The following is a 63,524-nucleotide window of genomic DNA, read 5'->3' on the forward strand; positions in this document are numbered from 1 at the left end:
ACAGGCAAAACAGCCAAAGCTTCTTTTATAGTATTTAACCTCAAGCTTTCTACTTTTGTAAAAGATGTTTTAAGTTTTCCTTCCATAATTCTATATAAAATCACAGTCTCCTTCGGCGGCAAAACTGTGATGGACTATGGATGGCGTACCATACACCTTTACTAGTACCTCACTCTGAACCTTTGGTTCAGTTGAGCTAAAATGATTCATAAGCAGGAATACAGTGAGCTTTAAATCCTATCCTATGAGCTTTAAATCCTATCCTATGAGCTTTAAATAACATCAAAGCATGTATGTGCCTTTCTATGTAATGGGTGCACAATTTTACATTATATTTAGATCTATACGGTTCCATGAATGTATAAACAAGCTTCTAACACAGTCGTTACAAGCGAGTCAAGTTATAAGCACCAGTCATTACAGTAACCATTCACTTACGAAATCATGCAAGTAGAATAAATTACATTTGTTAACAATTATTTATAGATCCGTATTATACGTACAATATAGAATGTATATTTATAATGATACATATTTATACCAATTAATCAGTAAATCAAAAACTAAAGCTATTAAAATGATGAACTCATAACAAACACCGGTTGAAAAGGGACAGACTACATCAAAATATGAATTTACATAACATAGCGTTCTCCGACGTAACTGAAAAATGGCATCGGTGATGACGTCTTAAGTTGGAGATGACGTCATAAAAGACAAATTGATGCCACATGATGTCTAGAAATGGATGTCGTCATAAAAGACGAGATGATGCCACATGCTTTCTAGAGTATCAAAGTAAGTATAACACTCGCATTTAAAACATGGAGCGGAGAAAATGGTAACACTGTTTACATCTAGTCCGCCTTTAAAGGTGAGAACACTGACATTACTGTACAAGAAAACACATGAAAGAGCCTATGTTATATGTCAATGACCATCACTTAACAATCTTCGTATTTACCCTCATCTAACCTTTTTTTAAATGAGCTAAAGCGAAAATATACATTTAGTCACCACTGTTAATTAAAACATGTACCACTTATATACTATAATAATCAGTTAACAACTTCTTTTGTTTTCGTACCAATCAAACCTTAAACAAAAACACAGTTACTATAACAAATAAAGCATGGGTGAACCATTTAACGACCAATTTTGTATTATAGCACACAATAACTGAGATTTCAATTCCAAAGCTGTTTTTGTCATACTTTCAACACATTCTTTACTAGTTTTTCTTATTCATCCGTCCTTGATGTCACTCTACATACAGTACATGAATATACCGTCTAAAACAGATCTATGCAATTTATATATGCATTAGATAAACTAAAGAAGGGATATCTAGAAAAAGACTTATATCACCCCTATCTTCTCCTCATAGGAAAGTTGCAGATTATTTTTAGTTCTGTACCATTACTCATTCAAACACCACCTGTATCATTCTTCGTGATTGACGTCCAACTACTGTGTTCTTTAAAACACGTAATAATTTCCACAATATGTACACCTATCTTTACTGTGTTCTCAATATTTATAAAATGATGTTTTACGGCTTTGGTGATATCAAATATCATCAAAAGGAACATACACATCACGTGATACACGTGATTTACGCGTTATGAACTGGTTCCTCTTCTATATTCACTCTGACTTGAGCCCATTCTTGTCCGTTTTCTTCTCATCATCATCTTCTTCAGTTTCTTTAATTCCCTGGAGCGGATAACCTTCTTCGTCAGGAGACACAAATTCATCCACTTCTTCTCTAGCCCAGTCTTGTACCTCACCTGCAGTATGAACGTTGTATATACATTATTGTCTTCTTTTATACAAGTTACCGAAAACACTCAGTACTTACTGGTCAGTTGGCGACTATTGAAAAGGTTTCTTCTTTTTTACTGACGCTATTTTTGTCCCTTATGTTTATTACTCTTTTAACAGTATTCAACAAACTGGCAACAGACTGACTAGTTTACTGGTATCATACAGGACATGAAGGATAAAAAAATATCGGACATAGCCCCCAGTATATCTCTCAGTATTCTATCGAGGCATGAATCATAGGAAACTCACCTTTAGCCATAAAGGCGTATATAACGGCACCTAGACAATACACAGCTCCAGCAATGTAAAATGCTATCAACCATTCTTCTCGGGTTTTCTGCAAATGTATCATGGAAATTATTACACTCAACTCCATAAATACTACACATTTTTATTAGGAACTGAATTAACACGTCATACTCCACTTTAGCATTGACAAACGGAATGCATGATGTGTCAGAATGAAACATTGCAGTTCTTACAGTGTATTTAAACCAAATTATAATGTTGTGGTCATGTTCAATGAGAAATGAAATGTTGTGTGTTTATTTCATTCCTAAAGCAATTTACATGTAAATAAAGCAAGAAAATGCGTTCGTTGGTCGGTCTACGGATATGGATCAATCCCAGTTGTTTCAATGTCATTCTCGGTATTTGATATATGGTTAGATATACATAGCACACTCAATCTAAAATTATACAAACGAAACAAAACAATCACACTGAATAATACATATTCTAAGATGACTTAATATTTTTGCCAATCAAATAACAAAGAAAAAGATAAGAGTTGTATATCTGCGAAAAACAACGGTTGACGCGCGGACTGGAGAGAGAACATTATGAAATAAATCATGACGTCAAATAGCTGCAGGACGCCCGCTTCAGTACTACTCTGTTGAATGAAGTTCAGAATACCTTTATCCTCATCTTTTAAGGAGCGTGTTAGAATGAAAATAAACACTGCCTCCATAAGATTTACCGTCTGAGTTACCACGGTTCATCATCGAGATGCTTGGATATTTAAATCTTTGAATATATTTGAACTCTTAATCGCTTTAAATCAAACGATAAACAATGAGAAAGCATTGATTATTTAATAGTTAACGCTTTTTGAGCGCCTTACCTGGAGGAAATTCATTCAAAGATTAATTATCAACTTACATTTGGAGTTATCGCCCCGACAATATAAGGAGCAAGTATCCCAGGCACACTGGCCCCAGTATTCGTAAAACCGAACACAGTCCCGGCATAACGTGGCGCAATGTCACCGTGATTGATGAAAAATGAGCTAAACTGGAAACCACAGAATGCCATGGACAGAGTGAGGAATATTACGGCTTCCACCTGATGCTCGCAGTCCATGTATCCAGTGATCACTAAAAATATGCCTGGTACAACGGTGCCTGAAATTAAAGAAAACAATATATTCAAATGTTTGACAAAGTACAGTATATATTTTACATTTAAAAATGTGAACATTTGAAAAGGGAAACAAGTGAAAACTACATCTGTGCTAAAATGCTGAAAATAATATTTGTGTTTGTTCTGCCATTGGTCTACTTATTACAATGAAAAGTAACTTTACTTTCGATTTTGTGTGGCACTATACATTTTTCTGAGTTTGTGAATTTGAAGGAATTTTTACCCTTTTTTACTTAATGTAACAGAGGCAAGAAGTAACAGCATTTTCTTAATAAGTAAATTTATATTACCCAATGCACAGCAGAGCTTTCTTGTCCATTCAATAGTAAGAATATTTTTGGTTATGAGCACATCCGCAATCTGTCCGCCAATTATTGTGAACATCCAAAATACCAAATATGGTATCATCGAGAAGGCACCATTCTGAAAAAGGTCATGAGTAAACTGTGAAAAAGAACATATCAATATATTTCTGAAATGTATAGATAGCGACGTCGTACACAGTTTCCATGAGAGTGTCCAGTCCGGTTAGTTCAACGAATACTGCACATTTCTTCGTAAGTTCGAAACCCAGACGAGACGTATGTTGTTTGTGATGAGTGACTGGATATCGAGTACACAAGAAAGTGTAACGATCGCAAGGACTGACGACGGACGGATGGGCGGACGGATGAACAGTTCGAACAATATATATGTCTCCCGGGTCTTCGACAACTTGGGAATAAAACAAGCAGGTAGTTTAAGGTTTCCCGGCACATAAAATGAGCTTGCACAGGCATAATTTCATGATTAAAACTCTAAATCAATGAATTAGGAATATAATTACAGGGCAATCAACAGGGCAACCAACTGGGTTGTAAAATCATCTATATTTTTGTTTGGTTGTTTATACTTACAGACTTTATATCAAACTTGAGAACTTCTTTCATGTAGGTGGGCATCTGTGTTAGCAACATATATGCGCCATAATTACCACAAGCGTTAGCTAACAGGATGGCCCATACTGGCCCAGAGGTAAAGATGGCTTTCCACGGCTTATCTTGTTTCTGAAAAAGGTCGTGTCAATAAATGTGATGTATAAGCTGGTATAATGTATTTTTCACAGATTTCTATAAAATGATCTATTTGTGTATCAAGTCAAAGGCCAGAATAACTCGTTTCTTGTTTGGTATACCGCATATTTCTATGAACCTGTACTTCAACCAAAACGAATATATTTTTTTCTTAACTTCTTCAAAGTTATTTGAAATTAGTCCAGCGTATCAGGAAGTTTTATCCATGCCGTATCTCTATTGCTACCAACCAGTCGTATCGATTGACTTCAAATTCCCCGGTGATGATATAATTACGGTCTTCCAATTCCCCGATGATAATACTATTACCGGCTGTTACTAACGTAGATAGTTTCATACCCAGACGATGACACTTATTACCAAAGATTAGCGGGTCGTAACTCTATCAATACCAGTACGTCGTATGGAAAAGATTTACGTCCCTCTTCCCATACCCCGTTACCTCTGGTGTGGTGTTATTCGATTGATACTTAAGTGCGTTCTGTTTAATTTCGTTGTCTTTTTCCAAAAACTTGAGGAAATATTACTGCGTTGGAGTTATAATAGTGGATTCAATCAGATCCTTCATTTTTGCTCTGTAGAGCATTTTTTCCTTAAATTCATTGCGTTTCTGTTTTTGAAATCACTTGCCAAGTCTATGTTTGACATTTAGGTGACATTTTTTCGTCATGAAATAAATAAAAGCAATACAGAATTTGTCTGAAAATCTTTGGTATACACCGCCACTACAAATTGGGGCCTCATGTCTGAGATGACTAAATACAGTGTGTTTGTTTGTTTGTTTAGATGAAAATATCTTTCTTGCATCAAACACGACCCACATTTCTCTTTTAATTTTCATTCAGCATTGACAATGTTCTTCAAGTTCAAGAAAATGTAAGATACACACATTTATAAAGGGTCCTGGTGTGTGTAATTTCTCAATTTTATATAGAATAAAGAAGACACTCTATTTAACGTGTTATACATGTTAATACCATAGATAGATGAGTTTGATCCACCTCATCAAAAACCCTAATGATAACTCTACTACAGGAAATTGCTACTGTAGATCCATGGGTTATAACTCTATTAATACTAGTTCTTGGTTATATTACTGCGACGGATGATTACGAGCGTTGATCCCTTAGCTTCTAGTCCGTCGTACCTAAAACTTCATTTCGCTCTTACTTTTTCTACTGTTTGTAAATACGTGAGCCGTGACTGTATTAATACCTGTCCGTCGTATCGATTACTTTTACTTCTCTTTTCCCAATCCCCGATTATAATGCAGGTACTTCTATCGTGTATCTGCGTGTCGTAATGATATTGAAACCAGTGAGTCGAATCAATTAGTTTTATTTCCCTCTTCAATACCCCGATGATAATACTACTACAAACTGTTACCACACTAAATAACCGGGCTGTTATCACGTCGTATCGATTAGTTTTATTTCCCTCTTCAATACCTTGATGATAATACTGTATACTACAGACTGTTACTACATTAGATCACCGGGCTGTTATCACGTCGAATCAATTAGTTTTATTTCCCTCTTCAATACCTTCATGATAATACTACTCAAACTGTTACTACATTAGATCACCGTGCTGTTATCACGTCGAATCAATTAGTTTTATTTCCCTTCAATACCTTGCTGATAATACTACTACAGTCTGTTACTACATTAGATCACCGGGCTGGTATCACATCGTATCAATCAGTTTTATTTCCCTCTTTAATACCTTGATGATAATACTACTACAGTCTGTTACTACATTAGATCACAGTGCTGTTATCACGTCGAATCAATTAGTTTTATTTCCCTCTTCAAAACCCCGATGATAATACTACTACAGTCTGTTACTACATTAGATCACCGGGCTGTTATCACGTCGAATCAATAAGTTTTATTTCCCTCTTCAATACTTTGATGATAATACTACTACAGTCTGTTACTACATTAGATCACCGTGCTATTACGTCGAATCAATTAGTTTTATTTTTCCCTCTTCAATACTTTGATGATAATACTACTACAGTCTGTTACCACGTCGAATCAATTAGTTTTATTTCCCTCTTCAATACTTTGATGATAATACTACTACAGTCTGTTACTACATTAGATCACCGGGCTGTTATCACGTCGAATCAATTAGTTTTATTTCCCTCTTCAATACCCCGATGATAATACTACTACAATCTGTTACTACATTAGATCACCGGACTGTTATTACGTCGAATCAATTAGTTTTATTTCCCTCTTCAATACCTTGATGATACTACTATACTATACAATTAGTGCCTTTTGGTGAAGTCGATATGTGGATTTATTGACCTAATAAAAGCAATATCAACCTCGGGTGGATTTATTGACCTGATAAAAGCGATATCGACCGAGGGCGCAGTCCGAGGTTGATATTGCTTTTATCAGGTCAATAAATCCACATATCGACCGAACTTAAAAGGCAACAATTGTTTTATTATTAAACAAAGCCTACTCATAACTATAAACATTAAATACAAATATCTGCAGCCTTTGGTCATTTTTCGCGGTCAATTGTGTTACGACGTGGCACTGTTTTGACATCAAACCGTGATGACGTCACAGCTGGCGGTCAATATGTTTTTTGGCTCCGCCTTCGAGTCAATATGACTTTTTATCACTGATCATGTGACTACATCTAGACCAATGAAAAGGACTATAAATATAGATTTAATAATAAAGTCTGTTACTACATTAGATCACCGGGCTGTTATCACGTAGAATCAATTAGTTTTTTCCCCTCTTCAATACCCCGATGATAATGCTACTACAGTCTGTTACTATATTACATCACTGGACTGTTATCACGTCGAATCAATTAGTTTTATTTTCCTCTTTAATACCTTGATGATAATACTACTACAAACTGTTACTTCATTAGATCATTGGGGTGTTATCACGTCGAATCAATTAATTTCATTTCCCTCTTGAATACCTTGATGATGATACTGCTTTAGAGTGTTAATACCGTAGTTCCCAAAGACTTTATCAGGTCGTATCACCTCTTCCAATACACTCATGATAATTCTACTACAGACTTCTACTATCGTAGATCCCTGGGCCGCTTTCCCCCGGTTAGTTTTATTTCCCTGATAAATACCACTACACACTTTTACTACTAACGTAGATCCCCGGGCCGTTATCCCGTCTGTTAGTTTTATTTACCTCTTTAATACCACGATGATAATACTACTACAGACTGTTACTACCGTAGATCCCCGGACCATTATCATGTGGTATAGATCAGTTTTATTTCTCTCTTCTAATACCCCGGTGATAATTCTACTACAGACTGTTACTATCATAGATCTCTGGGCCATTATCCCGTCGTACTGATTAGTTTTATTTCCCTGTTCCAAAATCCAGGCAATAACACTACTAACAAGAGCTGTCTCCATAGGATGACACATGCCCCCGATGGCACTTTGAATGAATAGTTATGGCCGATGTTAGAGTTAAGGACCTTTGACCTACGGACCTGGGTCTAGCGCGCGACACGTCGTCTTACTGTGCCACACATTCATGCGTAGTTATTTTAAAATCCATGCATGAATGACAAAGATATGGACCGGACACGCCCATCAATGCACTATCATGAAATATGACCTTTAACGTCTAAGTGTGACCTTGACCTTTGAGCTACAGACCTGGGTCTTGCGCGCGACACGTCGTCTTACTGTGGTACACATTCATGCCAAATAATTTTAAAATCCATGCATGAATGACAAAGATATGGACCGGACACGCCCAAATATCATGAAAAATGACCTTTAACGTCTGTGACCTTGACCTTTGAGCTACGGACCTGGGTCTTGCGCGCGACACGTCGTCTTACTGTGGTACACATTCATGCCAAGTTATTTGAAAATCCATCCATGGATGACAAAGATATGGACCGGACACGCCCAACTATCATGAAAAATGACCTTTAACGTCTAAGTGTGACCTTGACCTTTGAGCTACGGACCTGGGTCTTTCGCGCGACACGTCGTCTTACTGTGGTACACATTCATGCCAAGTTATTTGAAAATCCATCCATCGATGACAAAGATATGGACCGGACACGAAAATTGCGGACAGACCGACAGACTGACAGACGGTTCAAAAACTATATGCCTCCCTTCGGGGGCATAAAAACTGTTGCTACCGTAGAATCCCAATACAGTTATCACTTCGAATAGATCAGTTTTATTTATTTCTTCCAATATCCCGATGATAATTCTACTACAGACTGATACTACAGTAGTTCCGCGTACGGTAACTGAATTGATACCAGTCCGCCGTATTGATCGCACTTATTTCCCCTTTTCATAAACCACTGACAGTAAAGCAAAATTTAGTGTATGTGACAGTTAGTTTAGCCCTTATCATGCTGGACACGATTGTCTGCTTTTGCGACCAGTGTAGATCATAATCAGCCTGCACATCCGTGCAGTTTGATCATGGTATTCAGTCAGTATCTTTTTGGTATTCCCCCTTTTAACAGTTAATGGTACTGTCCAATTTGAAAGATTGACAAGTGCATTATAGAAATTTAGCAGGGTAAGGGTTAGAGACCAAATTTCCGCCGGCTCGTTATTCGACTCTCATTATTTTAATGCTTATGCTAGAATATCTTTACAAATAAAATACAAGTGAAATGCAAAAACAAATCTCCGCCTCAACTAAACCTTTGTATCCCTGAGCTTTGCGTAATAATCTGTCGGTAATGGGGATATGTATAGGTAAGAGGTTCTGATAACCGGGTAGGTTCTTACCTACTTATTGGCAAATATGTGGGGGTGAAGAAATCTGACCTTCCTAATTAACCATGAAATTGCTGTTGTCAAACACATTTGTGTCTTCAGAGGTAAGCCGAGTGCGAATTGCGTCATTTATTTTGTCTGTAATTTTTGGTGACAAAACAGATGTGAATGCCTAGCAAAATGGTGGACCGTTTTCAGTTTGTTTCAAAGGATTATGTTTGGCAAAGAATTAAATGTTTAATTAAATATTTTCACACTTCATAATATCAGTATGTCACTGCATTCCTGTAAAGTACACCACAATAAATGAGTCTGATAAATAAATTACCTTTATCACCTGATTGTGGTCTTATCATGACCTTCCCAATTAAACCTGTCAGTTAAAAATTACGAAATAAGAACCGGGTTCTTACTGAATATTTGGGGAATCACGAAGAATGCACCATTAAGAGGCAGTTTGCCAATAATGTATAATGGACTTATGATAGGGTTGTAATTAGAATCAAATAATGGGATCATGCAACTTTGTTAACATGTCTCTCAAAGGAGACGAGATTCAAGGATCGATACAGGATCTCATTATCTCCAGACACTTCTTCCGGCAGGAAGGCTGAATATTGACCAGTTCTAAAGCAGAATTCGTCTAAAACTGCAGTAAATGATTTGCATAAAGGACTGACCACAGGCAATGACAGTTTCCTTATGTAGGAAAATGAGACTAGACTATTGACGTAAATAAAGTTGATTTACAGCTCGACTTTACACAGACGCAACAAAGCATCTTGCGTAAAGTTGTATTTCAATTTTGCAATTTAATAAGAGTACAAATTGCCAGATGTGACTGAAGGACAAACAATCTGGTACACGTCTTAATGAGGTCAACATAGTCTTCTTAATCTTACACTAAGCACTCCAGGTATGTCATACAAAGCAAAAAAAAAGCACACTGTAAAAATGATAACAGTAGTACTTTATATAACACGTATCAAACAATGTTAAAAGGCCAACTTCCTACGCGCCAAGTGTTACGAGTATTTACTTAAGGCATAGGATGGTCTATTTCCTTTGTAAATAACTTTTTTTTATTTGTTTACTTTACTTCTGTCTGTATGACTACGTTTTGGTATTAAAGCTAACAAATTACTTGTCTAAAACACTGAAATGTATACTTATTAAATTTCAAAAATAACTTTTTCAGCTGTTTACAATTTGTTGAATTTCGTTGCGGAGTACGCATTTATGTACCGAGATTGCAACTTATTTATTAAATCAGTATGTTTGCATGGGTGCAAGATTCAGAAGGCAAGTTTAAATTCACTTACTCTTTTACGAAGCCTTTCTTCAACAGTCTGACCATATACGCCCAGAGACTGCTCGATGTATTTACGTTCAATGGGTTTGATGTTCTTCATTTGTCCCGGGCTGTCTCGAGCAAAAAATACGTACAGACAACACCACAGAAAACACAGCATACCTTGGGTAGACAAATAAAGAAAACGTAACGTAATATTTTACGTCGCGTCAAGAAACATGTCAAATCACATCTAGACAAAGTGGAAAGTTTAGGAAACACTGCATACTCCGTATTAAAGAACATGAAAAGGTAAACTAACACAGTTTGTAAAAACGAAAGGGTACAGACAAATAATATGCCGTAAATATCTTACGTATTTATGTTATATTTTCGGTTTAGTATCTTTAAAATATTTTTTTAGTGGTAGATTTAGCAGGGGTTACAATGCTGTACATACTTTATAGTGTTGTCTCACATGCAGTAGACATATGACATGATAGCCTATTCAATCACATCACACCTATAGGCTTTGATATGACCTGGACAGGGAACGAACCCCGACCTCCGGCATACGAGGCTGACGCTCTCTAACTGAGCCACTGCTGCGGTTTAAGCAATACTGCATTTTATAAACAATTCGCAGCAGCGACTAAAAAACCAAAAGAAACCTGCCAGAATTACTAGTATGTTAATCGGTTTCAAGAAGCCAGTGCTAACCAATACCCAATACTGGTCTGATTTCTCCCTTAAATCTCAAAAACATGGGACTGTGATTAGTTTTGTTTACCTGTAACATAAAATACAGACGGCCATCCTCCATCAAAACCATACGCACAGAGCAATCCAGCGAATGGGAAGGTGAGAGCGTTTCCTAGCTGCGAACCTGAAATTATACAATTAAGTTAAACTTGAAATGTGTCCTATTGATATTGACTTTCTTTAAATATGGCTGAGTTCTATATCTGCTCATTTCAGCAGGTAAAATGTATGATATGTTTTGCAAAATCATGACCTTGGTCTATACAAAGCTATTATGTTTGTTTACATATAAAATGCATGAGTGATTAACACCTGAAATGCCATAAAGTGTAGGTTTCAATGTAAAAATGTAACAAACAAAGTTTTAAGCTCTGGTCCTTTGGAATCATAGAGACCATTCCACAATTTTTTTATAGAATTCCGCCAAAGTCGGTGCTTGGGAGCGTGATTGATGTTGCACATTTCATCACTTCACATGAACAGACTTAATCTAACCGACTTTGCTATTATTTTGCTTGGTTGCTTCCGCCGCTTCCAAGGGATCTTCTTATAAATCAAGACCATTGAGGAAAATATTTACAATTATTTCAAACATGCGATTGCAAGAGAGGGTTTTTTAAACAATCGTACTAAATCAAAATATACGTAGATCAATTAGACAGGGGGAAAAAAGTCATAACAGATCTAAAATATATTTTCGATAGATTGATGACAATTTTTATATTAACAGATCTAAAATATATTTTAAATAAACTGAAGACAATTTTTATATATTCTATAGGTTTAACTTATCTAAAAACATATTTATCATCCTGACCATCTTACAAAAGTTTAAATCATGTTACGGATGTATTCCTCCAAACGATCGACGACCTTTAGGTCAGTGGTCTCTCATACATGTACAATAAGCTAAATAGTGTATTTAAATGCATGATCACTTTCATACTTAAACTCTTGCTGAGAGTTCCTTCTATATATGTTTAATTTCTCCTTGGGTTTACCTTCACACATGCCCAGTTACAAGTGGCGACTTTCCAGCTTTTCATGCTGGAGGAAAACCCGAAATACCCCCTTCCGTCAGTATTTCAGGCTTGAATGGGAACGGCCGCCTTGGAAGAACCACCCAGGTCTTTCGTAAGCCAGCTGGATGGCCTCCATACATAAAAGGAGGCTACACCCAAAGCAATGTTTCGCTTCCAAAGCGGTGAGGGGCAAGAGTCCTTACCCACCAGGCCATGGACTACCAACCCCCACACGATGTTGAATATTTCACCTGTTGGATATTATATTATGCTCGTTTTGAATCTGCTTTTAACAAATTCGTTGCAGCAGATACTTTTTTCAACACGAGCAGGAACGTTGAGGTCATATTAACATTTATAACCGTTCCTAGTCAGACTATGTTATAAATTATATTTTTCTCTGTATTGCTGTTGTATTAGCAAACATTTTCAGGAAACTTGTGCTTAAAAGAGGCCCAGATCACCAAACTTTCAGCATAGCACAACAGATTCAGATTAACAATTAAATATTCTGTGCGTTTAAGTCTATTTGACGAATTTAAGTTAGATATTGAAGAATAACTTCCTACAATTATTATGTTTCTTTAAGCTATCGGGTACGTACATGTGTGAGTCTGACATGGCCATACGCAGTTTTCACAGGGCTAGGAAGAGAATTATCATTAGCGCGGCAGCTTTCCTTTCAATGATTGGACGACAGAAAAACCTACAACTGATAAGGCTACAACGAATATGCAATGTGCTTAAAGCCGCTCACTGAGATGTTTTAATTAATATTGTAATAGGTCTGTGCACCTGATAAAAAGGGTTAACTGGTCGTCATGCACACAAACTCTTTTTTTTTTATTTGTGGTAAATATATTAAAATGTATTGATTGCAACAACAGACTGAGAGAAAAGTCTTTTAATCATTTAGAAAACATGTTAGCTGATCATTTCAATATGAACACGTTTATTGAACCAATCACTTAAGCTGTCTACCGCTCAACCCGATGGTCGTGGGTTCGAGCCCCACTGGGGTCATGACCACGCCCTCTCATATGACACCAGAACTGTTTTTTTAGGAAGCGGACTCGATAGTGGTTCAAAAAAGCTTGAAACTTTCATCACAATCGAACTAAAATAAATTAGTATCAACTAATTATTGATCAATAAATTATTCACATTTTACTTACTGACGGGTCATTGTAGGTATGAAGATAATGTTCATACATACCAATTAATTATAAATAGCAAACGTGTTTATATTTATCTGTTTAACTGCCAATTTACAAGTGCATAAACGACCGAGATATTGTACACATTTGGTAAACAAAATGATAATGAAAATATGTATAAACAGAATACAAACTATTCATACAATAAATAGCATGACTAAAGCACTTGAGAGAACAATGTTTTAAAGCATGTTTTAGAATGTTTACAATGAACAATTTATCTCGTAATCTGTCTGTTATATTAGCAATCGTGCGAAAATCTTTTAATTTAGGAACAAACAGCTTTATTTCATGTTTTCATATCTCATTAATCATGTGAAGGAATTGCAGTTTCTGCTTGACAATATGACACAAGTACTGGATTTTTCCAGGAAGCAGACTCGAGAGTGGTACAAATAAGCGTGAAGCTTTCATCACAATCGAGCTAAAATAGGTAAGTTTAAACTAAAACCATGACCATGTGGATAATGGAAATGACATGCTAATAAGAAGAGAATCACGCAACAAGTTGTCTAAAGAATGAGGTAAGACGTCTGATCAGGTTTTACCAGCTTGTTACATAGTCTGTCTGTAGTAAAATGAAAAATTTGTCTAAGATACCAGCAAGGACAAAATTTTCTGACGTTATTCAGACAGAGATCACGAAGCGTCTTAATTCTAACACTAGATATACCTAGAACATAATAAGCAATGGAGTCCAGACATGATGAAATAATTACTATATGAATAAATATTAACCGAGTGGTGAATAAACAACCACATTCGCAATCTGGACTTAAAACAGTGGATATATTCTATAAGGTCACTATTCAAGTGTTAATTTATATCTGCGATAGTGCAATCAATCATCGGGAAAATTGAATTCCACTTATATAATAGCGGAACAAGTTTACAAATAAAATCAATTAATACCGTTGACAGTAACAAGTAGCAAATTTACATTCTTGTCAATATTTTGTAATGGAACCCCACTTCAAAAATACAATATTACCTTAGTTTATTAAGTATACTTATATCGGAAGATCAATTATGGAAAAAAGCAGGCGCGTCCGCCATTATTACATCTATTTGTTCTCGGGTCCCACTTCCTGCAGCCCTTAACCCTTTCCATGCTGGACACGATTAATTCTGCCTTTGCGACCAGTGTAGATCATGATCAGCCTGCACATCCGTGCAGCCTGATCATGATCTGCACTGTTCGCCATTCAGTCAGTATCTTTTTGATATGCATCCCTTTTAACAGTTAATGGTACTGTCCAAACTGAAAGAAGGACAAGTTCACTAAAGATGTAGCAGGGTACGGGTTAAGCCAAGCTACTTCGATTTTAAAACAACACATATCTATTTTTCAATGTCATTTGCGCGCAGCAAGTCAGTTACATCCAAAATTGATAATATATAGGGCTTGCATGTTCCAGGATAATTATTTGAAGATGAAAGGAGACTGACTGTGTAAGTCGTACGTATACATCAGCAGACATGAAATGAGCCGTGCCATGAGAAAACCAACATAGTGGTTTTGCGACCAGCATGGATCCAGACCAGCCTGCGCATCCACGCAGTCTGGTCAGGATCCATGCTGTTCGCTAACAGTTTCTCTAATTCCAATAGGCTTTGAAAGCGAACAGCATGGATCCTGACCAGACTGCGCGGATGCGCAGGCTGGTCTGGATCCATGCTGGTCGCATACCCACTATGTTGGTTTTCTCATGGCACGGCTCAAATTATGTACATCATGATAAATACAAGCTAGTATCCGGTAAGTGTGCAGTGTTGCCGACTTTTGTCGTTAATGATTACCTCACTCGAGCATGTGGCTAGCAGTAAAACCACACCAACAATGCGATAACTAGGCTTCCGGAAGTATGAAATATATCGATTTTAGTAACTCAATGCATCGCGGTCATGAATTATATGTAGTATGAGAGCTGAAGATTTAATCATACTCCTAACAGGAAGATATTTGTGAAGTGCTATCATGGCAAATCTCTCAGATGATACAAGTATAACTTCCTCATCTATCATGCATATTTTATTTAGATTACTGAAGTACACTGACTAAAAAGGTATACATTTTCAACTTAAACAAACTAAAAAACTGTCAGACTTTTCTATTGGCATGCATAACTTGGTTTGTCATGAATAAATAACTATATTCTACAGAATAATGTTCATCTAAAACTGAAGTCGCCATAAACTGTTAATTGATACACAAAAAAAATTGTTTCATCAATAACATATTGTTTTCATTTCACTTCGAACCTATAGTCTAAAACTGACTTCAATTTAGCTGCATCCACGGCGACATAATGAGAGTACAGACACTATGACCACATTAAGGTCATTATGACTTCCATGTTGTTTGTGAATAAAAGAGCAATATCATAATACAAACTTAATTAAGTCTCGTCCAGACAGCGAAATTTGTAAACAGTGTGCCATCTTCCTCTTTCAATTTACAATCACAATAAAAACTCCATCTTTTACAAGTCTTTGCGTTTTATAAAATAACACAACTACGAATTTTCGGGACGAAAGAATGGCAAATTTATGCTAGAGGAACAATAATTCTTCAGTTTTGTTAAAAATTCGCTTCCGCAGCCATTTTTTTCGGCCGGGTCATGGTGCTTAACAGTGTATGCAGTTATAATGTATGCTTATTTTGTTTTGCTACATGATCAAATCTGTCAAAAAATGCAATTTCATTCAGTAAAAATTATGGGTCATCTTTACATGTAGTTAACAACATATTTCAAAATATGGTTGTAACACGGGTTATGTTAAGGAGATGTCACGGCTGACATAGTTTAGCATTATTACAATACACAGTCGGTATTGAAATTGTGTTTCCAATACATGTGCTCATTAGATAAATCCTCAATATCTATGTGAAAATAAGGGATGTGTTTTGTATGATTGCAACACTGTGAGTTGCTCTAATTACTGACAAATGACTGGAACAATAGGAATTCGTACGAGAGATGGATAGACAAAACGACAGTGAGGTAACAATATATTCTTTTATTGTTTTAATGTACGAGTTGTAAGCTACAATGAAGAATACCCATTTCACGAAAATCAAACTGGAAGTTAGATATAACGGAAAAAAAAAATTAGGTCATGAGTCATCATATACCTGTCAAAATTTGTCATTAGTTTTCACGAGCTGTCAAAATTACTTTTATCTCTCTATTCTGCAAATGCATTGTTTTTGAAAGTATCTTGGACGGATATTGTAGTGTCTAACTTACTTTACATTCCACATTAATATGTGTGCTTGAAATTGCTTTGCTGAGCTCACCGACGTTACATATGAATGTCTATTGTTTTAGTTTACTGTCTGTTATAAAGGTATCAAACCTCAATATTAAGATATAAGAATTGTTCCTTTCTGGTAGACAATGGAAACTATTTGGTTGAATCATAATATAACAGTTTTTGGAAAGAACCGAATATTCTTTGGTTTTTTGTTATTCACCGGAAATTCAAAAAGTGACATCACCTTAACAGACGTGATATTAAAATAGACATTTTCTTATGTAGATATAAAAACAAACTTTGATCAATTAGGTAGAAAGAGAGAATAGCTTACTTTCGATAAAATAATTTGTTTTCAAGTTTTTTTTTACATCAAAGAAAAGCTTCTGCTTTATCACGCGGAAAAAATCATGTGGATGGAAATGTATGTTCCCCGTAAGGTTAATGACTGTTATGCTACAGTGGTTTCTCATAAATATACAACAACCAATCCATCATGCGAGTTTCCCTATTCGTTGTCAAAGTTGAGCATGGTCATTTTGATTTTTTTTGAAAAACAGATTATAATTCATTTATAAATCATATTCTTGGTGATCTCTCTCGCACTTGAATTAGCACATCTACAGACATAAAAAATTCGGTGCCTTTCAGTTTCAGATTCCATGTCGTGTATGGAATCTATCTATTATACCATATTTATTTGTCCTCATAAAACTAAATTGAATAGTTACATTTTAAAAGCGAAAGTTGTCTTCATTTCCTGTTGATTGACCTTCAAAATACGCGGCACCCTTATTTTCCACCCACTGGTTGTTCGTACTGCGGTAGGGGTATTGCTGCATTTCAACAGGTGTACCTAGTTAAATAATTTGTACTTGACGACTACTTCATGCCACTTAATCTTTCATAAAGTAAACAAGAGATCACAGAGTGATCTTGGCGCCCACCAATGTACCATTTTTGAGTGTTCCAAATTTCAAGACTTACTGACTAGCTCAAGGTCAAATTTCATTTCCGTACACAACACTTTGCATGTGGTCCAAATTCGAAAGCTGTAGCTTGAGAAATGTGAAAGTAGGTCACTAGATCAATTTCAAGGACGAAACGTGAAAGTAGGTCACTAGGTCAAAATCAAGGTCAAATTACATTTCAGAACACAAATTTATGCATGTGGTCCAAATTTAAAGCCTGTACCTTCAAAAATGTGAAAGTAGGTCACTAGGTCAATGTCAAGGTCAAAGTTTGTTTCGGTACACAATCCTATGCATGTGGTCTAAATTTGAAGCCTGTAGCTACAGAAATGTGAAAGTAGGTCACTAGGTCAATCTTAAGGTCAAAGTTCATTTCGGTACACAAAACTATGCAAGTGGTCCAAATTTGAAGGCTGTAGCTCGAGAAATGTGAAAGTAGGTCACTAGGTCAAAATCAAGGTCAAATTTTATTTCGGAACACAGAACTATGCATGTGTTCCAAATTTGAAGCCTGTACCATCAAAAATGTGAAAGTAGGTCACTAGGTCAATGTAAAGGTCAAAGTTTGTTTCGGTACACAAAACTATGCATGTGGTCCAAATTTGAAGGCTGTAGCTTGAGAAATGTGAAAGTAGGTCAGTAGGTCAAAATCAAGGTCAAATTCCAATTCGGAACACAGAACTATGCATGTGGTCCAAATTTGAAGCCTGTACCTTCAAAAATGTGAAAGTAGGTCACTAGGTCAAAGTCAAGGTCAAAGTTTTTTTCAGTGCACAAAACTATGCACGTGGTCCAAATTTGAAGGCTGTAGCTACAGAAATGTGAAAGTAGGTCACTAGGTCAAAATAAAGGTCAACTCATGTCAAGGTTCATCTTGCCACTCAAAACCATACAGGTAGTCCAAACTTGAATGTTGTAGGTTATTGACAAGAAGATTTGTAAATCTTTTCCCTATATAAGTCTATATGAACCATGTGACCCCCCAGGGCGGGGCCATATTTGACCCTAGGGGGATAATTTGAACAAACTTGGTAGAGAACCACTAGATGATGCTACATTACAAATGCCAAAGCCCTAGGCTTTGTGGTTTGGACAAGAAGATTTTCAACGTTTTTCCCTATGTAAGTCTATGTAAACCATGTGACCCCCGGGGCGGGGCCATATTTGACCCTAGGGGGATAATTTGAACAATCTTAGTAGAAGACCACTAGTTGATGTCATATACAAAATATCAAAGCCCTAGGCCCTGTGGTTTTGAACAAGAGGTTTTTCAAAGTTTTTCCCTATATAAGTGTATATAAACCATGTGACCCCCGGGGCGGGGCCATATTAGACCCCAAGGAAATATTTTGAATCATCTTGGTAGAGGACCACTAGATGATGCTTCATACCAAATATCAAAGCCCTAGGCTCTGTGGTTTTGGACAAGAAGATTTTCAAAGTTTTTCCCTATATAAATCTATGTAAACTATAGAAATAAACAAAGGGCCATAACTTACTAAAAAATTGTTGAACCAGTTTGATTTTCAGGGGGACACAACTAGGGTACCAATACATCATTCTGACAAAGTTTGGTCAAAATCCCCCAGGTAGTTTATGAGGAGATGCGATAACGAGAAATTGTTAACGGACGGAAGGACGGACGGACTGACGGACGGACGGAAGGACGACGGACCACGGACGCAGAGTGATTTGAATAGCCCACCATCTGATGATGGTGGGCTAAAAACAGCTGATTTGGGTCAGGTATAAATTTTCAAAGTGGCTAGATCGTACGTTTTATCAACACATATAATGGTCCCTGTCTCAAGGCAATGACAGCTATAAGATCTTTATTATAAATTATTTACTGAAACTAGCTCCAATAAATTAACCTAAAACTAACAAAACTACGTCAGTTGCTATAAATGTAATGTGTTTTAATTAACCTCCCGTTTGTTTTTTGGCTTGTAAAAACTAGGTTAATGTGTTTTAATTAACCTTCGTTTGTTTTTTGGCTTGTAAAAACTAGGTTCGCGCACATGACAGATAACAGGTAAGGATTAAATGAATTGTTAGTGACAGTACTTGACTGCCTCAACCACATTTGCGCCGAAGAAAGTGAAAAAGGGCATGCCTCATTACACAAATACCTGAGAGAATTTGCAATGTTTGCAAAATACTAAACTAAATAATTATGCAACCATGTAATGTAAACTTAAATGTTGCAGTTTTTTGCAGTAAACGATCTACCTTACAGTCTGCAATCCGCATCAAAGTGTTATTTTGTGTATTTCGTTTTGTCACTCCAGTGTATATTTACTGCAGCATGATTTTTCTTGGATCGATCTGAGATCGACTTTTTTGACAATGCATTATGAAGTTCCCCTGTTGTTCCCCTGTTGTTTCCCTGTGAGGAACTGGGTAACTATGTTTAGGAAAATGTGTCATTTGCACAGGCTTAAAGGTCAGCATATTAATTTGTACAGTTCTACAGTTAAAAAGCTACGAGAGTGGAGGAAACACGGAACTTTCTACTTTAATATCTCAATCAAACTGAAAAATTCGATTATGAAGACCTGTCACTGATCTTACCCAACTCACCTTTGGCCTTGTAATAGAAAGAGCATTGAAACGCGAGGGTAAACGATTTGTACGAGGGGGTGTCTTGTATCATAGCTCGGTGTTTTTTCTTAACAAATTTGGTGCAGGCAATTCGTATACACTGATTACAGGGTGCGGTAACTACAAGTGTGCAGGTATTTAATACCCGCACGCTAGTTACCGCACCGTTGGATAGGAAAGTATGCCAGCGTGTCTGGAACAGTAGACAGCGAAGTGTATTTTACTGATTTTCTGCTCTAGCATTGGTTTATTTTACCTGGGCTTTACACATTTGTAAAGCAAGGATTTTAGTACTCACTGAACTGCTGTATATGGCAATGTGGAACGCCTACAACTACCATATATGGAAACAGAAAGAACATTAAATCTCTCGGGTAAACGATTTATACTCGGGGACTACGCCCCCTCGTACAAATCATTTGCCCTCGAGTTTCAATGCTCTTTCTATTACTTAAAGCAAACTTCAGACAAAATTTTTAATGTTTTATGTAAATCTGCTAGGTCATTCACCAAGTTTTCCATGACTTATGCTAGTGACCCAGTTGTTTACACTGGTGCCCTAGTAACAAATTCATCCTATATTTTAAGCAGCAGGTCGTACGAAGATAGGGTAGATGTGACCTCTTGAGTGTTAACATTGACCTAGGTTTTTACCTTAGATAATCCAGTTTCAAAGTTGACCGACTAGGTCTTAAAAAGATTGCCTCCAGAGTGTTAACAATGTTTTCTTTGACCTAGGTTTTGACCTTACATAACCCAGTTCTAAAACTGACATAAATTTCATAGCGGAAAAAAAGTAAAAATTGTGCTCTCTAGAGTGGTTGACCTAGTGGCCCAATAATTCAATTTTGAACTTGACCTAGATTTTACAGAGACAAACATTTTGACAAAAATTAAAAGGTCAGGTTAGGCTGAAGATAATGCCCCCTGAGTATTAAGAACTCCGCATACGCTCAAAGTTCTAGATAAAAGGAGGAAGTAAAATTTTGGGATTTTTTTGGACTGTGTGCGTCCAAAGAGATGCAATGCGGTGGTTGGTTCGGGTTGTGGGGCGGGGAGGGGGAGGGGTGCGGCAACGGCGATTGATTATTAAGGCACAAGAAACTAAAAGTGAACTTTTTTGGAGGTGAAACTTTGACCTTACATGCGAGACAAACACGTTTTTTATTTTATTTCATGTGTTGACTAAATTTACTCATTTTACAGTTTCTTACCAACGAAAATATATTTGATATTTTTCACTGTGAAACTACCAGATATATTTCACTCTAAAATTTCTATAATTCACAGAAAACGTGTGATAACAATGTCTCTGTTTTCATGATGTTGGAGACGAAATCGACAACATTTTTACGCAAAACCAGCAAAGTAACCGGACTGACGCATTTTGGAGTTTTGGCAGTGCCTCAAAAGAAGAACTTTCGAATTGTATTATGTACAGACGTGATCATTTTGTGAGGTACTACTAACTAGTAGTATTATTCGCGTCTGACCGACTTATATATGTGTTGTTACCTGTAAATTACGTCTGTATTCAATACCTAACTTTCGTCAATACTTCCTGCTCCTTTCTAACTATTCAAGGCAATACCATAATGAGAACTTTAATTTCATCCAGACAGCGAATTACGTCGCAGTCATTATAAAAATATCAACTTCCCCTTACACGTTTGTGAAAATGACAAAAAAAAACCCTCTCTTTTCGTTCTCGTAAATATGCGCAGTTCACAGTAAGGCAAAAGAGAACGGCAAAATAATGAAAATGCATACAGTATGTTCTATAGTAAAGAAAAAGGATCACGATCTTAGGGGAACATTGCAAATTTCTGAAATAAGAGTTACAGTCACATCACGAATAGTTGTAACCATCCTAACATAATTATATAAGTATTTTTCGCTTTTTCATAAGGAAACACCAAATAATAACACCAAGTAACAAATGACGCCTAATTTCTATATACTAATTATGTAGTATGTTGCTATTGTAGGAGAACATTAACCTTTACCCTGCTATATTTCTAAAATGGACTGGTCCATCATTCAATTAGGACAGTACCACTTATTATTCAAAGGGGTGTTCATTGAAAATTTACTGATTGAATAGCGAACAGTGCAGGGCTGATCTTGGTCTGCACTGGCCGCAAAGGCAAAATCACTTGCCGCCAGCAGGCTAAAGGTTAACAAAATTATTCAAGGCTGAACGTATTCAAATATCATTACTCTATATCAAATCAATTCATAAAATTTATCTTAAGACTTAATATTACTAAAGGAATCAGCGTAATGGCGGACAGGTTACTGCACACAAATCGTTCACTTGGCGGTCACGGAGGTCTAAATTATTACAATGGCTACATTTTGTTTAAACTCACTGTGGCTGTATTTTTGACATTTTGGTAGAAATAAAGAGAGTGAAGGTTGTATCTGGTGAAGTAAAACTCAGTTTTAGTACAAGTAGTACTGCAAGGGCAAAGCAGTGTAATTTTATTGTGATTTTGCAGTGAGCAAATGTGACAGAAAAATCTATGCAAGAAGATATGAGCCGTGCCATGGGAAAACCAACATAGTGGCTTTGCGACCAGCATGGATCCAGACCAGCCTGCGCATCCGCGCAGTCTGGTCAGGATCCATGCTGTTCGCTAACATTTTCTCCAATCCCAATAGGCTGGATCCATGCTGGTCGCACACCCACTATGTTGGTTTTCTCATGGCGCGGCTCATATAATTATGGTCCCTACTTTTCTCTCCAATTTATGTCAATTTTAGGATAAATCTTCAAATCAAGGTAAGGATTTGCACTTTGAAATGGGTCTAGCTATATGTGAAAACTGTCCATTTTATATATATTTTTTTCCACAATTTCACATTTATAAGCGAAAAGGACACCCGATTAAAAAAAATCCCCCTTTTCATTTTACATTGGTAAAACAATAGCCAGAATTGGCAAAACAACAACCAGCATTGACAAATATGGTCAGTCCACTTTTCTTTTTCAAACAGGAAATACTCACGCGAATTACATGAATTCTCTGCTTTTTCACGCGCAAGTCCACAGAATCAGGTGCAATGTGGACTGGAAATATGCGAAGGTTATGGTTTTAATTAGCGGAAAGGGGAGTCAATTTTAGATTATACTATAAATACATATAAAACAATTTTTTGTAATATTCTCAGCTTTATAAGGTAGATATTAACGTGCTATATATCAAATGAAACTTTAAAAGTGTGGGGAAAACCCTCCTGATTAACTACACGTTAAATGTAATAATGTTTTTACACAATGTAGACGTAAGAAATTATAGATCACCGCGTTTTCAAAAAGTTTTCTTTCAAATTACACTAGTATAACGAGTCATGCGTTGGTTTTAAAAATAGATCAAGGTTACACTGTTTTGTTGAATTCAAAAACTATTATGCCTGGTTTGATTTTATGCATTTAGCTTTAACATTGATTGTTTTGGTTTATGGGACACATGTTGTTACCTATACCAGTGTTTACGTTATAGTTAGACAAATATTTCGTAACAGTTGCACGTAATCGCATTGATGCACGTAATAGCTTTAAAACTTTGGACAAGATGTCTTATTTCAAAAACAAACGGTAAAGTATATACATTAAAAAATGCTATCAAAATTTAAAAAAAAAAAACAAATAAAAGCATACTGCAGTACATTTCTGATCAGATATTGGTTTGTAGCCATGATAAAAACTGGTGACTCTTACTACTTTGACTTATTAAAAATCGTTATTATAATAGGTCCCGACCCTGGTTTGCAAGCTCGCGGTAATTAAACATTCCCTTTCATGTTGAAGTGTATCCTTAAGAACACCTTTTTCACTTATCAGATTCACTAATACTTCTTATTTATCAGCCAAAGCAAAGTTTCAAACATCAAGTAAATCTATGGGATAACCAACATAGTGCGTTTGCGACCAGCATGAATCCAGACCAGCCTGCGCATCCGCGCAGTCTGGTCAGGATCCATGTTGTTCGCTTTCAAAGCCTATTGCAATTAGAGAAACCGTTAGCGAACAGCATGGATCCTGACCAGACTTCTCGGATGCGCAGGCTGGTCTGGATCCATGCTGATCGCAAATACATTATGTTGGTTTTCTCATAGTGCAGCTCAAGTAAATCTATGGGATATTTACCTCCAAACGCAAACCCAACAAGACGGCTGCGTTCATGTGGCGGGGCCCACTTCGACCACAACGACTGCATGCCGGGATACATCATCGCCTGAAATACAAACATGAAATGGACATAGTATCTATCTGCAAATTATATTACGGGTCCACTACCTTGGAACTAAACGGTAATGTCGTCGACTTATATTACGTAGATTCTGCGAAAATATCGCCAAAGCCAAACCCAATGAAAATCCGATACACTAAACTAAAGAGTAGAGGTGAACCCTGATACTTATGATGCTGCCTCTTAGCCAACCATATACTCCCAAAAGTGATGCCTAAGCCCTTGCAGGTTCTAGGGACTCCATAAACTTTCATAACTTTACATAAAAGCTTTCGTCAATTACTGAGCGAGACGTATTTAAACTTTAGTACATCAGTTACTGCAAGAATATAGCCCATAAGAATTTGTATTTTTTACTGCAAAAGATGTTAAGAATGACACATACAAGACAAATGGAGTTGCACTGTAGTGAACCCATCTAAATGCTTGACATTTACTTACATTGTTTGAATGTACTTTGTACCATCTGACCCGCCTATTCCATAAGAGGGCAATTGTTTCAATTTCTTTTTTTTTTCTTTTCACATGCTTGATAAAAACATTGATTTGATACATCATTCTTAAGAACACAAAGGATGGTAATAGGAGTATTCAGTATCTCGATTTGTAATAGAAGTCCATTTTCTACGGAAACATTCCCCTTTTTGAATTGCAATTTAATTTCCTGTTTATGATCTCCTATTTAGCATTTAAGTGTAACATGATCCTGATAACGTTTTTGAACAATTGGAGTTGTTTTTTTTTTCGAAATTATGGAACTGAACAACAGAGCTTTTTCTTACAAAATACACGTTTGACAAGAAAGTTAAGAGTATTGCAAAGATCTATCGACTGACGAATAATTTAAGAAACTAGAGCTATCACTAAAAGTGAATAATACCCCTAGATGCAGTTTTGATAGATGGGAAGTAAAATGTTGTTATCACGACATCTGACCATCGACAGTGACATTGACTCTAATGACCTGAAATGTGCTCTGTGCATGTCGTCCGAATGAGGTCAACAGATATACAACTGAAGCTAACTTCATCAAAATCCTTCCAGGGGTTAAGGAGAAATGGACCGGACATAAATTTGAAGTATTTGAAGTTTGACCTCTAAGCGAGACCTTGACCTCTGATCTAGCGATCAAGCATCGTCTTGATGAGATATATATATTTTGTGCAAGTTTAACGAAAATCTTCCGAGTGATTTAGAAGATATGAAGCAGGCATGAAATTAAGGTATTTGGCCATTGGCCTTCAAGTGTGACCTTGATTTTGACCCAACTGATCCATGCTCTGCATGTCGTCTTGATAATGTAAATATTTGATGCTAATTTTATGAAAATCTTCCAAGAAATTTAGAAGAGATGTCAAGCTATTTGACATTTGACTTCTGAGTGTGACCCTGATCTTTGATCAAGTGACCTGGAACGTGTGGTGCCCACGTCGTCTTTATGAGAGATGTTTTATTAAATTCTTCCCAGCGTATAAAAAGATATGACGCCGGCACGAATACGAACGGAAGGGCTGACCAACGGATGGACGGACGGACATGGTAACATATCTGGGTGTATAATACATAAGGAACTTCGGGGAAAACCTGCTTCAAAATGAACGAATAAAACAGTGCATAACTTTGAATGCAAGTAGTAATCATAAACAAGAGGGCCATGAAGGCCCTGTATCGCTCACCTGACCTATTGACCTAAAGATCATCAAGATTAACATTCTGACTAAGTTTCATTAAGATATGGTCATAAATGTGGTCTCTAAAGTGTTAACTAGCTATTCCTTTGATTTGACCCCATGACCTAAGTTTTGACCCGACATAACCCAGATTTAAACTTGACCTAAAGATCATCAAGTTTAACATTCTGACTAAGTTTCATGAAGATATAGTCATAAATGTGGCCTCTACAGTGTTAACAAGCTTTTCCTTTGATATGACCTAGTGACCTAGTTTTTGACCCCACCTGACCCAGATTTTAATTTGACCTAAAGATCATCAAGATTAACATTCTGACCAAGTTTCATTAAGATACGGTCATAAATGTGGCCTCTAAAATGTTAACTAGCTTTTCCTTTGATTTGACCTGGTGACCTAGTTTTTTACCCGACATAACCCAGATTTGAACTTGACCTAAAGATCATCAAGTTTAACATTCTGACTAAGTTTCATGAAGATATAGTCATAAATGTGGCCTCTACAGTGTTAACAAGCTTTTCCTTTGATATGACCTAGTGACCTAGTTTTTGACCCCACCTGACCCAGATTTTAACTTGACCTAAAGATCATCAAGATTAACATTCTGACCAAGTTTCATTAAGATACGGTCATAAATGTGGCCTCTAAAATGTTAACTAGCTTTTCCTTTGATTTGACCTGGTGACCTAGTTTTTTACCCGACATGACCCAGATTTGAACTTGACCTAAAGATCATCAAGTTTAACATTCTGACTAAGTTTCATGAAGATATAGTCATAAATGTGGCCTCTAGAGTGTTAACAAGCTTTTCCTTTGATTTGACCTGGTGACCTAGTTTTTGACCCCACTTAACCCAGATTTGAACTTGAGCTATAGTTCATCGAGATTAACATTTTGACCAAGTTTCTTTAAGATACGGTCATAAATGTGGCCTCTACAGTGTAAACTAACTTTTCCTTTGATTTGACCTGGTGACCTAGTTTTTGATCCTACATGACCCAAATTCAAACTAAACCTTAAGATCATCAATATTAACATTCTGACCAAGTTTCATGAAGATACAGTCTTAAATGCGGCCTCTACAGTGTTAACAAGCTTTTCCTTTGATTTAACCTGGTGACCTAAATTTTGACCCCAGATTACCCAATATCGATTTCGTCCTAGATTTTATTGAGGGTAACATTCTGACCAAGTTTCATTAAGATTGGGCCAAAAATGTGACCTCTAGAGTGTTAACAAGCTTTTCCTTTGATCTGACCTGGTGACCTAGTTTTTGATCCCAGATAAACCAATATCGAACTCGTCCAAGATTTTATTGAGAGTAACATTCTGACCAAGTTTCATTAAGATTGGGCAAAAAATGTGACCTCTAGAGTGTTAACAGTCAAATTGTTGACGACGGACGGACGGACGGACGACGGACGACGGCGGACACAGGGCGATCACTAAAGCTCACCTTTGAGCACTTTGTGCTCAGGTTAGCTAAAATACATGTAGTATGTGATATAGTCTAAAGTCTTAATCTAACACGTACCTCTCCAACACCAATAAATATTCTTCCCACAAGCAAAAGATATGGGCTCCCTCTGGCAAGCCATGGCGACATTATCGTCAAAACGGCAACAGGAAACATTCCACAGGCTACAGTAATCCTCGGTCCAAATCTGTCGCTTAGAAAACCAGATGGAATCTGCATGGCGGTGTAACCCCAGAAAAAGGCACCGAGAATAAATCCTTGCAGTTTTTTGTCCCATGAAAATTCCGCATGAAGGTCTGTAGACTCAGTCACTAACTTACAGACGAGTCCATCTGCATCAGTTGTAGTTGGTGGTGGTGCTATGGTTACATTTATTATTGTTCCATTTATGTTGGTGCTATTGTAGATGATAGATTGGTTTCCGGTGGCGGTGGCGCCCTCTTCTTCGGCTTTGTTCATGCAGACTATGGCTGTGCTGAGATTTACACGGAGGGAGTAGAGGAAAAAGAATCCAATAAAGCAGGTCAAGGACAACAGTAGACGTCTTGAGGTCCACCATGGTACTGTGATAATACAAAAGAAATTTGCAAGCATATAAAGACATTAGCGAAACAAAACTTTGTAATTTTCTACAAAAATCATAAAAAACATAAATTATAATGAATATAAACAATTACCATGTACCGTTTATAACGTCCGTCGAACATTCCTCTGAAATCGAACAATTTGTATGAGGCGGATACGCATCCATTTGACAGAGAAATAAATCTGATTAAGTTATCATCAGCTCATTTAGATATTTTCCGAAATACATTTTCACCTGCAAACAATTCGAGCGAAAAACTAATAAAATCATTCTCCCACAATTATAACATAAACAAAAATGACGTCATTTTTAAACGTTTTCGACGTCGCGCCATATTAATTAAGACATCGTCATTTTTTCAACATCTACTCCAAGTCAATGTTACCGTTATACACACTCCAATTTTAGCTAATTTCAAAAACCAGTTTAAACACTTAAATAATATCTTCACAGGTTGATCAAAAGTAATATTTCAAATGTGTAGACTAATTACACAAAAAAGAATGCGAATATTGTTAAAATACGAAAAGACCCAGCTAAGCAGAAAAGCATTTAAAGTGTCTGTAACCTGATATCAATGCTGGCAAGTGCTTTCATAATATAATGTTACTAATCAAGTGATTTCATATTGACCTTGTTATTTGTCCGAGGGCTGTCGTATAGGCCGAAGGCCGCGGGTCAATATGACTGCCCGAGGACTCACTAGGCCAATATGAAATAATTTGATTAACGATATGATTAATGATATTATTATTCAACTTTAGAAGCAATAAGACTTTTGGAAAATTTTCTAACGAAACAACCTACAGTATCGTTATTATCTACACAGATTTATAACTGCATGGTACGTCCGCTCAATCACAGTATCAGTTTATTATTTTGTTTTTTTTTTTGTTTTTTTTTTTGTTTTGTTTTGGGTTTAACGCCGTTTTTCAACAGTATTTCAGTCATGTAACGGCGGGCAATTAACCTAACCAGTGTTCCTGGATTCTGTACCAGTACAAACCTGTTCTCCGCAAGTAACTGCCAACTTCCCCACATGAATCAGAGGTGGAGGACTAATGATTTCAGACGTATCAGTTTATAGATTATACTTTTGCCTGAAATGTGAAAACTGTTACAAATGCATATTTTTATGTAAAACAAAATGGCGTCAGTTAAAATTCTAACGGAAGTAACCCTCTCACTAGAACCAGCCAAAATGCTCGAATCCCGTACTGGTCCTGTTTTTTCGTATTGGCCCTGATTTCCTCATATTGGCTCAGTTGAGTTTGGTATTAGCTCAATCTGTTTCATATGACTTGTTTAATTTACCTAATATTGATTGTTGAATAATAGTACACGGAAATTACATGTAATGCCTTTGCTTGTACGAGTATTGTCAATAAGCATATGGGCCGAATAATAACGCATAATCATTATACATAAACTATAATAATTGCATTTCACTTAAGCAGCAATCAGTTCGTTAAAAAGAAACGCTCTCAAGGAAGGATATAAATGATTTAACCGCCATATGAAAAGGTACCATTCTGAGAAACTACGTCAGGACAAAGCTTGCAGTTCTTTTAGACTGCCGTTGATATCATCTAGCAAATGTTTGTTTTAAGATTGTAAGTAAATTTAATTTACAATAAACGAAGAGGCTGTAGCACATAAATGATAAAGCAATTTAAAAAAAAAGGCGCTTGCGCAATGCACAGCTGAAAGTGGACATAAAACAAGAGGACCATGATGGTCCTGAATCGCTCACCTGTCCCAACATAACCAGTTTTGAACTGAGTATGACGTCGTTTTTTTTCTATTATTTGACATAGTGACCTAGTTTTTGAGCTCATGTGACCCAGTTTTGAATCTGACCTAGATATCATCAAGATGAACATTCAGACCAACTTTCATACAGATCCCATGAAAAATATGGCCTCTAGAGAGGTCACAAGGTTTTTTCATTATTTGACCTACTGACCTAGTTATTGATGGCACGTGACCCAGTTTCAAACTTGACCTAGATATCATCAAGATGAACATTCTGACCAATTTTCATGAAGATCCACTCAAAAGTATGGCCTCTAGAGAGGTCACAAGCTTTTTCTATTTTTAGACCTAATGACCTAGTTTTTGACCGCAGCTGACCTAGTTTCGAAACTGATCTAGATATAATCAAGATGAACATTCAGACCAACTTTCATACAGATCCCATGAAAAATATGGCCTCTAGAGAGGTCACAATGTTTTTTCATTATTTGACCTACTGACCTAGTTATTGATGGCACGTGACCCAGTTTCGAACCTGACCTAGACATCATCAAGATGAACATTCTGACCAATTTTCATGAAGATCCATTCAAAAGTATGGCCTCTAGAGAGGTCACAAGGTTTTTCTATTATTTGACCTACTGACCTAGTTTTTGAAGGCACGTGACCCAGTTTCAAACTTGACCTAGACATCATCAAGATGAACATTCTGACCAAATTTCATGAAGATCATGTGAAAAATATGGCCTCTAGAGAGGTCACAAGGTTTTTCTATTTTTAGACCTACTGACCTAGTTTTTGACCGCACGTGACCCAGTTTCGAACTTGACCTAGATATCATCAAGATGAACATTCTGACCAAATTTCATAAAGATCCCATGAAAAATATGGCTTCTAGAGAGGTCACAAGGTTTTTTTATTATTTGACCTACTGACCTAGTTATTGATGGCACGTGACCCAGTTTCAAACTTGACCTAGATATCATCAAGGTGAACATTCTGACCAATTTTCCTGAAGATCCATTCAAAAGTATGACCTCTACAGAGGTCACAAGGTTTTTCTATTTTTAGACCTAATGACCTAGTTTTTGCCCGCAGCTGACCCAGTTTCGAACTTGACCTAGATATCATCAAGATGAATATTCAGACCAACTTTCATACAGATCCCATGAAAAATATGGCCTCTAGAGAGGTCACAAGGTTTTTCTATTATTTGACCTACTGACCTAGTTTTTGAAGGCACGTGAGTTAGTTTCGAACTTGACCTAGATATCATCAAGATGAACATTCTGACCAATTTTCATGAAGATCTCATGAAAAATATGGCCTCTAGAGAGGTCACAAGGTTTTTCTATTTTTAGACCTACTGACCTAGTTTTTGACCGCACGTGACCCAGTTTCGAACTTGACCTAGATATCATCAAGATGAACATTCTGACCAACTTTCATAAAGATCCCATGAAAAATGTGACCTCTAGAGAGGTCACAAGCAAAAGTTTACGCACGGACGCACGGACGGACGGACGACGGACGACGGACGCTGCGCGATCACAAAAGCTCACACTGTCACTTTGTGACATGTGAGCTAAAAAAATCCGATACATATAAACGTGCAAAGCTGAATGTTCGACAAATATTTGTCACATGATTTTCGACTATATGAAAGTACTCTCTTTACAATTCCACAGCCTTCCTGCTAACAACGACACTTCAGTAGATGTAAAAGTATTTAACCTGGCCATTTTCACCGTGACATGACACAAAACAAACAGAAAACTGTCCAGATTTTGTCTCAGTGATGAAAATATAACCAGTAATAGACATCAGATTTTGTGCGGTATCAGAAGCAAGAGCACTGTGATTATTTCATGCATACAGATTTTCAAAACATAGAGCAACGCTGTTTCTCGTACACTGGCCACTACATATATGACAGTTTAGTACGTAATCTGAATTTTTTATATTTAGCTATGTTTTAAGAAAAAATAACTGATGTTCAACGCTGCACATCAAATCATTTTGTACAAATCTTTTGCCGATATTATAAAAAAATTTGCCTTCGTTTCTGCATAAAAAAATAACCAGCTGAAAAAAATAATTCACTTTAACGATAACATGCTTTCTAATTCTATGAAACCAAAAACCTGAAATTGGCATGTGAAGTAAACTGTTTTGTTGGTAAAAATGGAACAAAAAAAAACGTTTGAATGCAATCTTAGGGTAAACTTTTTGCATGAGAACACTTTTCGGCTTTAACCGACCAAGTATCAGATCCTCAATTCATTAAGGCTCTAAGTAAAATCTATCCTAAAGAATTGAAAAAATAACAGGGATGGAGGTTCGTTCTTTCTTTAGAGAATTTTGGCTTCCAACTTTACCTTCTATAAACTTCCTACTATGCCTCACATCAATATTAACCATGGTTACACTGCTTTCAAATTTGAAACATTGTACATTAAGTAAACCTAAACGTTCATTGTTACCTACACATCATCACAGACCGCTGAAAGGACGGACGAACTAAACATGACTTAACAGCTCACGCACAAAGTTAAACCTTTTTAAGTGAATTTGAAGATTAAGTCCCCGAGACTTACAACAAAAACGCTTACAATTTACAACTGGGTGTTCGTATAGCCAATATGTTAATATATACTGTTGTTATTCCGACTATATATTGTTGTTAATTGTTAAAAGAAGTAAGTAGTAGATTATTTTCCAGTGTCACCAGCAGTACCTTCCGACTGCTTAATTGGTGCTATTTTTGCCTCGTCTGGCATAAGCCTGTCATCTTCAACAACATCTTCCTTTGGATTGTTATTCTCACTGGACTTATCCATTTCCTATGACCTGTTGAAATAACCAATGTCTACAGTGCGCTCTATTTTTCACCAAGTTTTCTCTCACTTACTCACTCATTCACTTTCATACATTCATTCACTCACTCACTCACTTTCATTCATTCATTCATTTATTCATTCAACATTCTTCGTTATGCTTTATTGAATCGTCTATTTCATTAGATTATTCGTGGCATAGCAAAGCACTGACCAATCCTGAAACTTCATTCTGTTCCAATGCTTATCCTGTAAAGCGAAACACTATGCTCTTACTTCGTCTTCTTCCTATCACATCTCACTTTAGCAAAGCAATTCACTATCATCTCTCTTCCGTGATAGATCCAGCAAAGAAATCCTTTATCATCTCGCTTTTATATCCATCCACTATCGTCTCTCTTTCGTGTTAGATCCAGCAAAATAATCCACTATAATCTCACTTTCGTGTTTCTGCTGCACAGCATCCTCTACCCTCGCTCTTCTCTTTCTTGTTTGATCTAGAAAAGCAATCTCCTAATCTTTTACATTCACCCTTCTACCTCGTGTTTGGTCCAGCAAAGCAATCCTCTGTCTTCATTTTTCTCTATCGTGACTGCGCCAACAAAGCACTCCACATCAATTTTCTTTATAACTCCTCAATTCTTTTTCTTGTTTGATCGAATACATGCGCTTTCTGTATCAATTCTGATTCAGCAAATTTTACAATTTCTCCCATCTTATGTATCTTTCGTGATTCATCAAGCAAAGCATTCCACTATCCATTCACTTCTCTTTCGTGATTGAAAAAGTATATCAATCCATTATCTTTCCACTACAATTTTGTATTTGCTTAATCAAAGCAATCCTCTACATTTCTACTTTTGCTTTTCTCTTTCATAATTGATCAATCGAGTCATTTCCACATCATTTATTTCAGGACTCCACTATCTTACGTCTTCATTTCTTACCTCATTTCTGTTAACGTCATTGATTCAGCAAGGCAATCCTCAAGCTTCTAACTTCTTTTTCTTCACTGATCCAGCAAGGAAATCCACTAATCTCACTTCTTTTATCATCACTGATTCAGCAAGGCAATCCACAAGACTCTCATTTCCTACGTCACTGATCCAGCAAGGCAATCCACAAGCTTCTCATATCATTTTCGTCACTGATCCAGCAAGGCAATCCAAAAGCTTCTCATTTCCTTTTCGTCACTGATCCAGCAATACCACAAGCCTCTCATTTCCTTTTCGTCACTGATCAAGCAAGGCAATCCACAAGCTTCTCATTTCCTTTTCGTCACTGATCCAGCAAGGCAATCCACAAGCCTCTCATTTCCTTTTCGTCACTGATCCAGCAAGGCAATCCACAAGCCTCTCATTTCCTTTTCGTCACTGATCCAGCAAGGCAATCCAAGCTCATTTCCTTTCGTCATGATCGCAGGCAATCAGCTTCTCTTTCTTTCGTCACTGATCCAGCAAGGCAATCCACAAGCTTCTCATTTCCTTTTCGTCACTGATCCAGCAAGGCAATCCACAAGCTTCTCATTTCCTTTTCGTCACTGATCCAGCAAGGCAATCCACAAGCTTCTCACTTCGTTTTCGTCACTGATCCAGCAAGGTAATCCACAAGCTTCTCACATCAGTTCTGCCACTGATCCAGCAAGGCAATCCACAAGCTTCTCATTTCCTTTTTGTCACTGATCCAGCAAATCTATCCACAAGCTTCTAACTTATTTTTCGTCACAGATTAATCAAGGCAATTCACAAGCTTCTCATCTGTTTCGTCCCTGATTCAGCAAGGCAATCCACAAGCTTCTCACTTCTTTTTCGTCACTGATCCAGCAAGGCAATTCACAAGCTTCTCACTTCCTTTTTGTCACTGATCCAGCAAGGCAATGCACAAGTTTCTCACTTCCTTTTCGTCACTGATCCAGCAAGGCAATCGTCAAGCTTCTCACTTCGTTTTCGTCACTGATCCAGCAAGGTAATTCACAAGCTTCTCACATCTGTTTCGTCACTGACCCAGCAAAGCAATTCACTAAGTTCTCACATCTCTTTTGTCACTGATCCAACAAGACAATCCACAAACTTTCATTTTTTTTCGTCATTGATCTAACAAAGCATTCCACTAGCTTCTCATTTCTCTTTCGTCACTGATCAGCAAAGCATCTTCAAGTTTCTCACTTCTCTTTCGTCAATGTCCCAGCAAGACAATCCGCTAATTTCTTTCTTTATCCATTGACTAATCTGTCAGATCAGTTAACTACCTTCTTAACTAGAAGCGCAGGTCTCCCCCAATGCAAAGTTGTATAGGCAAGAAGTCAATAGGGGTCAGGAACGAAAGTCAAAGAGACACTGATGGTTGGCTCCAATAGGGATCATCTACATGGCATGTCCAGTCATCCCTCAACACTCTTGGCCTAGTGGTTCAGGCTCCTGTGACCTTGACCTTTAATCAAGTGACCCCAAAATAAAGAGGGGTCATCTACTCTGCATGTCCAATCATCCTATTAAGTTTCAACATTCTAGGTCAAGTGGTTCTCAAGTTATTTTCCGGAAATGATTTTACATGACCAGGCCCCTGTGACCTTGACCTTTAATAGACTGACCCAAAAATCAATAGGGGTCATCTACTCTGCATGTTCAATCATCCTATGAAGTTTCAACATTACGGGTCAAGTGGTTCTCAAGTTATTGATCGGAAATTGTTTTCCATGTTCAGGCTCCTGTGACCTTGACCTTTAACATGTTTTCCATGTTCAGGCCCCTGTGACCTTGACCTTTAACGGAGTGACCCATAAAACAATAGGGGTCATCTACCCTGCATGACCAATCATCCTATGAAGTTTCAACACTCTTGGTCGAGTGATTCTCAAGTTACTGGCCAGAAACGGTTTTCCATGTTCAGGCCCCTGTGACCTTGACCTTTAATAGAGTGACCCCAAAATTAATTGGGGTCATTTACTCTGCGTGTCCAATCATCCTATGAAGTTTCAACATTCTGGGTCGAGTGGTTCTCAAGTTACTGACTGGAAACGGGTTTCCATGTTCAGACCCCTGCGACCTTGACCTTTAATAGAGTGACTCCATAATTAATTGGTGTCATTTACTCTGCATGTCTAATTATCCTATGTATGAAGTTTAAACATTCTGGGTCAAGAGGTTCTCAAGTTATTGATCGGAAACGGTTTTCCATGTTCAGGCCCCTGTGACCTTGACCTTTAACAGTGTGACCCCAAAATCGATAGGGGTCATCTACTCTGCATGACCAATCATCTTATTAAGTTTCAACATTCTGGGTCAAGTGGTTCTCAAGTTACTGACCGGAAATGGTTTTCAATGTTCAGGCCCCTGTGACCTTGACCTTTAAGGGAGTGACCCCAAAAATAATAGGATCATCTACTCTACATGACCAATCATCCTATGAAGTTTCAACATTCTGGGTCAAGTGGTTCTCTAGTTATTGATCGGGAATGGTTTTCAATTTTCAGGCCCCTGTGACCTTGACCTTTGATGGAGTGACCCCAAAAACAATAGGGGTCGTCTACTCCAGCAGCCCTTCAATCCTATGCAGTTTGAAGGTTCTAGATCAAATGGTTCTCCAGTTATTGATCGGAAATGAAGTGTGACGTACGTACGGACGGACAGGGCAAAAACAATATGTCTCTCCCAGAGGGGGGAGACATAAACATCGTTCAGGATTGATCCAACAAATGTAACTACTAGTTTCTTCTTTCTTTTCTTCGTCTTTCGTTTCGTTCAAGCAATCTACAAGCATTCCAAGCCTCTTTCTTGCTTGATCAAGCAAAGCAACCGGCAATTCTTTTTCATTCTCTGCTGTAACTGATCCAGATCGTAACGCTGTATCGTGATTGGCACAGTAAAACATTCTGTTTCATGTTTGTTGGTTTTTTCAGCAAAATATAGATCAGCACTACATTCATTTATCTTACTGAAAACTTGGTGATATATCGACTCTACTGACTTGCTTAGAAATCTCATCTTTAAATTCAAAATTAAGGTTTTTTCAAGAAAGCCTGATCCCAGTCCAAACAATCCAGTATGTATGTGTGACAAATAGGTTCATTTGGCAATTTTGGAATAAACATTTAACTAAATATACTGAAATACATCTGAGAAAAGATTTTCATTAAAAGTCTTTTAGTCAAGTCAATAGAATCGATCGAAATTGAGAGCATCGAAGGTTATGTCAACAGTCCATAGGTGAGAGCTAGATAAACTTAGATCTTTCATCAGCTGTAAATTAAAATACCATGAAAACATTTTTTTCTGAATGTAATGGATTATGATGGGTACAGTCAGACTAGTGCAGATCATGTATGTTCAGCAGAGCTGCTTAATACGTGGACCCACCATTAGGTACGCAGGCAAGTGAAGGGCAACTTAATACGGTAGCACACTTATTACATCGTGGTACGCGACAACTAACAAAATGTTAAAGGTCTACATGCCTATTACACAGTGATGTACACAGGCTAATATAAATCAGAAGGAAACAGTGGTAACTTTATGATGCGCTACTTATTTGCCTTATTACAACGCTGTGTGCGCAGGCAAGTGCGGAATGGCTTAGTATGGTGGCTTATATCAAGATATAGGCCATTACACCATGATGATCGCATACAGATGCAGAGCAGCGTCTACATTGACTTTCTATATTTATACACACATGAAGTAATATTTGGAGCGCTGGACCATCTGGCTGACTGATTTTATTCGGACTTTTAAATATTTTAGACACAACCTTTTCATTGTAATAAAATGGTTACGTTTATATAATGCTGAAGTTGTGCTTTTAACAGTTATACAGTATCATAAATTCGTAATACATGTTGCTGCAAATGGGAGACATATAGCATGATTTGTGTCCAAATAACCCTGGTTAACGCTTCGCACACTTATTAAGACGATTATCGACAAATTTATCTGCCAGATAATCCCGCATAAGGTAGTGGACCCGTAATTACACTCGGCAATTTCTGTATGGTTACGTACTCCCGTTTTGCCATTTGATACTCTTCGTACGTAAATGTAGCTGTACGCGCATACGACTCTCGGTAAAAACCGAAGCATGCCGAAATCACATTCGGAGGATACGTAAACTTCCGAATGTCATTACGGGTCCACTACCTTAACGCCACAGCGAATTTAACGCTTGAAATGGCACGTGGTCCATCTCCATCAAAGTAATTAAAACTGTGGTAAATTCCTTATGTATTAAATCTATATTGCTAAAACTTTGCACGGCGTTTTCTTGTAGAATATACCAAATATGTGCTAACTTTCATTAGAATCCTTGCAAGATTTACATATAAAGGGCAAAAATCTAATTTTAGCATTTTAAAGTCTAAGTTTCAGACTTAAAACGTTAACTAATATGGGTCTTGGATCTGATAAATTCCCACCTGAAAACAAGACTGAAGGACAAATAACTTTAGCACTAATTACTTTCGTCATGTTAAACGGAAATTATGGCAAGTGTTCAAATGAAAAATAATCCAACAAATATAATGACATACAATAAATAAATCGATGTATTTGCTTGAATCTGGCTAATTTACATTAATGATATAACAAGACTCAATATTACACGTTACCTGATCGTTTGCATGCGACACTAAGGTTATAAAGGTCAAAATTTAACTCTATGTGGCGCCGTTTTACTATTTATTCACTATTTTGTGATATCATTTATTCATTTATTGATATCCCTAATTCAAATATGGATATCAAAATCATTTTTGGATATCACAAATGTGTGATATCTTTAATTTATATAAGGATATCATAAATTTATTTTATGATATCTTCATTATATTTTGGATATCACTAAATGCATTTGAAGATATCACAATTGCTTTGAAGATAGGTACAAGTCTTGTTTTTTTTTAATATCTTAAAATCAGTTTAATTCCATGATATCATATGTTAAATTCTATTTTACGATATCCACAAATTAATTCAAGATATCATTAAATAGAATTAGGGTATCATAAAATATATTCACTTTGTGATATCACTTAACCGATTTAAGGCTATCATTTAATTGATTTTAAGATATCATTAAATGAATTACAGATATCTTGAATTCGATTTTAGGATATTATAAAATGAATTGTTGATATCCAAAAATGAAGACGAATTCTGGATATCTTAAAATCGAATTTATGACATAATTAGATAAGTAAACATCGAAATTAGGATATGACAAAATCAAACATTATTGATATATACTTAAATGATTTATTGATATTTTACAATTATTGTCTTTTATTGAGGTCGATAGGATTTCACATGAAAAAAATGACCAAGGGCTTTCAGGTCGATACTAATCGAACTTAAAAGACAACGATTGTTTATTATTAATTCAAACACTGAATACAGAGAAGCTGCCGCTGATATTCATTTTTCACGGCATATTTTGTATGACGTCATATTGTTTTAACGTTAAAATGCCATAACGTCACACGTACTTTTGGCTCAATCATGTGACTTTTTTATCACAAAAATACATTTATAATATCATGAAATCACAAAATGAATTTAAGATAATTTACGAGCAAATAGTAAAACGGCACTCCATAGTTCACCTACTTTTGCTTTAAATTACGTATAAGTTAAAAACCTTTCGAAAAGTATACAATACTCTTCACAATGAAAACTTTAAAACGGGTGTCCACACGTGTAAAAAATCTTATAAAAGCGTACTAATAAGTTAATTTACCTTCATCTAGCGCCACGTCTTCTTCGGTCGGTTTCTCTAAAAACATAGGGAGGGAGTCGGCATGGCCGAAACTCAAACTTGGCCGGCGAGAATAACTTGATATAGAATCAGATCTCCCCCTCCCGGAACCAGTGCTCATCCCGCTAATAGTGCGAATTCTCCTCGCCGACTCCCGACTGATTTGCCTCTGCATGTCTTTATTTTCATGCTGCACACGTTCTACTGGCGACTTCCCGCCCGCGCCAGTGGACTCTGTTCCTGTCCCGTCATTGCCTTCCGGCGTTTCTTTCGAAGAAAGTTGCGGTGATTCAGGCATTTTCTGTTTTTACCTGAAAGTATGAAAAATACTCCATTTATCTACTAATTACTGGATTTGTTAGTGACCCTACACGGAAACGTGTGGGGTCAGTATAATAAATTAAGCGGGAGTGGGGAGGTTTTCGCTTCTTTTTTAGCCTGACCCAACATGAAAATCTACAGTTACGGGGATCATCGCCATGTGACCACCTTTAACCAAAGGAACAGCTTGATTCTTGTGAGAGGTAAAACAAAGTTACACGTTGTAAAGAAACACAGAAACGAATCTGAGGGTTTTGTCATTCCATGTTTACACTTTTCGTGTATTCTTACACTAATGTGTTAATCTGTTAGATTTATCTTTGTAATACTGAGTTAAGTAACTCAAAGTAGGCAGAAATAATCTTTCTTGGATGTTTACTTTCCACGAAAACAAACATCTTACAAAAAATATGTTACATTTTGGTGTAATGATTTCTATTTATCTAGCGTGTGTGCTTAGTATTTATGCACGTGCTAAATAAACGTGACAATAATTCGCACTTTGAAAGATACTCTAGAATTGTCATAACAGCGATTCTGTCGTGATTAAATTGCGGAGAAAATACGTACTGGAGCAGCAAATAAAACTTGTACCCTGTCAGGAGCAAACGTTTGCTCTTTACATTATTATCTGAGAAAAAAAAGGAACAGCGATCTCGTAAGACATTTATCTTAATTAATTCTTAATATCCAGGGATGCTTTCATATGTGAAAGAGGCGTCTCAGGACTGCTAATTAACCCTCAGCCTGCTAAATTTCTATAATGGAATGGTCCATCATTCAATCTGGGCAATACCATTTGTTATTCGAAGGGGTGTTCATTGAAAATTTACTAACTGAATAGCGAACAGTGCAGACCATGTCTTGGTCTGCACTGGTCGCCGCAAAGGCAGAATCATTTGCCGCCAGCAGGCTTAAGGTTAAACGCAAAATGAAAACCATATTTACACTAACTGGTTTGAAACCTTTTACAGCCTATAAACGAGTAACGTCTAGTTTGATCACTCCATAATCGTTACTGTTTCTAGTGTAATAATCATTTAAGTATTTTCAGCAATTCACAACGGATGACGTATTGCCGTCAAACTTGTTTTATGTTATTTGGTCCCGTAATGACCATTGTATTCTACTTAGAATAAGCAATCAAATGGAAATTGCCAAGCGTCACCTTCCGTCTCATTCAAATAGCGACTTTCCACATTCAGTAGAACCATTGGCAGCGGGATGACTAAATCACGTGTAATAACGAAAGGTTAGAAGAGGATTACTTTTTTACATAAAAACAGTAATGTATAACATCTTTTTATCAGCATTTCCAGTCTTTCACTCCATTGTCTTGAAGGTCTGTCTATTTGCAATACAAAAATACCGACCAAATATGGTGTGGCAACGTTAAATGTCGCAACGCCGCTAAATGTCGCAACCACCGTTAAATGTCGCAAGGTTGACGTTAAATGTCGCAACCACCGCTAAATGTCGCAAAATCGTCTGCCGCTAAATGTCGCACCTTTAACGTTAAATGTCGCAAAAATTTGCCAACCGTTATATGTCGCAACACCAACGCTAAATGTCGCACTTCCTATTTGACACTATGATTATCAATTCCTTGTGTATAAGAAAAATTAACAGGTTTATGTAATACAAATAATTATCTTAATGATAAGTGTTGTTACGTATAGCAACAAGAGGGCCTTGTTGGCCCTAGATCGCTCACCTGAGTTCCACACCTTGCTTGAACAGTCACGCAAGAAAAATATTTGTGAAATTATTTTGTAATAGGGCCAGTGTTTTAGGATAGAAATATTCTGAGGTTTCGGGGAGAGAGAGAGAGGGTTATGTGTGGGTAGACGGAAAAGTAGGATAATGAAGTGAATGAGACTAAACCAAACAAGAGATAACCCCTCCCATACATCAAAATTTTGAACAAAAATTGCAATTTAAGTCCAGCATTCCATACTTGTATTTCAAAATTGTCAATGGGAAAAGACCCTAACCATCTAAAATAAGTGTGCCTCTAGTACGTACCTAAAAATAGACAAAAACGCACCACAGGCCAACATTTAATACCTGTATATAAAAAACTTTCCCACAAATACGGACAGAGGAACCCCGTACCTACCGCACGTCGCCGGTGACGCTTTTGTTTTAAACTGGTGCCCCCCCCCCCCCCCCCCCTCCATCAAAATTTCTGGCCCCGGCCTGTTTTGTAATGAAATTCAGGTCGACTAAATACATGCGATACAACACGCGCGACAATACGGAGCGCGAGCTTAAAGTCTCATGAGCTAAACAGGACTCCACAGAATTACATAGTTCAGACCTGAAATAAATCTAGTACTGTGGCAAGTACCACGTTAGTGCTCAAACCTTTAGATATGAAATGTATAACGTATGTATGTTGCGGAACCACTGAAAAGCAAACGTACAGATTAGAATGAAAGGTCAATTCAGCCCTTCCAAATCAAGCATTCATTACCCAGTCTTATCTTTAAGTTGTAAAGACTGTTAACTTATCTTATTTTGCTGTGCGACATTTAGCGTTGGTGTTGCGACATATAACGGTGGGCAAATTTTTGCGACATTTAACGTTAAAGGTGCGACATTTAGTGGCAGACGATTTTGCGACATTTAGCGGTGGTTGCGACATTTAACGTCAACCTTGCGACATTTAACGGTGATTGCGACATTTAGCGGCGTTGCGACATTTTTCGTTGCCACAGAGAGGTTAAGTTACGACCCTTCCAAGACATTTTAAACATCATACGGTGAAATAGTGTAAACAGTAAACCAGATCTAACACAAATTTCATGAAATCTCAAAGGAGAATATATATCAATGCTTTTGTTCTGTGAAAAAAGTGACAAAGTAGGGACATCCGTATCCTATCGTCCGTTTGTCATTGTCTGTAAATGCGAAAAAATATGTCTTAGAGACAATGTCGTGACACACTGAGCATGACCCTCAGTTGCCGGTGTCTGAACTCCGCATTGAAGCTCGACATTCGTTTATTGCTATGAAAGGTGAAGCTTGGCATTCCAGTGTTTATCCATACAAAAATGGATGCCGATGGCCGAGCTGGTATTCGTTTTTCACTATATAAATGTGAATGCTGATAGCTAATCCTAGAGCCACATTACTGAACGTAGAATGCGGATATGGACTATTTTATATTTTAAATCGCTTTTTAGAAATTAATCTCAATATCTTAAATTATTTAAATGAATTAACAACTACGTCGTAAATGTTGCATTACAAGACCGGGAAGCTATATGCGGAACGGAGCTACATGTGTTCCGTTTATAGCTCCAATTTATGTCCAGCCTCAGTGTACCTGTGAAAATTATAGCAACTAGCACATCCCCTCATGAGTAGGTGCATTTCATAGAATACTGTTGAGTTAATTAACTTCTTATTATTATCAATATTCTAATTATGCAATCTTTATCTGAATATATGCTAAGCATGACACGTATTATCAATCCAGGAGTCTACAATATTTTTGGAAGTTTCCATACAGATATAGAAGTAATTTCCGAGAGCAGTCACTTTATTCTCATTTTTCACTTGTTTTTGGATAAAAAAAATAACTTCTGTAAAGCTGTAACGCCCAGTTTAAAATGTTATTCAGATAAAAAAAAATGTTGCAAATAAATTAATCCATGCATGACTTTTCTAAAGGCTTTTTCCGCTTATAAGCACTGATGGCATCAGGGGTCAATGTCATTGAAATATCAAGTTTTAGCAACGTCGTTAATTCAGTTTACTGTTCTAACTGCATTCGTCAAAAACAATTCGGCTATTGACGGAAGAGATATTAAAACATCAAAAGGCTTTTATCTGCAATTTTATTACCTGACAATTACACACAGAATGCAATATTCACTTTCAAACATCATTTACAAAATATTAAATGTATTATAAAACCGTCATTAGCTTAATACAAGAGATCACAGAGTGATCTTGGCGCCCACCAATGTGCCATTTTTGAGTGTTCCAAATTTCAAGACTTACTGACTACCTCAAGGTCAAATTTCATTTCTGTACACAACACTGTGCATGTGGTCCAAATTTGAAAGCTGTAGCTTGAGAAATGTGAAAGTAGGTCACTAGGTCAATGTCAAGGTCAAAGTTTGTTTCGGTACACAATCCTATGCATGTGGTCTAAATTTGAAGCCTATGGCTACAGAAATGTGAAAGTAGGTCACTAGGTCAATCTTAAGGTCAAAGTTCATTTCGGTACACAAAACTATGCAAGTGGTCCAAATTTGAAGGCTGTAGCTTGAGAAATGTTAAAGTAGGTCACTAGGTCAAAATCAAGGTCAAATTCTATTTTGGAATACAAAACTATGCATGTGGTCCAAATTTGAAGTCTGTACCTTAAAAATGTGAAAGTAGGTCACTAGGTCAATGTAAAGGTCAAAGTTCATTTCGGTATACAAAACTATGCATGTGGTCCAAATTTGAAGGCTATAGCTTGAGAAATGTAAAAGTAGGTCACTAGGTCAAAATCAAGGTCAAATTTTATTTCGGAATACAAAACTATGCATATGGTCCAAATTTGAAGCCTGTACCTTAAAAATGTGAAAGTAGGTCACTAGGTCAATGTAAAGGTCAAAGTTCATTTCGGTACACAAAACTATGCAAGTGGTCCAAATTTGAAGGCTGTAGCTTGAGAAATGTAAAAGTAGGTCACTAGGTCAAAATCAATGTCAAATTTTATTTCGGAATACAAAACTATGCATGTGGTCCAAATTTGAATCCTGTACCTTAAAAATGTGAAAGTAGGTCACTAGGTCAATGTGAAGGTCAAGGTTTTTTTCGGTACACAAAACTATGCATGTGGTCCAAATTTGAAGGCTGTAGCTTGAGAAATGTTAAAGTAGGTCACTAGGTCAAAATCAATGTCAAATTTCATTTTGAAACAAGGAACTATGCATATGGTCCAAATTTGAAGCCTGTACCTTCAAAAATGTGAAAGTAGGTCACTAGGTCAAAATCAAGGTCAAAGTTTTTTCCAGTGCACAAAATTATGCATGTGGTCCAAATTTGAAGGCTGTAGCTTGAGAAATGTGAAAGTAGGTCACTAGGTCAAAATCAAGGTCAAGTCATGTCAAGGTTCATCTTGCCACTCAAAATATACATGTGGTCCAAATTTGAATGTTGTAGTTATTGACAAGAACATTTTAAAAGCTTTTCCCTATATAAGTCTATATGAACCATGTGACTCCTGGGGCGGGCCATTTTTGACCCTAGGGCGATAATTTGAACAAACTTGGTAGAGAACCACTAGCTGATGCACATTACAAGTATCAAAGCCTTAGGCTTTGTGGTTTGGACAAGAAGATTTTCAAAGTTTTTCCTTATATAAGTCTATGTAAATCATATGACCCCCAGGGCGGGGCCATATTTGACCCTAGGGGTATAATATGAATAATCTTAGTTGAAGACCACTAGATGATGTCACATACAAAATATCAAAGCCCTAGGCCCTGTGGTTTTGGACAAGGGGTTATTCAAAATTTTTCCCATATAAGTCATTATAAACTATGTGACCCCCAGGGCGGGGCCATATTTGACCCCAGAGAAATAATTTGTAACATCTTGGTAGAGGACCACAAGATGATGCTTCAAACCAAATATCAAAGCCCTAGGCTCTGTGGTTTTGGATAAGAAGGTTTTCAAAGTTTTTCCCTATATAAATCTATGTAAAATATAGAAATAAACAAAGGGCCATAACTCACTCATAAATTGTTGAACCAGTCTGATTTTCAGGGGGACACAACTAGGGTACCAATACATCATTCTGACAAAGTTTGGTCAAAATCCCCCCAGTAGTTTCTGAGGAGATGCGATAACGAGAAATTGTTAACGGACGGACGGACGGACGGACGGACGGAATGACGGACGGACGGACCACGGACGCAGAGTGATTTTAATAGCCCACCATCTGATGATGGTGGGCTAATAAAAATACCCAGACGCAGTGGGAGGACTGTTCACTCAAGCTATTTTCATACGTTTGTATCATAATACCAGCGTATACAATGCATATTAAGCAGACATGCGATTTAATTACACTACTATAATTCAGACTGAAAACCGTATTTGATTTCAAGTTCAAAAATTAATATTATATTGTGGTTGAGTAATAGTATATTCTAAATTGAAGTACCTCATCCGTATAAATGTTTACAACAAATGTTTACGTCTCTGACTCGTTTAACAGTAAACATGACAACAATATATCAAGTTTACAAGGACAAGACATTTTTTACTCATCTTACAAAATATGGGAACAAGCGATCCTAAGACGCTTACCTGATTGACTGACTAACTGGAAAGTTAAACATTAACCCTTATCATGCTGGACACGTTTGGTTCTGCCTTTGCGACCAGTGTAGATCATGATCTGCACTGTTCGCTATTCAGGCAGTATAGTTTTGGTAAGCACCCTTTTAACAGTTAATGGTACTGTCCAAATTGGAAGATGGACAAGTTCATTATAAAAATTTAGCATGGTAGGGGTTAAAGGTATTCTAATGTAAAAGTTAACTTAGTGCCAACAGGTCAGAGTTTTTTCTCTCCAAAACTGTTCACGCAAACAGCAGAACCCATCCCTGAAACTAAGCTGTTTGTTTATAGTAAATACCCCTTTAAACTTTCAAGGACAATAAAACCACTTCTGCTAAAAAATTAATGTAACTCAACCCCTCAAGTGACATTGAATAGGTAGGACAAACCATATCCGCGACTTTAAACACTTAGGACAATTCCAGCCCGTGAGTTTGAACAGGTAGGACGAATTCCAGCCCAACCTGACCACGAACAGGTAGTACAAACCCCTCCCGTGACTTTGCAAAGGCTAGACAAAGTAATTGGGTGACTATGAATATGTAGAACATCCTTCTGTGACGACTTAAAACATGGGGGGCAAACGCCTCTCGTGCCTTTGAAATAGTTAGGATAAACTCCTCCCGTGCCTTTTACTAAAAAGACAAACTCCTCCCGTGCCTTTTACTAAACACACAAACTCTTCCCGTGCCTTTTACTAAACAGACAAACTCCTCCTGTGCCTTTTACTAAACAGACAAACTCCTCCCGTGCCTTTTTAACAAACAGAGCAAACTCCTCCCGTGACTTAATTCAGGTAAGTCAAACTTCTCCCGTGACTTTGAGCATATAGGTCAAACTCCTCAAGTGACTTAAATATTATGCTTGACTTCTTACCGTAGAATAAAAGATTTACTACAACTATCTTTACTATTCGCTCGGCGTAGGCGGACGTTTAGAAAAGTTCAACGACCTACAAGAATAAGGTCTTTAACCCCACTTTTATGATGATTTACCTGACTGGTCAAACCGTCCTATTATTAAAATCTCCAGTCATTACTGGATTAGTGTTCATGATTTTTGTACCGAGTAACACACACACTGGATGAATCATTGTAATTCCAAGTACATGCTTCCGCGCAGATATTTCTTTTTTAAATGATTTTGCTTTCCGCATCAAACATGTTGAAAGAAAATTTTGCCAATGTAGATCGAAACTATGATCATCGTATAGGAAATGATCTAAGTATTAAAGAAAAAAAGTGCTCACACATATATGTTTCGTTAGTAAGCGCTGTTTTTCGAAAATTACTGCTATCGGTTCCAAAACTGACGCAACGCTGAAACACGTGGTTCATCAATGTGTGAATGTCTCAGCTTGAATGAATAGATACTGGAATTATTTATAAGTGAAACATACTCAACACGCATACATATCAATATCGGATGTGTCAATAGGCTAAGACACTTAAGAATGCAACACAGCGCAAGGGATAGGCGATGCAATATACTTAAATGAGATCTTGATGCATTTTGAAAAACTAATCCCGCTACATCTGTCACAAACCGTAAAAATCCTATATTGACTGGCATCAATGTGTTAATTAAGATAAAATAGTCTGTCTTACTGTACGTGCAGGAGAGAATGTACGCGAGTATTATGGCGTTCCGATAGGGCCATCGTAATGTCGACCCCATGCTGAGGAAAGGGCTTTATTTCGGTAACACGATGCCACAGCACGACAAAACGCGATCTTTCGCATCGTTTTGTCGTGCTATCGCACGGTATTATAATGCTGTCACATCTTGTTGTCATGCTGTTGTAATATCGCACTTACCTCAGTCCTCTACAGGGATCGACAGTACGACAATACGATGCCCTATCTGAACACTATATGTGTGAGAGAAACTTGCGTGAGCGAGTGAGTCAGTGAATGAATAGGTTTGTGAGAGACTGAATGAAGGAATTGATCTATGAGACAGTGGGTGGATGAACGTTAATGTTGAGCATTGGCGTAGGCGATCTCAATTGGGGGAGGCAATGGGGGATTGTTCAGCAAGACCTATCCATATTTTCCTGATTTTTTTTCTAAATGTTGTCTCAAATTGGCTTTTATTTCTTTATGTATTGTTACTTCTGACAAAAGTCAGTTTTGCATATGCTGCCCCCCCCCCCCCGCCCCCACCCGTGCTCCTACGTCTTTGTTGGGTTGGGAGAATCAGTAGGCAGCCTCATTATGGAAAAACCAACAGGTTGTTCGTCTACATGTTATACAAATTAGAAACTTATCATGACACAACTAAACACAAACCAAACATATATCAACGATTATGTATGTTATCTCATGTTACATCTATAAGTTAGGACAAAATCTGGGTCATTTATACACTGTCTCCAATACAGTATCATGTTTACGTTTTATTTCAAAAAAGACTATTTAGCCTACTAGACAAATAAAAGCTTGTCAGATCTTCCCATTAAAACCATTCGCTAAAGGCAATCAGTTGTATATTATTTTTTAACGTATTGTTCAGGTCTATTTTTATGGTTAATGTTGTACACAAACCACTCAGACGTTTAAAATAGGCGTGATCGATTGAACGAACATATGAATCATTTACAAACAAGTGCTTGGTTAATTATTTAAAATGTTAAATGTTCCTTCTTGTATTACCGGTGATTGTCAATGCCGGTACCGTTTAAAACTGATACAAGTATAAAATGTGTCATTTATAAAAAGTATATTTTTTCATTTCATTTCAGACCTTCCTTATGTTATCTGTCCTTAATATTACACTAACAGTACAAACAAAAGCACGTGTTTATAACTGATAAAATACTATTTTTAAACACTATTATTTTTACATGTTATTTAATACAATATATTGTTTAAGAAACACATGTAAAACAGAGAAAAGATAAATAACTTACAGTACGGCTATATTAAATGTCCCGAGTGTCCTCAAGGAATGTTCACATCTCATGTAATGCTTCACGTAGAAATTTAAACGTACATTTCGTCATAGAAAAGTCTTCGTATCGATGGAACTATCCCCTTTAGTATTTCCTCATCAGTTTCTCATCCCACCGATACGGTCCGGATACCTCGTAACAGGATTTACCAATAATTATTATACCGGTATTAATCAAAATTAAATTAGATCTATGTATAAACACCAAGAGCTTGTTACCTTAATCTCAATCAAACAATGAAAACATATTTTCTGTAACGTTTAATTTGAAGGTTAAAATAGACTTCGTATAGGAAGGTAACATCTTCAAGGTGAAGGCCAAGGTCGCGACTCGCGAGCTATTCTTAGCAACACTTCTCACAAGAAGATATTCCAATAAAATGTCAGTTATGTGCTACTCCGCAAGTAAACCCAGCCACACAAAATTTGATTGTAACACTCCGACTACGCACAGATAATTTAGTCGATTTAAAATGTATTCATTCTCACGAGTGTCTAAACTATATAAAAACTACACATGTTGAGCTGCATAATGAGACATAACACAGTAGCTTGATCAATAATGTTCAGCGTTTAAGCTTGATAAAACTTAACTCCCTTGCTTAAACATATATTTTACAAGCTACACTACTCAATGTGATTATATGACACGTTATTCACTATATGTGAAATCTTTCTTTCGGCTTCACATGCAGACAGACAGACAGATGTACAGTTCCACTATACAACAAAGTGTAATCAGAACCAGCAGCTTAATTACCGGCCCATAGTTCTAGAAACAAAAATACACTAGTTTTAACATTTTCCAAAATATATTGCATTTTACATTTATCTAGAAGCGGTTGCCGAAAATAGCAATAAAAGATAAGATATGTTTTTTTGTTATAATTATATGTATAATATTTTCAAATGCTTGAATACTATTACATAATCATTTGTTTTTACAAAGGTCTGGTGGTGTTGTTTTTTTTTCTTCTTTTTTTTATTCATTTACTTACAATTTGGTATAATATAGCGGGACGCTATTCGAAAATTGGAAAATATAAAACATCTGCACATTGATATTAAAATGAGCTTTTACTTTCAGATTCAATAACAAAATGAAACAGGAGAAGAGTCATTTTCAATGACTTATATGCACTAGTAGTTTTGAATGAATGCGATTTGTCAATTAAGCAAATGAGTGTTTTCGTATTTAGCATACATTTTGATAAATAATGTGCATAAAATGACATATTCCTCGGATTTATTTGTTTTTGCTACATTTCATACACAGTAAAAAAAAAATAAATAAATTCGGGCACTAATGGGTGAAATGCTCACGGACTTTTAATTAGCTCGAGTGGAAAAGCGCCAATTTCATTCAAATAAATTCATTAAATTAATGACATTTTAAACTTTACAACTGTTTGAATACACAACCTGCTGCCTGATTGTTTAATTAATAAAACCATTTTTTAAATATTTATTTCATTGTATGTATCATTTACAATTTTAATTATAACGTAAATAATAAATAGACATATTAATTTACAGGTAGCATGATTCAAATAAGGTTAAAAAGAACATGGTCTTTAGATCTTTAGATTGGTGAATGAAACTTGCTTGTTTATGATTACAATGCACTTAAAAACAACTAATTTCATGGTCCGCACTTTAGAAAGCATTCATCTCTGTTACTCTTTTTGCAATTTATAAACTATGACGTGATAATAAACTCAATAAAGATGTTAGAAGATTTCGCTCTGACTATGCTAGTTTTTGTTTAGACTTTCCAGGTTTGATGGTGGAGGAAGACCCCAGGTGCCCCTCCGTGCATTGTTTTATCACGGGCGGGCACATGTGTTATAACCACCGACCTTCCGTTAGCGGACTAGTTAGAAACTTTATGATAAGCCATGCGTAGCAGCTTGGAGGCCGCCCCTACCACTGAACTTTGACAAGTTGAGCCAGTAATGATTCCATGACCTACCCCACTTCCCTCGTCACCAACCCGTAGCCCCATAAACACACACATTATTGCCCCGAAATTATTATGATCTTAGAAAAATGCATATAAATGACACAGTTCAACAATTACACGATGTAGCACGTACAATTATTAGCAAAGCTGCAAATATACGAATTTTCATATCGATATTATACATCAAACTGGCCCCGTCCCTATGTTTGTTCTATCATATTTCTAATATATAAATTTTCTTCATTTTAATAACGGTGGAAGTTACTCCAGCATGCTGTTTCTGTATTGACATTTTTATTGCCCCTGGCTCCTGGTTTAGCCTTCAGATAAAATGGCTTGAAAGTTACTTATAAAAGGTTTGCAGTATTTAAAAAAAAAATAACCATGCAGCCAGGGAGCCAGGATATAAATCGAGGGGTTAAAGCCAGAACGGTATAAGTCCACGTTTTACTGAAAATCACTTTTTTAGACTTTTTAATACCATTTTTAAAGCTCCTTCTTTTGTCCTTATCTCTGGCACCATATAAGGTATAAAACCTAAGATATCAAAGGGAACCATATCGCAATAAGTGCTTATCATCAGTATTGTTGTATGCCAGAACGTTATAAGTGCATTAACATGAAAACCAGAAGGATTTAAGTGCACTTAGTTCCTTCTGGCGGTATACATTTTGATATATTATGTAAGGTAAAAAATGTGCCAAAACGATACAAGTGCACTTAAACCATTCTAGAAGTAACACATTTTGTTAATAATTCAAGGCGCAAATGAAATATGATCACTTAATACATTCTGGAATTAACACCTTTGGTTAATTAGGAAAGAAAATACTTTCAGAACTTGTATCCACAAGGTATATAATTGTTAATTGTAAATGGAAAGTAATATTTTTATTAAGGTTTATGTTATATTCACATGAAAACTTATATTGTTCCCTGCTAAAATGGTGAAAACTCCAGATTTAACAGTATTCTGCCATATTCGTATATATTAAATAGTTTGGCAAAGAAAATTATTAAAACTATGAGAGGGAATTATAAAAGGAGGTAAACAATCAGTTTTTTGTCAAGCTTGTGCTGTGAACAGAAAACAAAGAGTTGACAGAACAGATGACAAAACATTTGAGACTGTTTAATCAGAACATAGTAAAATGAAAACCAGAGATAGAGAAATAAAATCAAACAAATTGAGCACAAAACCAAACCAACCATCTGCAGTCAAAGTAGTTTTACTGATTCCATGTTCCATTGTCAACCAAGCTTATTACCTGTATAAAGAGAAAATTAGGTTGCTACAATTTGTTTTTCTTCTCTTTGCCCAATTTAAGTTCAACATGAAAATTGTGGAAAATATCTGAAGAATAAAGAATAAAGAAACTATTGTGAACTTTGAAGTTGGCATACATGTACATAAAATAATTTACTAGGACAGTAATGCATGTTTTTTCATTGTGATTGTTGTGAAGGTGAGAATTGTTGCTGTAACATTAAAGTGGGGGGCAATATAAATTGATAATTAATTTTACAGAATTTCCATTTAGTGACAATAGTGTTTAGTTGGGTTAATACAACGTCAATTAGTGAGGCATTACTTATCCGCTATCCTCCGTCTTTACCCCAGTATTGTTATGAGCTAAAAGATCTGGCACACTTCAGTGCATAAAGTTGATCTATATTTGTTTGTCAGAAAATACTGTTGTTTATTTAATAACACTGATAATAATTTTAATGAAAACGATAAGAGAAATATTATTCAGTTTGTTTAATTTTTAAATTTCACTTCCACCGTTTCTGTTTATCAGTTTGTTAAAACTCAAAGTTCTATTTTGTTGAATTTTGGATATAAAATAGTTTAATATAATACTTAAAGTTAGTTCATTGATTATTTCACTTTATCAAAATAGAACCACACAATTCTTCAAATATTAACTTAAAAGTTACCCTTGTTGATATTTTCTTCAGTAAAGGGTATTCTAATCAAGGGGATTTTGACAGCCCCGACATTTTCAAGAAGGGGATTATGATACCCCTGCTATTTTTAAAGAGGGGAATATGATACCCCTGCAAAAGTATGAACGGGATTTTGTAACATACTGTCTTTTTTCAGAGAAGGGAATTTTGATCACGGAGATTTTTATATACACATGGCATGCAAAAGAAAAATACAATAACATAGAAACCATTGAGCAAGTTTTAAGTAAGCGAACTTATGCAAACGGATAATGACTGTAAATTGGAGTAGTAGATAAACAAGGAAATAGAAGAGCAAAGAAGCAACTTCAGTAACTGTTACTGTATTCATACCTTGTCAGTCGGATAGAATTGTGAGAATGGCAAAAACAAAAAATCCTTGTGTTGTAGCACATTTACCAGTGAGAATTTCTTTCCATAAAGAGCATTGCAGTATGAAGTCCAAAAAAAAAGTTTGGATAAAAAGGGACAAAAAAGTGGAAAAAAAAACTAAAAGGTTAAAATTTAAAGAAGGTAAACCTGCAAATGAATATGTTTAATACAGTTTCGATGACCTACATTTCTAATGTATAAAACTGAAATCAAGGAAAGAAGCTTCTATAAAATCTGATTTACTGCCGATCCACAATGCAAAACTTCCCATTATACAAAAAAGGAAGGACTTCTTTAGCTTTGTTCTGATGGAACAACATCTTCAGAATTCCATCAGTATTTCAAGAATATTCATTCTGAAAAAGCAGCCAGAGACTGCCTATCAGAACCAGACATGTTGAAAGTAAGTGATGAGTCTGATACTGAATAGTTATTATAAGTACAAGGGTTGTTTTGTTTTAAGAGGTACTATATAGAAAAAGATGGGCAAACGTTCTTTTACTAATATCTAGAATTGATTGTTGAAATTTTTTGTAGTGTAATTTTTATACAATTTTAAACATATTTTGTAATTTTATACACATTTTACTCAACATTTCTATTTGTACTAAGTGCACATATTTCCTTAGTCTTTGTAAATCATGTCATAAGATTTAATAGTTTTGTTATAAGTGCACTTGTGACAGTATGGCATCGAATAAAACCAGCATTATTGCAATATTTTAGAGAACTAAGTGCACTTAACACATTTGAACCCTCAAATTATTTTCCATTTTGTTGTATGCCAGATTGAGTTAAGTACAATTTTAACTATAAAACCAATTTAATTTATGAGTAGTCCTTTTATATTCTTCATACATTGTAACAACATTATTGTCTATAATATAACCAAATCTTACCTAAATATTCTGATTCAGTAAAAAGTTTTATGTGTCTAAAACCTTCTTTTGCGTTTTTCTCCACTATTTGAAAAATGGACTTATACCGTTCTGGCTTTAACCCCTCGAAATACATAAACAAATAGGATATAGAGTGCATTTTTTAATCAAAGTTAGTGTTGCACTCATACATGGAGTTTGTAAAAAAAAAAGCTAGACTTTTGACAATGGAAAAATATCAACTGTAAGAGAATAGGTACATTTGAAGTTTAGATTAATTCTGTCAGTTTAAACATGTGTAATGCGTCGTCCCTGTTATAAACAGTGCTAACCTTGAATTTAAATTCAGAAAACAAATAAACAAAAGAAATTAATGTTAGAGATCTCAAATTGTATGTCGGTTAATGACAGTTACATGAAACTTAAAGGTGGTTAATCAGATTTTGATCACGAAAACGGATTAGTTTGAGCTTCGTAATCTAATCATTTTCACTTAGCGCAAAATACAAGTTAGATTTTTTTTTCTGATGGTAAATTTTGAAATGGAATGGGATGACTATGTGATTTCTTACTGAATTTACGACTATAACGGAAGGCGAACTGCAAGTAATTGTAAAAACGTAAAACATAACGGCTGAATTTAATTTAACCCTTATTTTTTAAGCTAAAATTCATAAGAAAAATCATTATTACCGCCCTTTACATAATTATCTTGGTTGCATATTACTCACATTGTACCAAGATGGTACAAGGAAACTTGAAACCGTTTCAAAAGTTGCCTTTCGTTCCTTCTGTTGAAATATTCTGATAGCTCTCAAATGCAAATCTTAAACTAGGAATTACATCATAGGCGTAGGAGCAGGGGTGGGGGGGGGGGGGGGGGTCAGCGGGTCCAGGCCCTCCCAAAGCTAGACTATAGTTTTATAGTTTGCCCCCCCCCCCCCCCCCCCCCCCAAATATTTTGGAAAAGAGATATAACTTGCAGTCTATTATAACATTTACTTAGCATCATATAATTCTTTCAACCTGATTTCTGATTTGCATTTGGCCTTCCCTTGTATTCTGACTTGTCTCTTTCCGTAGTGTGAGTACTGAAATCTGTACGCGCCACGCCAAGGATCGTTTGATTATATTTTATAAAAATAATATATCATTGAGCGCAATCACTACAGTTCCGGTTTGAGTGTCTGCAAAATCTATGTAGGCCTAAATATTAAGCCTGTTCACGCATGTAAACGTTATGCTTTTTTTTTGTTTTTCATTGTCCATTCAAGGGAAATGATATTTCCACAACTTTATATCACAATTAGGCAAATGTAGCGCTAATTGATTGTATGTCCAGGGCTTCAACAGAAGAATGTAAAAAAAGGCACACTTAATTAGAACAATACATAATATGACTGATTAAAACAGTTCAGTGCCTAGTCGTATGTGTTCATTAGAATAACTCAGTCGAAACGGTTTGCCCCCACCCCCCCCCCCAACCCCCAAAGTTAAACTCGCTCCTACGTCCATGTACATTGAAATGAAATGCCCAGTTTTTCGAACAATTTCATACTAAAGGAGGAGGGGGTTAATTACAAAATGCTATCATATATCTGTAATAGGAATCTAACACTATGTAACGGGTCTTTTTGTTCCTTAAATAAATCCCCAGCATGTTATACGACGAGTGAAAATATCATAAAGTATTGCTCAACCTTTATAATTGTTTAGCAAGACTAAATTTTGCTTATGCATGACAATACAATGCCGAAAGTGTTTACTTGCGTGCACAACTTCATTTTTTTCTTCTGAATTGCCTTTATTATGTCACCTTCACACACATCAGCTGTCTACTAGAAATGAGAAATCACTGTTTTGGTATCTTGTTTTATATATGTGACCTTTTAAAACAAATATTCTTGTTAAGATAGTTTTCTCTCACAATATTTTAAGACAAAAGATATGAAACTGGAATAAAAGATAAGCCCTTCTTATTGTTTTTTTTTTACTGAATCGAATTAATCGTAAATGCTTATAATATATATTAAGACTTCTTGCATGGTGTGACGTAGTAGATTTGGGTGCTCTGCCCTTGGGAAATGTCAGAAATATGTTTCGGGTTGGAGGGTATACGAAATATCAGAAATATATATCGGGTTTGAGGGTAACTGGTAAGGCTGTAACAAACCGCCCAAGAAAATTATCCGACTGCTGGTCTTCAACCAGTGACGGATTGTTTTTCTTGCATACCTTATTCTACAGATAATAGAATAAATAAATAAAATAACAGGAATGACTTTCATTTTTAGCTCGACTATTCGAAGAATAAGTAGAGCTATCGTACTCACCACGCGTCGGTGTTGGTGTCACACTTTGGTTACGTTTTTTTTTCCGTACCAATCCACATTTTGACAAAACCTTTTGAGATAAAGCTTTGAAACATTCAACACTTCTGTACCATTACCATGTCCAGTTTTAGGCAAGAGTACATAACTCCACCAAGGATTTTGGCTGAACCATGATCCCTTTTAACTTACAGATCTTGGTTAAGTTTCTCGTACCAGTTCATATTTTGTGTAAACTGTTTTGACATACCGGTATAACTTTTAAACTTTTATCACTATTTTATTATAATAGTCTCTATCTATAGGTAAGTGTACATAACTCTGTCAACTATTTTGGCTGAATTATGGCTCTTATTTTGACTTGGAAATTGGCACAATTTTCGTACAAATCCGCTTTTTGTCAAAACTATTTGACTTGTGGCTTTGAATCTTTGAACTCTTGTTTAACATCGTGATTTCCATCTGCCGACAAGATTATATAACTCTGTCAAGTATTTTGGCTGATTTATGATCCTTGTTGGACTTTGAAATCAGTTTATTTTTTCGTACCACTCCACATTATGTCTTAACTGTTTGACATATTGCTTTGAAACTTGGAACTGTTGTTTACCATCATAGTCCATATGTAGGCAAGACTACATAAGTAGGACAAGGATTTTGGCTCAGTTATGGGCCTTTTTTACATAGAAATTAGTCAAGATCCATATTTTGTCTAAAGTGTTTGATATATATGATTTTGAAACTTTGAACACGTGTTTACCATTATGGTCTATATCTGATCTATATCCTACCCACCATGTAATATTTCGACATTTTTACATTGTTTGAAATTTATTCACATATTGCATTAATACTTGGAGCTCTCCTATTGAAACAATAAGCATGACTATTCCACTCAAGCGGTATCGCACGCACCATTGACATTCACTTCTGAACTGCAATGCTTCTATCCATGAGTATAGTACCAACAGTTTTGTGTAATTTGAATGTTGTACCCGCTTTACTGCAGAAAAACAGGTAGGTTCTTTTCGTTTTTTTTTGGAGAATTTGAGTCATTCACTACAGAATAAAATATTTCCCTATACAATCACTGTAACTGATGGTATTCTCTTTATATACATTCATGAATCTGTTGCATTGCCCTTATGTGAATAATCTATTTTTGTAACACATACATTTTTCAAAGTTTTGTAATGCAAAGATACCCTTCAAGAGGCCGTATTGAAATAACTTGACCACCACCTTAGTAGGATATGCAATTGCACGTTATCAGTTTTATATTTAGAAATGTTGTTGTTAAGAGGATATGCTTTATACTTATGTTTTCTGTTTCATAGGGTTCAATTCATATCGTAGTAAATATAGAGCACTCCTTAAGCCAGTGCTATTAGCCGCGGACAGTAATTTCCCACCAAATGCTACATTTGGCTTTCCTGTTGGACGGAAATCCAACAATCTGCAGCAACTTCCTGTTTTTAATAAAATTACCGGTAATTGGCTATGGCAGCATACTGCATTTTTCCTATCGTTTTTATATGTCGTGAAATTCTAAAACTCCATGAAAAATATTCAAAAACAAACGTGGAAAACATGCAGCATACTGGAAGAGAAAAAGCCACACCTCTTGCCTCCAGAGTGACATGTATAAGTATTAAACTATGTTATACTTGTTTAATATTAAAATTGTCTGTTATTTTCTTTTCTCTTTTCAGATTATAGTGGATCCTATACAAACACTAAAAGGTTTACACTTAGATATGTTGGGAGTTGTTTATCAACTGTCTTCCTATCCAGAAAACAAAACAGCTGTAGCCGAACTGGAATCTGTTGCAAGGAAAGTTAATGCAGTGACTAAGACTATTGAACGCAGAACTGATAACATGACCAAAGAATGGAGCAGCTTATAAAGGAATTTGCTATTTGTAAATGCAATCACGAATCACTGACAAAAATGTTGGATGACAGAAGTAGTTTAGTAAGGCAAAACTGTTTGCTCAAGTAGGAACTTTCCACTAAAAAAGGCTCATCTGACACAGATGGCAACAGATGCCTCCCAGGATCTGTTTGATGATGATACTTTTGAAAATGACACCAATGGTATGGCAATAGCAATGGTAACATCACGAATGAAAACAACAACGGTAAAAACAACAACAGCAATGATACCAATAGCGAGGTTGACAACATCAACAGCAGCACAAATAATATTAACTGGAGTGACAACAATAACAACAGTAGTGACAACAACAGCAAAACTGTAAACGCAACCAACAGCTTCAGTGATAATGACAATAAGTCAAAAGGAAAACAGTTGAAACGAAAAAATAGTGCAGATGACAGAAATGTTAAAAAAATCTAAATGTAACTGACACTGTTAACTGCGAATAAACTTGGCATTGTTGTGGTGTGAAACTTGTAGTTTCAATTATTCATTTGCTAAAATGTTTACTACTATTGTGATGAAAACAATAATAATATAATAAATTTTTCAGGTGTCATACCTTGTAAGTACGTAAGTAAATATTTTCATATTGCACACAACAATAAACAGGAATTATTAAATACATATTGCCAGTAGCAGAAATTCTTTCAATATCCTGTTTATTGTACATATTTGGTACTTGGGAATATTTATGCCATAAGTTTAGTTAACCCTTTCTCTAAATTTTGATTAATTTCAGATGTTGTTCACATGGGGATTGTTTGGAATCTTTAAAATTTTACATGTTCTGTTATTTGATTCACTTTTACTCCATTCCAAATCAAGCTGAATTTTAGGTAAGATGCAGTACAATAATGAGGTTACTTATAATACAAATTTACCATTTAAAGACACGTAACAACTGTTATTGTATTGAAGTGTTTAGAACCCAGCAACATATTAAGATGCCTTACTCATTTAACAGCACATCAAATCAGAATGAATTATGTCTCTAGACTTTACATTATTTGGTGCAACTTAATAGTTACATGTTCATATTTATTAACTTTTACTAGTATTTGGTATTTTTCCGTATGTCTAGGGACAACTTCATTCCAGAATAGTTTCGAATAGATATAGCTGTCTTATAACAAGTATATCGGCACATGCCAGTATACTAAAAAAAATATGCACATTAGTAATATATCTTTGTTATGGCTAACTTGCCGTTGAGTGAATCTTTTTACAAATTTTATCACTGTGATAGTTATCATTATTACATTATATATATTGTTTATTTTCAGCAATGAGAAACATTTCTTCATTGGAAAAGGTCCTCACATAAACAGTGAAACATGGCTGCAAAATCATTGCGTGTGCACTTCCATCTTAGCAACCGTGATGCACACATATACAATGGAAACATAAATCAGTGCAAAAGATGTAAGAAAATGTACAAGACTGAAGAAGCTCTGTGTAAGCATATATGCCTTCTTTGTAGAGAATGTGGAAAAGTAGCCTCATCTACGTACAGATTAAAAAACGAATACTTGTAGAAAGAATCTTTTTGCAAAGACTGTAAAAACAAATCATACAAGTAAGAATATACTTTCAGCAAAAATAAATGTACATTTTGCAAGAATTGCTTACAATAATTTAGTACTAGTACACAATTGTGCAGAAATTATGCAATCACAAGTGTACTAGTGTACAACATAAAGCAACTGACACCATAAATAAAGTGCAGTATGTTTCAGGGAAACACTCTTATCATCAAGAAATAAAAATACTTTTGAGTGTGCACAGAAGCAAACAGTGATGACATACTAATGCAGGATGTTACTCAGTTTTCATAACTTTAAGCCATTACGATCAGACTGGCAGATGATGTGTTGCTATGACTTAGGTCAAGTAACATTTGAGAGCAATAAAATCAGTCGGAACTTGGATACACTTTCAAAAATCAATTCCATCATTGGAGATGGAAACTGTTTTTAGGCATATTTTTAGTTGTTGTTTTTTTATACACTGTGACAGGATCAGAGAACAATTTTAACACATTCAGATACCTTTTGGTTCTGCATATGCTCAAAAATGAAATACTGTGTAAACCACTTCTTGATAACAACCTCAGTGTACTATATTTGTAAGAAAATAATAAATCAAGTTCATGTATCAAAGGAACACTTGATAAATACACACATGAAGATGGCTTTCCATAACCTCTGATCCCCTTTCTAAATTCTAATTTGTTTAGTTCTGCTCATTGTTTTCTCGTTTAGGGCAAACCCATTATTTTAACTGGGGACAATACGCCGCCTTCCATGAAATTACATGCTTGCAAATGTATCATTGAAGGTTCCATGTGCACCGCCGTATGAACACGTTTGCGGATGTCTAAAATTATTTTTGTACTTGTAGCATGTGTAAATGTTGAGTTCTGCTCAACCCGGGGCTAGAGGGTGTGGATGGTATCATGCATTTCCACTACCGTCTATGGACAGGCTCAATCAAACCGAGCCTGCAGCATTTTCGTTTTTGTCGTGTTGAGCGACCTGTGGAGTTTCCACTTTTTCTATTTTATCACAGCAGCGTTGATTGTGCGGTGTAGCGGTCGTACAAAGTCTCCCCGTACATTCAGTCAGGGCTGTTGTATTTCGATCTTCTCAGATCGTTCAGCACGACTTTTATGTCTTGTTACTGGTACTGTTTAGTTTCTCAGCTTGAACATTTCGGCCTGGGTGGTTCCAATACTCCCGCTTTCATAGCTTAGGGCATTGTATAATTACCCCTTGATATGGTGTCTGCTTTTAAATTTTGTCTTTTGGCAGTTCCTGTGATGTGCAGGCTCCATAACCTCTGATCCCCTTTCTAAATTCCAGTTTGTTTAGTTCTGCTCATTGTTTTCTCGTTTAGGGCGAACCCATTATTTTAATTGGGTACCATACGCCGCTTTTCATGGAATAACATGAAAGTGTATCATTGAAGGTTCCATGTGCACCGCCGTATGAACATGTCTGCGGATGTCTAAAATTATTTTTGTACTTGTAGCATGTGTAAATGTTGAGTTCTGTTCAACCCAGGACTAGAGGGCGTGGACGGTAGCATGCATTTCCATTACTGTCTATGAACAGGCTCAATCAAACCGAGCCTGCAACATTTTCGTTTTTGTCGTGTTGAGCGACCTGTGGAGTTTCCACTTTTTCTATTTTATAATCACAGCAGCGTTGTTTGTGCCGTGTCGTTTGGCGGTCGTAAAATGTCTTCCCGTACATTCAGCCAGGGCTGTTATATTTCGATCTTCTCAGATCGTTCAGCACGACTTTTATGTCTTGTTACTGGTATTGTTTAGTTTCTCAACTTGAACATTTCGGCCTGGGTGGTTCCAATACTCCCGCTTTTATAATTTTGGGTATTGTATAATTACCCCCTGATATGGTGTCTGCTTTTTAATTTTGTCTTTTGGCAGTTCCTGTGATGTTCAGGCTCCATAACCTCTGATCCCCTTTCTAAATTCCAGTTTGTTTAGTTCGCTCATTGTTTTCCCGTTTAGGGCAAACCCATTATTTAACTGGGTACCATACGCCGCTTTTCGTGGAATAACATAGAAGTGTAACATTGAAGGTTCCATGTGCACCGCCGTATGAACACGTCTGCGGATGTCTAAAATTAGTTTTTTGTACTTGTAGCATGTGTAAATGTTGAGTTCTGTTCAACCCAGGACTAGAGTGCGTGGACGGTAGCATGCATTTCCACTACTGTCTATGAACATGCTCAATCAAACCGAGCCTGCAACATTTTCGTTTTTATCGTGTTGAGCGACCTGTGGAGTTTCCACTTTTTCTATTTTATAATCACAGCAGCATTGTTTGTGCCGTGAGGCGGTCGTAAAAAGTCTCCCCGTACATTCAGCCAGGGCTGTTGTATTTCGATCTTCTCAGATCGTTCAGCACGACTTTTATGTCTTGTTACTGGTACTGTTTAATTTCTAAACTTGAACATTTCGGCCTGGGTGGTTCCAATACTACCGCTTTCATAGTTTAGGGTATTGTATAATTACCCCTTGATATGGTGTCTGCTTTTTAATTTTGTCTTTTGGCAGTTCCTGTGATGTTCAGGCTCCATAACCTCTGATCCCCTTTCTAAATTCCAGTTTGTTTAGTTCGCTCATTGTTTTCCCGTTTAGGGCAAACCCATTATTTAACTGGGTACCATACGCCGCTTTTCGTGGAATAACATGGAAGTGTAACATTGACGGTTCCATGTGCACCGCCGTATGAACATGTCTGCGGATGTCTAAAATTATTTTTATACTTGTAGCATGTGTAAATGTTGAGTTCTGTTCAACCCAGGACTAGAGTGCGTGGACGGTAGCATGCATTTCCACTACTGTCTATGAACATGCTCAATCAAACTGAGCCTGCAACATTTTCGTTTTTGTCGTGTTGAGCGACCTGTGGAGTTTCCACTTTTTCTATTTTATAATCACAGCAGCATTGTTTGTGCCGTGTAGCGGTCGTAAAAAGTCTCCCCGTACATTCAGCCAGGGCTGTTGTATTTCGATCTTCTCAGATCGTTCAGCACGACTTTTATGTCTTGTTACTGGTACTGTTTAATTTCTCAACTTGAACATTTCGGCCTGGGTGGTTCCAATACTCCCGCTTTCATAGTTTAGGGTATTGTATAATTACCCCTTGATGTGGTGTCTGCTTTTTAATTTTGTCTTTTGGCAGTTCCTGTGATGTGCAGGCTCCATAACCTCTGATCCCCTTTCTAAATTCCAGTTTGTTTAGTTCGCTCATTGTTTTCCCGTTTAGGGCAAACCCATTATTTAACTGGGTACCATACGCCGCTTTTCGTGGAATAACATGGAAGTGTAACATTGACGGTTCCATGTGCA

At 36.4% G+C, this 63,524-nt stretch overlaps 1 protein-coding gene across 4 annotated transcripts; it reads right to left on the reverse strand.

Annotated features, from left to right (window-relative positions):
- Positions 1 to 292: 292 nt before the first annotated feature.
- Positions 293 to 49,648, reverse strand: LOC123561827 (uncharacterized transporter slc-17.2-like). Of its 4 annotated transcripts, none has more exons than XM_045354443.2 (11): positions 49,409 to 49,648; positions 32,722 to 32,834; positions 27,701 to 28,206; positions 24,375 to 24,462; positions 11,178 to 11,273; positions 10,419 to 10,570; positions 4,149 to 4,298; positions 3,543 to 3,675; positions 2,992 to 3,233; positions 2,077 to 2,164; positions 293 to 1,790 (listed from the first exon to the last, which is right to left on the reverse strand). In XM_045354443.2, the coding sequence occupies exons 2-11, from the start codon at positions 32,822 to 32,824 to the stop codon at positions 1,648 to 1,650; spliced, it is 1,701 nt and encodes a 566-aa protein (XP_045210378.1). In that variant the 5' UTR covers positions 32,825 to 32,834; positions 49,409 to 49,648; the 3' UTR covers positions 293 to 1,647. The 4 variants fall into 4 exon arrangements, with proteins under 4 accessions (XP_045210378.1, XP_045210376.1, XP_045210377.1 ...); XM_045354441.2 differs by lacking the exon at positions 32,722 to 32,834 and adding an exon at positions 39,548 to 39,876 and having other exon boundaries at positions 49,149 to 49,644; XM_045354442.2 differs by lacking the exon at positions 49,409 to 49,648 and having other exon boundaries at positions 32,722 to 34,214.
- Positions 49,649 to 63,524: the final 13,876 nt, after the last annotated feature.

Source organism: Mercenaria mercenaria, chromosome 10, assembly GCF_021730395.1.
Source record: "Mercenaria mercenaria strain notata chromosome 10, MADL_Memer_1, whole genome shotgun sequence".
Classification (NCBI taxonomy): Eukaryota; Metazoa; Mollusca; class Bivalvia; order Venerida; family Veneridae; genus Mercenaria; species Mercenaria mercenaria.

Coding starts and splice junctions, on each gene's coding strand:
- LOC123561827 (XM_045354441.2), bottom strand. CDS start 39,863: ATGCCTGAATCACCGCAACTTTCTTCGAAAGAAACGCCGGAAGGCAAT. Junction 28,207..39,547: donor AGACGTGGCGCTAGATGAAG/GTAAATTAACTT, acceptor GTATTATCACAG/TACCATGGTGGACCTCAAGA. Junction 1,791..2,076: donor ATACGCCTTTATGGCTAAAG/GTGAGTTTCCTA, acceptor TTCATACTGCAG/GTGAGGTACAAGACTGGGCT.